This window comes from Mytilus californianus, unplaced genomic scaffold (assembly GCF_021869535.1).
Source record: "Mytilus californianus isolate M0D057914Y unplaced genomic scaffold, xbMytCali1.0.p SCAF_6, whole genome shotgun sequence".
Lineage (NCBI taxonomy): Eukaryota > Metazoa > Mollusca > Bivalvia > Mytilida > Mytilidae > Mytilus > Mytilus californianus.
In genome coordinates this window covers 59,927,847-59,999,935 of record NW_026262712.1, presented here as the reverse complement: position 1 = coordinate 59,999,935, position 72,089 = coordinate 59,927,847, and the positions used below count along the sequence as shown (strand labels likewise).

Sequence of the window (72,089 nt, the reverse complement as noted above, 5' to 3'; positions counted from 1 at the left end):
TAAACAAAAATATTAATTTTGAGACAGAAAGTAAGATTTTGATCATTAAATCTCCGAAAACCGGAATCCGGAAATTTGTCAGATAATTTGCAAATCAACTGAATGATTTTTTCAAAATGTATATTGATTAATGAAATATTATGATATCCAAGACAGACGATTCCTTTTTAAAAATTTTACAAAATGTTTCCATTTAAAAATATTGCCGCAGATCTCAAGGATGTATCTATTTTATCAAATGAAGCATACTATCCGTACCCGTTTTGATAGAAACCAAATATGGTCCTACATGTTCAATCAGTTATTGAATATTAATGATTTACAATAACTATTTTAGATGTAACATTTATAACTCATTCTTCATTGGACTATCTCTGAAACATGAACACTTTCCGAAAGTCTTCCATATGTAATACTTATACATAGACACAAAGAAAGTCCAATTTCATTATGCATCTGCTACATCAGTCGTCAGCAAAGAAAATGATCCTCTTAAAACATAAGAGTGTGAAATTAGATATGAACCCTATGACAAAAAAAAAAAACGAAAAAAGACATAAAGCAAACAGAGAACCACGACATCCATCAACAACGATAAGAATAAAGGATCATATTTCGTCCACCATCCAAAATAAATTGGTAAGAGTGGCAACAAATAACGAGAATTCCGATAAAAATAATTTTGTTCTAATTTTAAAACATTTAGAAAATTAACATACATGTCCAATTCTAGGATTAGACATAACTTCAAATAATTGAAAAGCGTTTTGTATGAATATCAGCCGACAAAGAAGCCAACAATGTAGAAGTGGTAGGAAGTTTTTGATATTTTACATGCTTTTCATCGTCCATTCAATCTCGGTCCACAACATATATTTACGTTTCGTCATATATAGACAAAGTGTAGGTTGTACTTCTGTAAATATAGACAATGCAATTTCCCATAGGAAATTTACGGCTAAAACTGTACCACTTTTACTATAAAGTTTCGTCAAAAATTACATCCTAGAATGGAAAGCTTATATGCACTACTATTTTTTTCAAAGGTAAAAATATAGGGCTGTGCGGCATATTTTCAACATTTATATGACCCGAACTTCTAAGGGTTTAAACTAATACTAACATTCTGTACTACCTCTCCCTTCACTTTAGGTCTTCCTCAGAATTCAATTTAGCAGCTATCCCTGTGTATTTATACTGGTAACATTCCAAAGTTATTTCTCTACGAAATGAAAAATAAAGATCATGTTCGGGAACCAGTAGGTAAATAAAACAAAATATCTATGAATATTATATATCTCCCCAAAAGAGGCGTGGTTTTTGAAACAGCTGTATTTACAAAGTTCAACCTGAAAGTATTCATAAAGACACCAATTGTGTCATTTTAATAGCTAAACTGTTCCTGCACCGTTATGAATTACAGTTTGTGGTCAAACTTGGTGGAGGTTCATCTAAATGTGATATAACAGCAAATCTTATCACACTTGCAATTACTTTGTTGAAACTGTTGCTTTAAATATACATATACAAATACTCTCATATTGCGGTACTGACCCTAAATAAGTATGATATAAACAGCAATATTTGTCCCTATCGTCAGTTGGATATCTAGTGTCACGCTTGAAACTCTATACTAACATTTTCAGCAAAAGAGACTGTTCTTCGTTCTCTACGACGAGAATACACCTTTGGCACCTTCTTACAATGTGTATATTTCCCTATGCATTCTATGGGTAATAAAAATGAATAGCTTGGCCTTGTAACAACTGAAATTTAAAAATATCCGTCATTTTTCAGGTTTATATTGCTTATTTCAAGTTATTTAAAGAATAAGACTGATTTCCGGAATTATAAAAAAAATGTATCTTAAATACTTCTCTTTATTATTCTGTTAATAAAGTCATATCAACTTCAAATCTAAAAAAAAAAGTTGAATATGTTTTAAATACTTAAATGGCTAAGCTTTACTATAAAACATGTCCACGTGAACTGTCTTGTAAAAGATTTTTTTTTATATCATCCAAATGTACATAAATGTACTATTTTTGAGTTAATGTCTTCTCGTACACCAATTCGCCAATATTTTCCGTATGCAGTGACCTTGACTACGAGACCTCTAGTTAGAACTTCGACCACCGCACAGTGCAAGTGCGAGGGGGGAAACCAAGATGAAAGAATGTTAATGTGCATTGGAAGGTAAATAGAAATAACCGATTCTTAAAGAAATTTAATAAAACAAATCATTTAACAACTGTTAAGGAAAAGTTTAATTAACAAATGGGAACGCATGGAAAATATCAAAAACTAATATCTTGGCTCTATCAATTCACTTATTTGTCACGTGCTCCACGTGCCCAGTGATGACTGTTTATTAATGTAACAATCCGGTAAACTTCGGCAACAAAATCAAAAGTTAGTTATCTTGCGATCACAACCACTGAATGAAATATTTTGTGTCCATAATAAGTTAAAGATTGATACAGCACTTAGAGTTTAGTATATATGCATGCATTGGTTCAATAATTTCGATAACATTAAAATTAGAAGAAACTCGTTTCCTATGACTTTAAGGAAAATTGTTTAGGTATTACGAAAATTAAAACATTCGCTTATCCGTTACAACGTACGTATGTTTTATATTAAACGGGATACATGATTTAATAACATATGCAGTGCATATTTCCTCCTTTATGTACAAAGTTCAAATAATTCATTTTATTTTTTGTAATCAAAATCACTTTTAGTTTATTCAATGACATTTGCTAACATAACATAGATCTATAATTGATAACTTGTTGATGGGTATTAATTAACGTCTACATAAAGAGATAACATCAAGATAGCATACCAAACGTACAGAATAGCTTTTAAAAAACTGCAAATCGACAAATTAGAACTTAAAATCGGCCATGTGGTTCTTAGTAAAACGAATGGAAACTGTTTGATATTTTCTATACTGTTTGTTCTTTGTTTTTTTTTGTTTTTTTTTTTGTGTTCTGTTTGACATTGTCTGCGTGTATTCGACTAAAGAGTTTGAATATCCCTGTGGTATCTTTCGCTTCTCTTTAAGCTATGTAGTTGCACAATAGTGAGTTATGAATTTATTCAATTTGCCCTCTTGTACGTGATTGACTTACAAGCCTTGGATTAGCAAATTTTCCATATACACTTGTTTTTTTCCGACATACCTTGTCGTCTTATGATTGTTCTTATATATATACACACTGTACTGTTCTAGGATAAGTATTGATATTTTTTAAGAAATAAGAAGCAACACTAGTAAATGTGTTGTTACATTTGTCATTAGTTACAAATGAACAAAGATATTCAATCAATTATGTTCATAAACTATTGTCATACAAGCTTAAAAACTTTTCTTTTTTTCAGAGTAATAAAAACACTATATCTATATTTCAATTTAGGGGTAAATCAATTGTAAAATTTAATTTATTGAACTATACATTATCATTCTTAAAAGAAGGCGTTAGAAATAATACAGTTCCACTACCAAACTATCTATTATACTTACTAGTACACTTGGTACAATAAAAAACCTGGTAATAAATTGTTCAAATAAAGCCTTTGAAAATAGTGGAATTAATTACTTTTGGAGTGTCAAAAATTCGTTGGAACTACTTGATAAATTGCATGCTTATATTGGTGATTTCGAATCTGTTCAAAGTTTTGATTTGTCTACCCTATATACCACTTTGCCTCATAATCTTCTTAAGAAAAAATTCACACACCTGATTAAATGGGCATTTAAAAAGTCGGAATGCGAATATATATGTTCAAACTCTTTAAGGTAATTTTTTAGTAAGAACAAACAAAAGAACTATGTCAATTGAACCTGCTTTGATACTATAACTGCCCTTGAATTTTTATTCGCTATGGAGATTCCGTATATCGTCAAGTTATCGGAATTCTCATGGGGACTAACTTGCACCACTTATTGCGGAACTGTTTCTGTATTGTTATGAGTTACAATTTACAATTTATGACTAAAATCAGCAAAGACCCATCGAAACAACATCTGATTCAAAAATTTAATAACACTTTTAGATATTCAGATGATATATTGGCTCTCAATAATGACGACTTCAGCATGTACACTAAAGAGATTTATCCTGCCGAACTGACTTTAAATAAAGCTAATACTAACAATAAACACTGCCCTTTCCTGGATCTTGATATCTATATCTTTAACGGGAAGCTTAATACCAAAATTTATGAGAAAAGAGATGATTTTTCATTTCCTATTGTTAATTATCCATTTTTAGATGGTGAAGTTCCTTTGTCACCATCTTATGGTGTTTATATATCTCAACTTGTTCAATTCGCTCTTGTATGTAACAACGTATTTGATTTCAACGAAAGAAATCTCAGTATTACAGAAAAATTATTACACCAGCGTTTTCGATATCACAAACTAGTCAAACATTTACTTAATTTTGTCATCGGTACAAGGACATCATTCGTAAATATAAATCAACATGCAGACATCTTATACGTTTCGGGTATTTCACATCCAATATTTTATGGTAATATTCTTCACAAAGCACAAAAATGTCGGCATTCACATCAAAAGCTAACCAAACCTTTAAACAGATTTATTCGGAAAGGATATAGTTACGATACTGTTGTCAAGTCATTAAGGATTGCATATTTTGGTATTAATATTGATTCACACATAGGTTCCATGCATCGGAAATAAACACATTTAATCTAAAACCAGTTATTGGCATGATACGGGTTATGTTCTTCTCATATATTTTATGATGGTATGACACTAAACCCCTAACGGGAGGGATTGTACTTGATTTTCATATGATGAAGACGTAATCTTTCAATCAGTTTAATTGAGGTCTGGAGCTGGCATGTCAGTAACTGTTAGTAGTCCTTTGTTCATTTATAAAATTGAGAATGGAAATGGGGAATGTGTCAAAGAGACAACAACCCGACCATAGAACAGACAACAGCAGAAGGTCACCAACAGGTCTTCAATGCAGCGAGAAATTCCCGCACCCGGAGGCGTCCTTCAGCTGGCCCCTAAACAAATATATATACTAGTTCAGTGATAATGAACGCCATACTAAACTCCAAATTGTACACAAGAAACTAAAATTAAAAATAATACAAGACTAACAAAGGCTAGAGGTTCCTGACTTGGGACAGGCGCAAACATGCGGCGGGGTTAAACATGTTTATGAGATCTCAACCCTCCTCCTATACCTCTAGCCAATGTAGAAAAGCAAACGCATAACAATACGCACATTAAAATTCAGTTCAAGAGAAGTCCGAGTCTGATGTCAGAAGATGTAACCAAAGAAAATAAACAAAATGACAATCATACATAAATAACAACAGACTACTAGCAGTTAACTGACATGCCAGATCCAGACTTCAATTAAACTGATTGAAAGATTATGTCTCCATCATATGAATATCAGGCACAATCCTTCCCGTTAGGGGTTTAGTATCATACCATCATAACATATATGAGAAGAACATAACCCGTGACATGCCAACAACTGGTTTTTAAATAAATGTGTTTAGTGCCGATGCAAAGACCCTATAAGTGAATCAATATTAACGCCAAAATATGCAATCTATAATGACCTGACAACAGTATCATAACTATATCCCTTCTTAATAAGTCTATTTAAAGGTTTTGTTAGCTTCAGAGGTGAATACTGACATTTTTGTGCTTTATAAGGAATATTTCCATAAAAAATTGGATGTAAAATACCTGAACGTATAAGAAGTCTGCATGTTGAGCTATATTTACGAATGATGTCCTTATACCGATGATAAAATTTAGTAAATGTTTTGACTAGTTTGTGATATCGAAATGTATCATTGTCATTTTGCTTAGTTTCTTTTGTTACCTATTCTGACATCGGACTCGAACTTCTTTTGAACTGAGTTTTACTGTGCGTATTGCTATGTGTTTCTTTATTCTACATTGGCTAGAGGTAAAGGGGAGGGTTGAGATCTCACAAAACATGTTTAACCCCGCCGCATAGTATATATAGAGTCGAGTGCTTTAGCTGTATAACTATAATAGTGTTCATGTTCCAGTGAGCAACGTTTCGGGTAGTTAGTTCCGAATCTGGGATTTCTTTACGGCTTAATTTTTATACCCACGCGGTAAATTTAGACATACAGGTACTGTGTACACACTCATGTATTGTTTAAGACCATATGTTTACCTCTAGAAGGTTTTTTATTTGTTTTGGTTGGGGGACTGCTGTTTCATTGACATACTCAAAAACATCTTTTTACTAATATATTTTTTTTCAAGAATTACACATACCCATAAAATCAAACTTATTCGGGTGAAATATATAAATATACAGCGGAAGAAAACTTTACAATGATTTTGAAATTATTCATATTTTTTTTATTTAGCAAAAATGTTTCAATTTCAATCTTAAAGACGGGACATGTTACTTACCCTACTCGTTTAACTTTGGTTTTAGTTTTATGTCTTTATATTCCTCTTTTAAAAAAATCTAAAGGAAGCCACTTTAACAATTTGAAATCTGTAAAATACACGTTAAGATATATCACGTAATTTTATAGAAACCTTAAAGTAAAGCTGTAATGATGTGAATTTTTATACAGATTCAAATGCTTTTTAAAAAAGGCCTTCAGTGTGAAATAAATTTACGGAAAACTGGCTCAACCTCAGTTTGTTTTATACTATTATATTGCCATCATTTCTCCTTGTAATGACTAGTATTTTTTAGGGGACAAAAAGGAGGGGTGTAAAAGTTTCAATTAAAATCAAAATGTTTTCCTTACAGCTTAATTTTGTTAGTTAATATATTTTTTGTATAAACCAAAGAGTAAGAGCAATATCAATGATCAGGGCCAAATAATTTGCAGTTTTGCATCGTGTACTTCTCATTCCGAATGTGAGAATTAAATTTACTAATTAATGGCATAGATATTAGCTTGTATGAGAAACATTAATGTTGGCATCGTTTACACGAAATATCGTTCAAGCGAATTTTTGTTTATTACGGAAAACTACAACACGCATGTCGTCCAGACGAAAGTAGCATTTTATAGAATTTTAATCATAACGTCACGCCAAGAATTAAATCCCTTGGAACTTTATCGGATCTCTTTCCTTGTTAATAGATTTCCTCTAAGGAATTCAATACGACATATAACAAATGTGTTCACGATCAACACTTTTTTTACTCTAATGAAACTACAAGAACCTTGTAGTAAATACGTAAATTACAATCGACCTCCGAAAGATACACTAACTCATAAATGTTTTGTGTTCTTTCCCTCTAAGTTCAATTATAGTTTGATATTTCATAAACAAAAAACTTTATATCCTTAATAAATGGAATCTGGAATAATCAACATGCACTTTTTTTACAAGTTATAAGATGTTGGAACAGGCTCTTTCGGCAGATATTGCTATTGTACATGTTCTAAAAGCTCATCAATTGAATATATATATATATATGCAATCTAATCCCTTTCAAACCGTATTTGAAAAATTCCCTGAACATTTTAAGCTTTCATCTGATACATTTACATACAACTAAATCGATAGTAGTCTTGGTGGATAAATTCCGACTTGTTTAATCCTGTTATTCAACGTCAATTCATCAAGCTATCAGCCATTCAGAATTCCAGAATCATATGTACATCTAAGGTATCTTGCATTCAACGTTTAATGAGAATATTAGATGTATATCAAATGTAGCAATTGATACATCTTGGGACAGGCGTGAAATACATTTAATCGGTTACTTCGAAAGGCTGTTAATATTGTACTATTTCTGAAAGCTCATCAATTGAATATATATATGTGCAAGCTAATCACTTAAACAGTATTCGAAAAATTCCCTAAACATTTTAAGATTTCATCTAATACATTTACGTTTGCTGCAAATCTACCACAGTTCAACGTTCAATGAAAAGGTAACCTTTTCTATATGTTTGCATGTTATAAAGAAATGGCAAACTGCTAATAAAACATATGAATTATTTAAAAGTTTATTTTTACTGTCACGGTTTTGTTGTGATTGTGTACTATTTATTCAAAATAATATTGGTTTTGAGGAAAAAAAAAGTTACTGATTTATCTTGAACACTGACATTGTTTTACCACTTCTGTTTGCAATGTAAACCTTAGAAAAGTCTTAACTGAAACAAAGACCAAAAGGTTCGGACATATTGTCTTCCAGTAATACGTCTACAAAACTTCCAGTAGATGTAATTTGATGTATATTTTGTGAACAAAGTCCTAAGATGTACACGTTTCCAGCATCATGTATTTTACGTGGTCCACGAAGGCGAGGTGACGAATAGGAAAAAACCAAATCTCCATCTAATGTAGAGCAATATACTTCATCGTTGTTTGAATAATATATGTTCCCATTTAGACCAATGGAAATATTTCCAATAGGACCCTGTCCGTGCTTTAAACGGATTGATCTTTTTAAGTTTCCACTCCTGTTTAGGACCTGTATCTCTTTTTCAGTACCTACAAATATGTAATCTTTTGTTGCAGCAATACCATAACCTCCACTTTGATGCACTTCTATCTGCTTTAAAATTCTACGTCTTTTTAAATCTATGAACTGTATGTACGGTTCATTTCTGGAAGACATAACAGCCGTTGTTGTTCCTGGTACTGCTGCTATATCCCATGGTGCATACGGAGAGCGGATTGAGTATTGATATACATCATTTTCATCACAAACATGTACTTTGCTTGTAATTACATCACAGAAAACCAATCTTTTATCGTCTAATATAGTGATACCAGATACTCCTATCATGATTATCCCTTCCATGTCGATGTCGTATAGATGAGTGAAGGTGGTGGTCTGGCACTTAGGAACGACCGGAACCTGTGACTGGCACAGCTTGTACGGGACAAATGAAAAAGAACAGGGGGTTTCCTTTAATTGTATTGATCCGAGATCTGTTATTTGTTCCTTAAGGACGCTTTTGACGAATATAAGACTGGTCTCTACAAACGAATCACTTAGCTGCTTAACCTTGTTTTCAATTTCATCTAAAACTGGTTTGGATAAATGAATTGAAAGAAACGTTTGTTTATCAGAACCGTCATTTTTTACAAATTCCATTGCCTCCTTTTCAGCTTTTGAAGATGTAATCAAGTCAACTATATCTTTCTCCTGTCGTTTTAACCTGTTTAAGTTTTTGTTTTTCATTTCAGTTAGTTGTGTTAGAAGCGATTGCTCTAAAGATTCCAAAAGTTTGATGATATGCTCTTTTACTGTCGCTATTTGTTTCCGAATGTTGGTTTCTTGTTGGTGTATTCGACTATCATTTTCCTTGCAACTCTTGTTCAAATTTTTCAAAGCTTCTGAAATAAAGCCCAGCTGTTTTTCTGAATCAATAAACGACTGCGACTGTTTAGAATTCTTTGATGCTCGTTCAATGAATGTGACGTTTTTACATGCTCGATGATTTTGGGACAGACATTCCTTACAACATATTACATCATGATCGACACAGAAATAGTCGAAAGGTAAATGTTGATGCTTTGGGCAATTATAGGATATATTAATTCTTTCCGGTATTTTACTTATCTCTACCAAATGATGATTTCGAGTAATTTTTTGAAATCTATGAGCCTCTGTACATTCGGAACACAGCGCTTCTTCACATTCGGAACACCATCTGAATGCTGTAGGATTCCTACCACGTGCACGGTTCGCAATATTTGGTTGCCATATTTCTACAATAAAAATAATTTCAAACTAAGCAATTTATGTTATTTTCTACATGAATTAAATTTAAAAGAGTAAATCATCACCAGATCAAAGGCTCGTAGTGCAGAGAAGCGGACAAAAAGTGTAAAAAAAGCATTAAAAGGGCTGTGTTTGGCCCCATCAAATTTATATTTACTTGTCATGTTGTAACTCTATACCACAGGTATTTGGTGATATTTTAGAAATTACGCGTATAAATTGTTGCCTAGCAACTAGTATAATAGGTGCGATAAACTTAATAAATATATTAAATTTATATCTTTAGTATATTTATATTTCATTTTCAACATGTTTTACGAGGCATATCTGCCTGTTAAAGTGTAACACATTTATTTAATTTTCCTAGCAAAATCATTGTAATTGCTCCCTAGAGACCAAAATATGTTCGTAAAGATAGCAATTTATTTTGGCAAAATCGCTGGTTTGCTCCAAAGAGACCAAAATTTTATCATAACGATGACAATTTATTTTCTGTTTAAAAAAAAATGATATTTAATATTTTGCATCAAAACAAATAATTTTAGATGCTTACTGTAAAAAGGTCAATGATAGAAATAAATGCTCAATATTATCAACAAACAAAACTACAGACAAACAGCTGAAATATTCATGACATTTGTTAACTCAACGAACTTCAAAGAGTCCCTTGTGAAATACAAAGATTTCTATTTGCTCTTATGGTGAATGCGCTCGTCATTACCTTAATTTTATGAATTGATATACGTACACAATACATATATATATTTTCTTTTAATTATATTTTCAGATTTTGCTTATCGGACTCCGTTTACGTTTCCACCGCTTGAGGTGTATGGTCGTGTTTGTTTTTTCTTTTTTAAAAGTTATTGCATAATAATTCCCACTAAGAAAACTAACGAAAAAGAACTTCATTTCCTTTCTTTCGACCTATCTTTTTACTACAACTGTTACTTGAACAACTTTTCCAAACGAAATTTTAATAACATTGTTTTCCATGCCATTTTTAAAAATATGATGGTCATTTTCGTGGTTCTATTGTGACGTCAGTGAATGTGCTTTTCGTCCAACAGATGACTGTTTTCTTTACGTGTGCATAAGAATGAATATTTTAGTGAGTTACATTAAACTCCATAGTTCCTTTGTTCTTTTATGAAAATAAGACCGATTTTAATCCTTATTGCCCGTACTTCAATTTGCTTAAATGATATGCATGTAGGAATAGGAACAAAAATTGGTAGGCTCGGAGTATGATTATTGGGTCAAGGTGGACTGAGATGTTCCAATATGCTGTTATATTGATTCGTTTACCACTTGTGAACCAACGAATCAGATAAAAATGCTCCTAACCATGTTGACTTAGTACAAAAGAAGGTATTTATCAAAGTCACGTTAACACGTTGTCGACTTGATTTTGTTGAATAATTACCAACAATCGAACATATCAGATCCATTTGGCGAAGTTCATGATGCTCGAACAAAACACACTAGTAACTATGTGTGTAATTAATACAAAAATGTTCACGTTTCATTCACGTCGGTTACGTAATTTAAATGTTCAAATGCTTAATAATTGTAGTAAGAAAAATAAACGTGGACAAAAATCAAACGCACAGCCAGACGCAATTGGTTTTATTAAAATCGTTTCTGACTGTTTCAAAAAAGATTAATGCATTTTCCCGAAATGACTTCTTTTCAACACACCAAATCTAAACCCATCTGAAATATCTCCTCTTGCGTTGTTTCTTTTACCATTGATTGTCCTCTCATCAGTATGCATTATTTCATATATCATATCTCCATTTTTTACATGTTTTACCTCAACATTAATTTGAATAAAATGATACGACGTCCTATTAATGACAACTTATAAATGGTTTGTTTCTAAAAATCAAAATCTGTGTATTATTGGCACGTTCATCTTGCACTTTGTTTTATAAAATTAATACAATACAATATGAATTTGCTATTGAATGGAAACTATGTGGACCAAACTCATTTCTTGCTGATCATCTTTCCTGAATCGGAAGTGACACTAAGTTTTGAAAAAAATATTTTGAAAAGAGTCGATTGACGATTCGTTCATGTTGATTCATTTAAAATGTTGCTTGATCATATTTCCTGTTCAAAGTTTCAGACTATTCATTATATTTTTAAAGATACATGGAATAACGTTAAATCACTTAAATTGGTCAGAAATGATACTTCATCTTCTTTAAGGAATCAACTGACAATTTTGGTCATTTTGAAAGTTGATAATATATTTTGCTGAATTTTTTATATATCTGGTTTCTCTTTATCTACTCAGGTCTCAATCAAAAACATAACATCTGGACAAAAATCGACTTTTACGGACAATAACTCAAATAAAAAGTCAACTGATGATTCCGGCTATGCTAACTAATTTGTAGATTTTATTTTGCCGATTAATTTTGCTTCTTTCAATCTATCCATTATGTCTCTAACTTAAACTATAGGGTTGATATCTTTTCAAAATTAAAGCCTTTTCTTAATTAGAAGGTATTGTAGAAGTTTTAATAACCAAATTGTCTTTGTTCAATGATGCATTGGTAAATCAAAGTTTACAACTTAATGGTTAGAGAAATACAAATATAACATAACATGTCTGTCTTTGAATTATTAGTATCTGAATTCTAAGAAAGTGTAGTTTATGAAAAAAATATAAATAATTATACCAAATCACCTACTTTTATATGCGTGTTTCAGTTAGTCCAGATCATCTATTAAGAAAAAGCTTACAAATCAATAAAATAACACCGGAAACTACTTGAGTGTGTTTGTGTCCGGGATGTCATCATATGTGAAACACTAAAAGACTACAACGATAATGATAATGATCGAGTTTGGTTAAATCATGTTTTTTTTTTTAATTCAACGAAAACCTCGATATTTTGATATTCATGTCATTAACAAAGTAACACCTTTTATTGCAATGTACCTCTATTTGCAACACCACAGAAATGATAAGAAACTGTCCAAATTTCATGACCAGAGATCAGTACTTTGAGGCCATAAGTAAGCTTTTTATCATAAAATTCCCGAAAAAGGGAAATCGAAAATGTTGTCATGTGTAAATTTATGTGAAATATCAGAAACATAACCGAATGAGAAAACTGACAAATGTTCACAAATACAATAAAGATTTTAAAGCAAAAGGTCAGATTTTTATCATAAAATCTCCAAAACAGGAAATCGGAAAATTTGTCAGATATATTGCAAATGGTTTTTTAAGAATAAATCACTTTAATTCAAAATGTAAACTGAAGAAGTTGAATTCTTTAAATCGCTCATGACTAAACTATTAATGTTGTGATAGACAAAATTTCTTAAATCAAACTGTAATATAGGCAAACAAATTGTAAGTATTTGTACAATAAAGAGACGGGGTTTACAAAAAGAATATTTAATCTTAGTTTAATACATTTGTCATAAGTTGATTACAGGTAACAACGTCATTACAAAACGAAAACGACCAATAGACAACCAACAGCATACAAAAAACAATGGAAAACTGCAGACTAAGTAACAAGAACCACTACAAAAACTGGAGGTAATCTCACGTGCTCCGGAAAAGTAAACTTACCCTGCTCCATATGCTCATGTGACAAGTCTAATTCGGTAATGTCACGTTCCTGGAAAAGAAGACAACGTCATGGTTACGACAATTGTAACATATCCGTCGTTATCTGTCAAGCAGATATTTTATAATCAACCAACTTTCGATTTAAATTTCACAATTTGAAACCTTTGGTTTTTTATCGTTAAGTTTCGTTTTCGTTTTCGACCACCATCATTGTAAATATATTGATGTAAGTTTAGATATAAGGCAGTTTTAACTGTATCTGTTGCATCCTGTATTTCAAGTTCGATGTGATAGATGCGTTTAATATAGTCACAAACCTTTGAATTATTAAATAAGAGCACATATAGCGGAACGTGAAGTTGAAGGACAATGCTAGCTTCTTTTAATTCTATTTTCTTAATGTAGTCTGCCTTATATAAAGTTGGTTCCCATGGATCTTTATGATATCAGCTACCCAGCAAACACAAAAACATCTTTAAAATGTTTTTAAAATGTTGTGTCTAAAGTCATGAAAATATCACAAAAAAACGTGAGAAAAACATTAAATGTATGGTAGAATATATATCGCTAAAACGCAAAAAATTGTCTTATTCAAAATCACTTGGAATGTCTTGTAGTGTCTTATATCTTTTTCTTGCTGTGCCATGCTTCTGAAAAAAAATTAATCTTACATTTATATATAAACTTCTTGCACATTCCTTTATAATAGAACGATTCACGTTGCCTGAAGGATATACATCCCCTCCCCTTTAAAGTTTTGAAACAAATAACGATGATAGTCTGTCGGAAGGGGACGATAAATGGCTGACCGTGTTAAGAGAGAGCAATATGCCACGCTGAACTTCATTTAGTTATTAAAAAAAAACACATAAAAAACTTTAGACTAGATATGTGTCAAGTCAAGAGTCTTATTTCATTATACTCGTTGATTGTTGTCTATCATATTTTTTTTCTTTTATTGTTTTGTATAAATCAGGCTGTTGTTTTTCTTGTTTTTTTTTTAGTTTTCATTAAATGCATTGTATCATGTAGGGGCCTTTTAAAGCCCTGCTACATAATGTCATTAAACATCTTATTGTCCTTTTTAAGTGTTAAACTATGTAGAGTGACATAGTTTAAAACTTGTCATTTGTATCTAAGGGCATATGATACAGTCCTAGAAGTGTACTATAGGCACATAATAACTTATCGAAGTGTTACGCATTGTTTTCGCAATGATGATAATAATATAACTTAACTTCCGAGAAACACACAGATGTCATTAAATGAGTTGTTTATATGTACATGTATTTGAAATACTTCAAAAGAAAGCAAATATGTTGGACTAAAAGATAGATTTAAATAAACAACTTGTTTCTATTTTGTCACAAAAAAAAAATTTATTTAAATATCCAGATATCTTTTCTGTATTGTATGCCCTAAATTTTGAATGTAATGCATTGTTTATGCTAAATATTTGAATTAAATATGGAATAACAGTAATTCTGTATGTTTATATTATCTTGCTTGTACTGAAGTCTTACATAGTCTTTGTAATGTTCATTAAGCTGTTAAGGGAAATTTAATTTACTGTTTTGCAAATACATACATACACTGATTTTATTAGAAAAAAAAATCTCCATATTCAAATGGTGCTTATATTAGTGTTATTGTAACTTGTTTGTGTGCCTCGGAAACAAGGTATTGAGTCATGCTTATTGCAATAGTTGTTGTTGGTTTAAGTCTGTCAAATTTCTTTTTCATAATGTGTATTTAATGTAGGCAGTTAGTTGTTTTGTTTCAATTGTGTTGAGAAAAATTTAATATTTGTTTGTCAAGGCTTCAAAGTGGACTATATTGCATTGATTTTCTCAGTTTTGAAAGCCGAACAGTGACCTATAATTTCTTTTATCCAAGTCATTTAAATTCTGGTGGATAGCTGTCTCATACACCTTATCGCTATTTCAGTATTTGGAAATCTGTCCCGCTTGAACTTTTTACGTCAGCATACGTCATACATTAATACACCTTATCGCTATTCCCGCTTGACCCGAGAATCTATCCTGCTTGAAATTTTGACGTCAAACAACAATCACTTTTCCATTGTGGCATCAGATATTTTTTATGATGACGTCAAAATTTTAAGGGAACTTGTGACAGTTGTGTGATGTCCAGTAATGGCGGACAAATAGCGATAAGGTGTATTACTTTCAATTGTGGTGTCAAATATTTTCTAATATGACGTCAACATTTTACAGGAACTTTTGTGATGTCCATGGCCAGTAATGGCGGACAAATAGCCATGAGGTGTATTGGCAATCAAACACACAAGCCACATATCCTTATAATTTTTTATATCAATGAACAAATTCATAATTGGTGTACGTAGATGCTTGAACAGTGGCGGATTTAGGGGCCCCGACCCCCTTATGGAGCTACTTATTAGATAAATGTATAGACTATTTACAAGTATCACTCCAAACGTTTGCTTGCCTTGGGCAGGGCCCCCCTTTTTTCAAAACCTTGATCCGCACCTCCAGAAACAGATGTAATTTGGTTCCGATTATGATTGAAGACACACAATGAATGCACAAGTTTCATCTTAACAGATTAATCATTCTTACCAAGTGAGTTTATATCGCGTAACAAACAATTTTCTTGGCTCTCTTTGTTGATATCCTGTCTTCGTTTCTAAATTCAAATTTCAAAATCATTTCCGGTGATAAAACAAAAGTCGATTCCGGAAAAGGTCGGTTTTCCGTAAGGCATATAAACGATACGAAAATTAAACTTAGTACAGTTACAGTTTTCATTTCTTAATTTCTAAAATATACACGAACGAAACGAATAAACATTAAAATAAGGTGATTGTTTATTAATACATTATTGCTTAATTTAATGTTGACTCTTTTGAATTTTAATATAAGAAGGAATAAAATCTGACTTCAAGGATCTTCAAGATATCAATTAAGGATTTCAACCACAATATCTTGCTTGTCATGATATTGATGAAATGTAGTATTATATCTTATCCTGAAAAAAAACGGGGTTTTGAATAAAGTTTAAATAAAATGTTATTTTTATATCCGTAAAATGTTGAATAAAATATCAGTAAGACTATTAAGTAATGTGTATGTCAGAATATTTTATAGAAAACATTTAGCTGATATTTTTTAGATGTTTTATGTAAAACATTTTAATTTTACGTTATAAAACATTTTATGCAAATAGCAAAACTATATTTTTTGTAAAACATTTATTTGCAGAATGTTTTTTGGATATTTGGAAAATATTTACTTTAAATGTTGTTAAAATATAAAATACCAATTGAAGAAAATATTATTTTTTTATATTATAAAATATCTACGGGATATTTTAGAACAATGTTTGAGAACATGAATAAAAGATATTAGCAAATAATATTTTGTTAATGTTCTAAAAACATTTTACTTAAATGTTAGAAATAAAACACTTCAAAAACAATAAAATAAACTTTTTGTTTATGTTTAAATCATATCTTATTGAAATATTTTGCGAGAGACGTCCATATGACATTTAAAAAATGTTTTTAAAATGTTGTGTGTTTGCTGGGTACCGAGTATTTTTTTGTTTGAATCAGATTTTTTTATAAAACACGACTTTTCCCTCCGTTAAACAAGATATTTGTATCTATGTTGACTATTCTTTTGTATGTATTGTAAAAATGTAAACTACCGAGCGTAATTGTAGAAAAAGGCTTCACATTGAACTAAAGAGTTCTAACTAAAATATTTTTTATGCCGGAATATATTAATTACAAAAAGTTCAAAGTTAACTGAAATCAGTCAATCTAAATTACCTAAAAGAACTTGCATAATGTCAGTGTTTAGACAGCAATAACAAATATCAATAAACATATGCTTCAATAACAATAGTACTATTCTCAATATAGGGCAGTGTTGTGATAAAACTGTTTAACTGCAAAAACACCAATGTCAAGTAAAAAATGTAATGGAATTTACCATCTTTTTACACTTATATCACTGAAAGATGTGTCAATAAATGCCAAAAACTGCTTAACTTTAAGGTCTTACTATATTCACAAAACATCACGTGAAATGAACAGGTCAGGAGAACGAAAACAGCCGTTCTCTGGGACAGTTAAATTTCAACTTACCAATTTTTTTTTACATTAGAAACCAAATGTCATTCAAATGGGTCATTTTCCGTTATTACCAACATTTCACGTATCTCGAACACGCGTTCATAACACTGACAAATATGCATGAGTATAAATTGCGTATAACAACCAGTTTCATTCTATGATAGCAATATTTCAGTAAGCACACAAGGACATAAATCCGTAGTTTAGAAACAACTACTTTGTCATGACAATAACTCTTGCACTAAACATGGACCTATGGTTTGGCGGGAGATGTACCAACACAGTTAATTCTTATGATAACATTGATTGAAAAATGTGAGCAAGGCTAAAATGTAGTTTCTCAGATTGGACAAACTCAAATAATACGAAAAGAATAATATTTCATAAGGAATCATCATTGTTGAACGAGATTCGTCTAAATGCCATTTCAATTTCGCAAAATATGAAAAACAGTAAGACCAAATCTGTCAATTTCTCTTTATGCTATGAATAGGGAATACTTGTATAAAGGGTAGAAAAGTAGAAAGTATTATACAGTAGCAAATAGTAATATTAAAACGTTCGATTTTTCTACACTTCACACTACTATTCCTCGTGCTAAAGTGTAAGATGGATGCCATTGCCTCATTAAATACAGCTTGTTCTTCTAAAACGAGAACTTAAATTTAAATTCTTCGTTTTTGGGTCATGGAAAATCTTGTTTTGTGAAAAAACCGCAATGATGCCCGTAGAAAATACACCAATTTGAAAGATGATATCATAAAAATGCCGGACTTATGGGTACTAGTTGTGCACCCCTACTGGCCGACTTGTTTTGTATCCATAGAATACAGAATGTATTCACAACCATAAAAAGAAATCCTTTGACAAATTTCTTTAATTTCACTTTCAGATTGATTGTGTCTTGTTACTGAATGATCCTCATTCCAGTGAGTGCTTGAATTCAATATATCCAAGTTAACTTCAGATTGAGGAAACAACCGAACATAAGAGGTCTGTTTCATATCATGGCCTTTTCGTCGATACGGATACAGATGTGCGACTTCAAACTATCAAGCATGATAATTAAACTTTCCAATTGTTAACTTCTGATTTCTCAGCAGTAACATACCCTTTGTTTCGTCATATGGCGCTTACACATCTTAATTGGTAAGTTTGAACTCTTGCATCTACTTGCGGACGTCATTGGTAGAAATATGATCCTAACACAAAAACTGCTTCGGCATAGTTACAGGAAGAACGACTGCAATTTACGGGTATCCTCGCAATGCGATATATCTATATATCAAAAGAGGGACGAAAGATACCAGAGGGATAGTCAAACTCATAGATCGAAAACAAACTGACAACGCCATGGCCAAATATAAAAAGACAAACAGACAAATAATAGTACAGATGACACAACATAGAAAACTAAAGACTAAGCAACACGAACCCCACCAAAAACCGGGGGTGATCTCAGGTGCTCCGGAAGGGTAAGCAGATCCTGCTCCACATGTGGCACCCGTCGTGTTGCAAATCCTGTAAATAGTCTAATTCGGTAGGTCACATTCGTGAAAAGGGAAGGGTATTGTAGTTACGACATAATGAACATATCCGATATCATTACAAACGGTTATTCCATAACGGTCAACCAACTCGTGATGGCGTCTGTAAAATTTACGAAGGGATGATTTCAACTTCACCATTTGGAACTCTTGGTTTAATAGCTTCCTTTTGAGCAGCAATCCTCTATCAACTGATGTTCGTAGTCTTAGTTCTTTTCATACCAGACAATTTGTGCATATGTAGTTTCAACGATTGCATCCTATTACTATTTGTGACATTTTGACTGAGTGTGCATTCGCATGATGTGTGATGTGTGGTGCATGCATATCAGTAGACACTTGAACTGCCTACAAATCCTGTCTCACTGCTTTTGTATTTAATGCGATTCTCTAACGTTTTGTTTGTCAACTTTATTTTATCATCTTTACATGAGGTTTAACAAGGGTGGGAAACTACTGCTCATTATTGAAGGACGTATGTGTACGGTGAAATATAGTCTGTAACTTCTACGGTATTCCTTCTCTAGTAGAGAATTGTCTCATTATCAATCATACCACATCATCTTATTTTAACACTTACCAACATATCAATTTGTTTATATTATGTCTGTTAATAAATATTTGTACGTGGTTGTGTTTATGTCATTAATTGATGGACAGATAATTTTTTTTTTAATTCACAGTCTACATTCAACCAGTTAGACTGTTTGAGCAGATACTTCTGTCAGAAGAAGTCGAGTTATTTTTTAATCAATAAAGACAGATATAGGACACATAAAATACATAAGGTATGAGTTCTGAGTAAACGAACAAAATCTGAATGATTATCACACTTATGTCTTTTTGGGTTATATAGATCGGTAGCCTTGTGTTCATATTGAACATGTTATAATATTGTACATTTGTGTCACAGAACCTGCATTTAGTTTGCTTGGGTTCATGATTCTCAGGAGGGACCAGTTATAATTTTTTTGAGGTTTTTACCATTTATAATGATTTACCGAAGTACAGTTATGTTTTAACGTAGGTTTTTTGATTAACTCGAGATATATTCTCCTAATGATGTAACTATGAATATTGTGAAAGCAATCAGTTTACATTAACCATAGAATTGTTTTATTTTATGTGGAAAAATATATATATAAATGTTTTTTTGTTGATGTATATAGTATATGACAAGGGTGGGTACTGAATGTCTCTGCTGCTCACTGCTAGCATAAATAGATTGAAAGTGGGCACTAGCTAAACCGAGTTTGGAGTATTACAGTATACTTCTAAAATGGTATTGTATTGTATTATACAAAGAGCGAATGAACAAACTTTATTTGAACAAGTACATGTAGGCAAACCTTTTTTCAGGAAAATTTTTTTCTTTGGAAGACATGAATTCGAAATACCCATCAATATTTGTATTCAGTTTTAGATTTTAAATAAATTTATACCCTTATTGGAATTGAATTTTTCAATAACAAGTCGTATATTTAATATGTCTCCCTCATGCAAAGCTCTGATTCCTTGTCCGGCTTTGTTTATACTTTTTTCCTTTTTTGGTTTATAGCTTTGGGTTTTCAAATATTTTGGCCTCGAGCATCACTGAAGAGACATTGATTGTCGATACGCGCATCTGATGCAGAAAAATTGGTACCGTTGATGTTATTATTACCACTGGGTCGATGCCTCTACTGGTGGACTGATAGTCCCCGAGGGCATCACCAGCCCAGTAGCCAGTACTTCGGTACTGGCATGAAAATACGGATTTTGTGTTATTAAAATTTGCTGTTACAAAATTTTTGAAATTATTAAAAATTAAGGAATATATCTCCCTCATGCAAAGCTCTGATTCCTTGTCCGGCTTTGTTTATACTTATTTGTCCTTTTTTGTTTTATAGCTCTTCATCTTTTTAATAAGCTTTGGGTTTTCAAATATTTTGGCCTCGAGCATCACTGAAGAGACATTGATTGTCGAAATGCGCATCTGGTGCAAAACAATTGGTACCGTTTATGTTATTAGATCTCTATAATAAAAACTAAAACAAACCTTGTGTCAAACTTTGCTATTAACGAAATTTTTGACACCAAAATTTGTCTAAAAATCAAGTTTGGAAGTATAGTTATCTACCATCGCTAAATCAGTGTATTATATGCAGACGTCACTGTCCCGAAATTGAAACCAGATGGCCATAAGAATATGAAATTTTGAATTTCGCGCGGAGATGGTCTCGAACTTGGTCGACAACCAAATGAACAATACAACAATATACACAATGCAAACATTATAAAACAGTTAAACCTTATAAGTAAAAGGGAAAAAAACTATTATTCTTTAAACAGTTCTGTAAAAATATTATGGAAATTGCTAAGTGCCCTAAAATCATGTTTAAAAAATAAACATACAAATATTGCAGGTACTAGTTTTTCTTGAATACTGACACTGTTCTTCCCTTTTTATTTGCAATGTAGATTTTAGAAAAGTCCTTACTAAAACAAAATACATAAGGTTCGGACAAACTTTCGTCCCATAAAATGTCAACTAAATTTCCAGTAGATGTAAGTTTATGTATGTTACTTGATTCGCAATCCAAGACGTATATGTTGTCAGCATCATCTGTTATTGCATTTCGTGCATAAAGAAGATCAGAGGAACTATAGGAAAAAACAGGACACCCAACTGATGTAATGCAATGAACTGCATTTCCACTTGAATAACAAATGTTCCCATTTTGGCAAACAGAAATGTACCAATTTATAGCCTGTTCATGTTTTAGACTAATTATTCTTTTAACCTTTCCACTCAAGTCTAGAACCTGTATCTTTCCTTTAATTGTTACGAATATGTTATCTTTGGTAACAGCAATACTACCACTTCCACTCTGTCCCACTTTTACTTTTTTTGAAAGCCTCCGTTTTGTTATATCCAAGAACCGTACGTAAGGATCAGTTCTACCAGACATTACAGCAGTAGTTGTTCCTGGTATGGCTGCTATATTCCATGGTTTAAAAGGAGAGCTGATAGATGATAAGAAGTTATCGGTGTCATCACAAAAATAAATCTTTCCAGCATTTACATCACAGAAAATTAATGTGTTATTGTCTGATATCGTGATGCCAGTTACTCCTTTCAAATCATCTCCTTTCGTGTCAATGTCGTGGAGATAGGTGTAAGAGGTGCTAGGGCGCTTTAAAACGACTGGAACCTGTGACTGGCACTGCTTGAATGGGACAAATGGAAAGGAACAAGGTGTTTCCGTTAATTCTATTGATCCGAGATCTGTTATTTTTTCCTTTGAGACGCTTTCGACGAACGTAAGACTGGTGTATGCCAACGATTCGGATAGCTGCTTAACTTTGTTTTCAATTTCATCTAAGACTGGTTTGGATGAATGAATTGAAACAAACGCTTGTTTTTCAGAACCATGATCTCTTACAAATTCCAAAGACTCCTTTTCAGCTTTTGAGGATGTAATCAAGTCACCTATATCTTTTTCCTGTCGTTTCAACCTGGTTATGATTTTGTCTTTGATTACGGTTAGGTCTTTTAGAAGCGATTCCTCTAAAGATTCCAATTGTTTGATAATGTGTTCTTTTATTTTCTCTATTTGTTTTCGAATTTTCGTCTCTTGTTGTTCTATTCGATTGTCGTTTTCCTTGCAATTGCTGTTCAACTTATATAAAGCCTCGATAACAAAGCTCAGGTGTTCTTCAAAATCAATGAACGACTGCGATTGTTTTGAATTTTTTGATGCCAGGTCAATGGATGTGACGTTTTTGCATGATCTGTGATTTTGGGGCAAACATTCTTGACAACACATTACATCATGATTTACACAAAAAAAGTCCAATGGTAAGTGTTCATGCTTTGAACAATTATAGGATAGATTAATTCTTTCTGGTATTTTACTTGTCTCTACCAAATGGTGATTTCGAGTAATTTTTTGAACTTTGTGGGCCTCTGTACATTCAGAACACAGTGCTTCATCGCATTCGGAACACCATCGAAATGCTGTAGGAGTCAAACCACGTGCAGTGCATGGTTCGCAATAGTTTGCTGCCATAGTTCTACAATAAAAACAATTCAAAACTGAACAACTGAACAACTATGTTAGTTTAAAATATTTTTTTTTAAAGATTTAATATTGAAAAGAATATTTCATCACCAGATTAGGTGTCCATAGTGTCTTTTTCATGGACCACAAAAGTGTAAACATAATGGTTCTTCCAATGTCTGTGTTGGCCGTATGATCTGTCACTTCATTTGTTTTGTTATAACTTTATACCACAGACCTTCTGAAAATAGCGCCATTTTAGGTTTATCGCGTATGTTATGTTAGCTAGCATTGAGTATTATGGTGATGATTAACTAAATAGAAATGATAGATATACAGTTCTAATATATTTATATTTCAGAATCAACCTATTTAACCAGACATTTAAGCATTAATGTACTTTTTAAATGTCATATAGAATTTAATGCATTTTTCCATCTATCTCGACCTATTTGTTTATCACAACTGTAAAGTCAACAACGTGTCCATCCGAAGTATTAGGACGTTCCATCCGATGACTTGTGTAGGGCGAGTGCGCAGCAAACGGAAAAGGGTTGCAGCAACTCTTTGAGGAGTATATAGGTGCATAAATGTACCGACGGTGCTATGAAATGTCATAAATTGTAATGCAATATGTGAACTTTTTGCATGGTCTTTTTAATTCATATAATAATATATATCTGACAGAAAAACTTCTATTTCAATGAAACAATTAGAAAAAAACCTCGATGGAACCGGAAATTATTTCGAGTGAGAATAATGTATCACAGAGAAAACAGAAACCGTTCCTCAATTATTCTACATCGTGTTTTCGGCATACAATTAATAACTAGCCTGATGTTGGTAAATGTTTATTTCCACTTAAACCATTGGAAGTATACATTTATTTTATGAACTCAAAGTAAATTAAACAATTACATTTGAATGTACAATACACCTTTCTACTCTCCTATCAGTCATCAATAAATTAACACTTGTGCGGGAACAATTCAATGTGCTATTGACCTAAAACTATTGAAGAAGAAGAAGTGCATGTGTTTCTACGTACACTACAATCAATCTTAAAGGCCATAAAATCTCATTGCATTGGCTAGAGATGGAAATGAATATTACTGTTCTGAAAGTATGCATGAAATAAAAAGAAAGAGTAAATTTGATATTTTAAGTCTTTTTGTTTAAAAGTTATATCAAATTTAATGAAACACTGTTTTCATGGTTTAATATTTCATACTGCATTCATCTCTAGTATTTCTTTTGTAAACAGTAGAAAACCCAAACGTTGCATTTAAAAGAATGTTACAGTACATCAGAAGTAGGATACTTTGTCACATATAATTATCATTTTAAAACGACTCTGGACACATGCGAAAATATTTTCTCATTGTACTTGTTCTGCTTAAAATTTAACGGTTAAAATTTATATACATAAATGAATTCTAAGGAAAAGAAATTTAGATCAGTACACTGAGCAAACACCCCTACAGATTACCAGAGTAATATTAAAATTTAAATCTTATCAGCATACATTAAACATGTTTAATTAAACACATAACCTTTCACAATCTGTGCATTGTTTGTTTTTGGTCATATATTGTTATTAAATTATATTTTCATATTAGAAAAACTTCAAATTTGCTATATTTCATTCCGTACTAATTATCATATCTATCATGTTTCTGTATCATTTCAAACATTCATGACTAATTGTTCACATCATTTTGTAACACATTAATTCAATCTATGAACTTAATCTTTCAATGCTGCTCTTTATTTATATTTTTTAAATATTTTTTTTTATTATTCAAAGCTCCTATGTTCGCTTTTTAATTAGCTTTACCTAGGCTGGCAGTGAATAGTAAATGGTGTATTCTCTTCAAGTAGTCAAATTTCCAATCAAATGTTAACTTGTTCCTTTAAAAAAAGATTATATGTCAAATAAGAAAAAAAACTTGTCAGATTATAGATACATATCTTTACTGAATTGTGTAGAGAATAGCAGGTTATAAACATATTTATAATCATCTTTCACATTACCTACTTTTATATGCGTGTACCAGTTAGTCCAGCCAATCTATTCAGAAAATGATAAAAAATAAATAAAATTACAAAGGAAGCTACTCGAGTGTTTTTGTGTCCGGGATATCATATTTAATATACTAACAACGATATTAGTGGTGAAAATTGATGATTTTTTGGTTTAAAAAGCATTGTTTATGTAAATCAATGAAAATTTGGGAATTTTAATATTTATTTCATGTACGGAGCAACACATGTTATTATTATAATGATGCTCTATTTGAAAAATCACACAACTGATTGTGATATAAGGAAACTAACAAAATGTCATGACAAAAAATTAGGATTTTGAGTTAAACCTAAGATTTTTATCATATCTCCGAAAAAAGGAAATCGCAAATATTGTCAAATGTAAATCTACTTGAAACACCACATACATAATGAACAGAAATAAGTAGTTTCCTCCAAAAAGTCAGATTTGTATCATAAATTTCCGTAAGTTTAAGACTCCTACCTAGGTGTCTACTCCCGTATCCGGAAGAAGAAGAAAATCTAAAAAAACAGGAAACCGCATAATGTTTCATATAAAACGAAATTAATTAATTATTTGCCTGTTCTACAGTTAGATATTTAAGTTCCACGCTCCTTGAAATTCTATACTAAATATTTTAATAAAAGAGACATTTTTCGTTCTCTATTCATGCTACTATCAATTTTTCCTTTTTCTTGGGGGAGGATGTTTTTTGACACCTTGTTACAGTGTGTATATTTCCCACCGCATAATGTGCAGGGAGTATTATGAAAATGAATAATCTGGCCTGTTAAGAAATGAAAATAAATAAAATTGCCCAAGACGTGATGAAAATGAATATGTTACCCAACAAAATCAAAATAAATTTTAGCACTGCTTTATATGCCGGCCTAGCAGCAGGTTAAAATGATAATTCTCTACCCCTATATCCTGATCGTGGAAAAAAATAACTGCCAGTCAAGATTATTAAAATCTTTCAATGTGTCTTTTGTGTGTGTTGGGAGGGGGCATTGTTTTTCCGATAAATTGTTTTATTATTCTTATTTCGTGAGAGAAAAAAACCATTCAGAATGGAAGTGAATTATTACTTGTTTCAACTGAAAAACATGGGGGATAAATAACACTGAGTTGTAATTTACATTGTTCTCTTTCGTAATGAAGAGGATAACATATGGTCAGTAATTATATTATATGCATATTGTAGCGATTTGGTATACAAAGATATTTTTTATAGAGTCGAGAAAACAAATTACCTACCCCTCCCCCCCCCCCTACAAAAGTTTGTGTCTTTGCGTGTAACGGGTATCATGATATTTGGGGTTACTTTTCCCTGAAATAAAAAAATCCATGTTGACCGATATGCTTAATATTTTACTTGTTTAGCAATTTAATTGTCATTGCTTTGCTTGAATATTCAAACGAAAGAACAAGATCAATATTGTAAAACAAAAGATATTATGCAGGGTCAATGTGATAAATTTTCTATACCTTTATACACAAAAAGATATTTGCAGTAATTAAAACATTTTATGATTTAGAACTCTGGCGCTTGGCGAAAAGAAATCCCTTTTTTTTGGTAATTTTTTTTCATATTTTAATTTATTTAATCAGGGCCGTAACTACATTGAGGCAAATGAGGCAAATGCCTGATGTTGGAAATTCAAACAAAAATAATAAAATGTTGAAACAAAAGCTTGTCTTCATATCAAATTGCAATAAGCAAGTTCTGACTCTCCAACATCGCCCCCTGTTCAACATATGGCAAATATTTCAAAAACAGTAACTTTATGTTTGCAATTTACATAATTGAACGAAGTTCATGTCTCGATTTCTTGGAAGGTATGCGCTCTTCTATCCAAACTTCGTCATGGTCCACGAAAACACATTAGTTTGCCTTTAGTTTACATTGTTGTGTCATATTACCGCTGGAATGACAGTCCAGGAACATGTGTCATTATTTCCGACAATGGTTTTAAACTATGATATAGATTAATTAATTTTACTCGATATAATTTTAGGTCGATCTTGTAACCAGAAACGATTTCTTTTGACTTCTCGTTAGATTTTAATGTCTAAATGATCCCACATCACTAGGGTACGCCATTAAAATAAATCAGTAAAAATGATCTAACAAAAAACACATGACCACAAAGACAGAATAATGCTGGGTTATGTCTGCAGTCTTCTTACACTTTTTTTACTCTATGATTAAATACGTTAAAACTACGAGTGATTGAAAACGAATTAAAGATATTAAATTGCGCTGTATATAATTCAACTGCAAGTTATCCTTTGGATGAAGTATGGATTAAAACTATCAACAGTGGAAACATTGATATCTGCTCGAATTCAAATGTTGATACTTATTATACAAGTTTGTCAACTCTCGACATATTTCCTGCCAACAGAAGATCTGTGAAATTTCATTTTAAAGCATGTTCAGACGCTTTTGTTCTACTCTCTGCTGACATAAACCTGAACTCTTCTTACGGTTATGAAATATGCATCGGTGGGCAGCATAATACGAAGATATTTTTACGTCGTGTTGTTGATTAAAATTTTATCGCTTTTATGCAAAAACATATACTGAGCTGTTCAGAGCACAGGTTGGTTGAAGTCAATTGGGAGAAGGATAAATGTAATGGCAGGTTCTAGAGCAGTCCTGGATTGGAAAGACCCATTACCCATACATATACAAGGCGTTGGGATTGTGACCGGTTGGGGATCTGAGGGATTGTGGATTGTCGAGCATTCATGTAAGCGATAGCAATTTTCTAATAAAATGGCTTTCGTAATATGTTTAAAAAGAAATTAATTACTCACACTTAACTCCAGTCAAGTATGGATAATTTGATGTAACTGATCAAACAAACAAGTAACACATTTTGAAAATAATCTATTGGTACACCTTCGCTATTATTGTTTCTAACGAGAAAATCCCATAGAAATCAAACGATTGTTTTTCTATATTATATTTTTTTTTTGCAATTTTCCTTTCAATATTTCGGCGATGGTTTTCTTTTAATGTCCAAAGGATTTGTTTTAGATAAATATTCGGGTCATCTATAAGCATTTGCAATTAGACTAGTTGTTCAGAAATAAGACAATTTGTTATGTCCTCAAATATTATGAAGTTTGGCAATTATTCATGTCTTTACTGAACCAATACATGTATGTAGTAGAACAACCACAATAAAATAGTTTTGATCCATTTTAAAACTATTTCATAACTATGTTCTACTACATATACTATCACTGGGTCGATATTCTTGCTGATGTACTACTGATGACAAAAGAATTACAAAAATATAACCAAATTCCAAAAACTGAAATGTTTATCTGGTTACATGGAAATCATTCATGAGAATTGGCAATTCAAAAATATGATTCCATAACATAAAGAATTGTAAACAACTGTAAATGTCTTTAATGCTGTATTTGTACGAGGCTAAGGAACATGTGTATTGCGAGCTTCAGCGAGCTATTACTCCTGTTCTGAGTCGAGCTATAATTAACATTGGTGGCCTTGGGCTGTTTTCTGCTCTTTGGTCGGATTGTTGTCTCTTCTACACATTCCCCGTTTCCATTCTCAATTTTATGAATATGCATTAAGGCATCTAAACAAGTCAATCATTTTATTGTATACAGTACCACATTCTTCACATTATCTACAGAATGGACCGTTGGAATGCTGCTGTAACAATATGTTTGATGTATTTATTTGAAGTTTAGAAAGTTACATCTCAAGTTGAGAACCATTTTGATATAAAGTGAAGTTCGTGGGACTTTTTTTGTAAATTATTCAATGCTGTATAACTTATATGCAGTGAGAGTTGATTATGCTACCTAACAAAATCAAAATAAATTTTGGCACTGCTATAATATGCCGGCCTAGCAACAGGTTAAAATGATAATTCTGCAAAAATTCTCCCCTCTACCCCTATATCTTGAACCTGGAAGAAAAACCACTGCCAAAATACAAGATTATTGAAACCTCCCATCATCGTGTTTTGTATGTGTCGGGAGGGGACATTGTTTTTCCGATAAATTGTTTTATTTTTTTTATTTCTTGAGAGAGAAAAAAAAAACGTTCAGAAGGGAAGTGAATTATAACTTGTTTCAACTGAAAAACAGGGGGATAAATTAAAAAAATATTGTTCTCGTTCGTAATGAAGAGGATAAATAATGGTCAGTAATTATATCATATGTATATTGTAGCTATTTGGTATACAAAAATATTTCTTTATAGAGTCGAGAAAACATATAACTTGCCCCCCCCCCCCCCCCCCCCAAAAAAAAAATCCTATACAAAAGGTGGTCGTTGCCTGTAGCGGATATTAAACGCAGGACTAAGAGTACACAATTATACAGCTTTCATTATGTTTACAAGTGAAGTTGCATGGTATTTAATGATTTCTGGACATTTTTTTCAAAATCATGATGGTGTCCGTAAAACTTTGGATTAAAAAATGTTACCACTTGGAACCATTGCTTGAGTAACTTGTTTGACAATGTAATCGTTGACCCTCTATCAAAGAAATCATGATAGGAAATGCAAGCCCTGGAATATCCGATACACTTTGAGAATATAAACCATGTACAGGCCATGTATAATTTAAATTATACAGAAAAGGAAAGTTCACATTTGAAAAATTGATATCTCTTTTGTGTATAATTTAGTTGTCAACTATGAACAGAGGTATCATAAAACGAATTAAAAATATGGGAAGGAAATGAAAACCAAAACAGCCTGTGGCAAATACTTCATGCATATTCCTGACAAGACAGGGTGAACACGTAATATAATTAGTATATGAGAATCACCAAACCTATGCTTTGCAGGATTAAAAGAGATATCAAGTGGGACTGCGGTCAAATATGTAAAAGCTACCTTAGATATGGTGAATGATGTTACCAACACAAATGAATTTGTCTGCAAATTAACAAATTATATGAAAAACAGGACACAACAGAGCTGAAATCGAATAAGTTACTGAACGAAATCAAAACTTAAAGTACAGAGGGATTGCTAATAAATGAATGTGAAATAAATGAGTTTCAGTGTTCTTTACACCCTGTACTACAATTTGCAGATGAGGTTGAAAAGGTAGCGAAGGAAATAGAAAAGAAGAATGATGTAAAATTCAAGAATTTATTCCGCAACAAAGGTGAATCGTATTCACATAATTTGATTCGCTGTGTTTCTAAATTATTTCATAGTGACAAAGTTGGAGACCCCCCTTTATTGCAGAACTTTTTTACGTGAAAATAATATAGGACATATCCCTATATTAGACTTTATTGGCAATCGTTTCAACACTCCTTTTATACGCCTGTTTACGGGTCGTAATCAGGTATATCGTTGTCCGTCCGTCCGTTGTAAACATGTCGGACAATAATTCAAAAACGCTTTAGGCAATTTTCAGTAAACTTTTATAAATTGTTTATATCTATTCACGTAAGCTCCCTTTTGGTTTTTAGAAATTTTAGATTTTACGTTTCCGAGTTATTGGTTTTTATTTATAAAAAAGGGGGGATATTCTAGGTTTCGGACAATAACTCAAAAATGCTATAAGCAGATTTCATGTAACTTTGCTGACTGGTTTATATCTATGAAAAATGACCTAAGTGAAGGGACTTTAAAGATAATGTAAGTGTTCTTGAATATTTATTAATTGAAATAATCTTAGTTTCTTATATTTAAAAAATATAACGAAAAAATGTAAAGGAGTATGGCCAAGTAGGACTCAAATTGGCCCTTTAAATCTAACTTTGTTATACCACATGTAAAAACCCATATCTATGGTCTTAAATATGCACATGTAGACAAACTATATACACTTCTGTTGTCTGTCTTTTGTTTTAACAATGTTGAAAGCTTCTAAATGGTGATATTTTTCAAGTTTTTAGCCAAATCGCTGTTTTTTATGCATTTATAACGTCTATTATCTTCTGGAAAACATTGACCACACCCCTTGACCAAAATAAAATTGTTTTAAAATGATGTATATGGGTCGGATTGACATTCTAACAAAAAATCATGGTGGTCCATGTATGAGAGTCTGGGTAGGGCCTAAAAATAAAGAATAGAAAATAATGGGTTACTAATATATAAAGAATTGAGAATAATGAACATAAAATTGTAAAGAATAGAGAAACATGACCTAAAAATCATTGAATAAAGAAATAAAGCTACCCATCCAGACCCTTTTGAATGTGGCCAATTTTGTTTGTGGCATAAACTATTAAAAGTTGGGCAAAAATAGTTTTTTATGATAACTTTTTTTTCAAGTGAAAAATTAAATTCTAAAAAAAGAATCATTTTGTAATCTGTTTCTTTCAGTCAACTTAATGAACAAGAGTTATCACTCTTTCAATAGTCAATTTTCGGAATTGCGTATTTGTTACAAAATAAAAAAAAACACTCAAAGAGGTGAAGGTCTCCTGGTGATTATGTTGCGGTGTAAAAGAAAAGTTTAGTGATTTTTTCCCAAGCTAACAACAGAACAGATCAGATATGGCCATAGAATTGGTAAGTGCAATCTTCTCAAATAAATTTGAATCCTATATTTTTGACTAAATTATGTTTTGGATTTGTGACAGCGATGTCAGCAGCGATGATTTAGGTTGCATTGAAGGGCAACTTCGCAAAAAAAATGAACAATTAATATTATGTTCATTATGAATAAAAAAACGCTCAAATTCATATATATTAACGTTTTATTCTCTAAGGTCACCATCGATTTTAAATATTGAGAATATCTACATGTACTGACAACCATCTTCACGGCTTCCCGGGTCCAATAAATCACGTGATATCTATAAACCACAAAGTACCAACACAATCATGGACTAACGAAATGGCGAACAACTCGGCCCTGACACAAGTCGGACCGAGTCAAATAGGACCGACTAATAAGACAACGCAGAACGTTTATGAAGACAACTTGGACCGTCTATAAAGTCAACTCGGACCATCTATAATGACAACTCTGACAAAGTATTTAAAGAGGATTGGAACTATATAAATAATTATAAATAATCTAATGTTATATTTTACATGAAAATATCATTTGCATGTTGCTGAACATGATAAAAAATATTGTATAATATCAAGGATTTGTATAGTAATATATTACTATACAAATCCTTTGATAATAGGAATCAGTGGCGAATCTAGGGGGGGGGGGGTGGGGGGGGGGGGGTCCGGGGTTTGGAACCCCCCTTTTTTTTTTGACAATCAATGCATTTGAATGGGGACATATAGTTGGAACCCCCCCCCCCTTTATCCTGGGTTAGGAACCCCCCCCCCTTTTATAAATGGCTGGATCCGCCCCTGGGAATTCAAATTTTTACTTATCTTTATCAATTTATTATAAAACTTAATTCAAGCAAAGAAGTCTAGGTTGAATTTTTTTTTGTTTATATACATAGAGTTTGTGCTATTAGTATGTGATAACATGTCATATTTTACATCAAAGTATCCTTTAGTGTAGATTCTAATTTCTACTTCATCATTTTTCAAGATTTCAAGATTTTAATGTATTTAGCAACGCTCAGACACATGTATGTGTAACATGAGGTAAATATACAATAATAAACATGATTTATAATACAATGGTAACATTTCAAAACAAAAACAAATAAAAACTCATACAAACCAATATACATATCACAATAAGTTATTTATATCTCTCTAATAAATAATCCAATTACACAAGCTCATTACAGGTCGTTGAGAAATTAATCATAAAGACCGACTCACATTTACATTTATAATATCACCTGGTTGCAGAGCTCATTATGGTCGGATTATTTAAAACAAAACTAGAATATACCAGTAGGTCAAAGTTTTGAATAGGTACAGTAGAAAATACCGTTAGTTTCATTTCAAAGAATTAGTAGGTCAAAGTTTGGTTGAAGGCCATAAAGGAAGATTACTATTCCACATGAGCATGTCGAAGATGTCATCTCATCTACTTGAAACTTAGTACACGTGTTCCTTATGATGTGAAGTTTTGAAAATATATCACCCCTCCAAATTGTTTCCTTGTTTGCAGATTCCCTGTGTGCTACAAAAGGTAGCATGATTTTTTTTTTAAATCGTGTCCTATATGCCTGCGTCCGTATTCAAATTTACAATTATTTTTTTTAAGTGTGTTGTGTGTTGAAAAGATTATTTGAACATGAATTTAGACATAAAACAATTCTAAATATTTACAAATAAAATAAAATTTGTAATAAGTTGAATATTTAAGCCATCTATATTAATGCAAAACACATCAAATGAATTTGACCCAAACATGTCATTTAGGATGCTGGCCTTCAATTTCGTCTGTCCTCCGTGAAGTAAACGTAATTCATGGACTTGTTTAATCATATTAATGAGTTAGGTGTTGATTCAAAACTTGTGCCTATGAGAATCTTATCACTTTCAATATTGATATCAAGTAACTTTAATCATTAAATCTAGCCATTTCAGCCTTTCTTAAGTTAAGTTGTTTTGCAAATATAATTTATGTTAATTTTGTATGCTTGAAAATTCACCTCTGTTAATTTTTCATATTCTTAATTTAAAATAACATTTAACATGTTTAAAGTATAATTTCTTATCAATTGTCTGGATGTTTAACTGTTTACAAGTGTTCCTATGTAAATCAAGCACTGCATGGAAATCTCTATGCAAAGATTTAATTTCGATAGAGGGAGTCTGAAGAACTAGATAAGGAATTATTTTGGTGTGTCCTTGGTTAGGTTTATCACAGATAGTTTGAGTGAGGCCTTAATTGCGTTTCATATTTGAATTTGTTTTTCTTTTCAAGCCTTGAGTTACAACTTCAGTTATGTTTATTATGTCACATGCACTAGTTTTTGTTTCTGAAGATGTGCTCATCTCTTTTACAGTTAAGTAACTATAAACTCTTATGTCACATGCACTATTATTGTTTCTGGTAGTTATAAACACAACTTTCAGTTAATCAGATTAAATGTTATATCATATGATACATATTTTGTCTGTTTTAGAAACTTTCTGATATGCATATGCATCTAAGTGCATCTTCGATTTTACTCTTTTCTTTTATGTGTATCAATACATCTAGAAATTAAAATTGACATGCCAATTACTAGAGGTAGGAAAGTATTTATATTTTGGCTTAATACATGAACACACCTATGGAGTCATACAATTGAATGATGTTTTCGTGTCAGCTGTTCATTATTGATCATGTTGATGTGTTTGTTATTTATAAACAGTATTATTTACATGACATACAAACATTTATATTTTGTATATATTTTAATATATATGTAGAATATATGAAAGGATAAAGTAGAAAATGATATGAAAAAAGTGAAGGAAGAGGTTATGTTACAGGCATGTTAGGGATGCATTTGGCCTGAACATGATAAAGAATCAAATATTACAAAATCATACATTTTGTACATGATTCAATTTAATTAAAAACAAGGGAATTAAATAGGTAGATGAAATTCAAGTCATCTCTTTAAGGTATCTTTTAAAATTTTGAAAATTATGCAAAGTTATTTCTTTTTTGATAAGGCTTAAATAATTTTGTTCGAATAATAGGTCAACATTTTTTTTGTTATGAGTGATCTAGTTGAGAAAAATGGAATGCTTGCAAGTAGCAGGTTAACAATGAAGGATTAGGACTTTTGTTCACACAATTTTAGTCATTTGAGATGACTTAAAAGTTGGGGCCCTTTTTTATAAGACCGCAACATTTGTTGATTCCGTATAATGGCATTCAGGGGTAATACTTATAAGTGTACAATCGTTTTTATTTATTTGAAGGTTGAGTAGTATTTACTTGTATAAGTAAATTTATAAGATTTTTATTTTATTTTCAAGGTTTGAATTATCTCCCCTTAATCTTTTCCAAAAATTTACTCATGAATACAAGTATATTTTTTTTTACAACCCCTAAAATTCTCAAGTTTTGGGAGGTCAAAACATGTCTAAACAGAGTTTTTCTGGTTTGCTAATCAATTTTTAATTAGAGTTCAACCATTTATCTAAAGAACTAAGCAAAGAAATCCATTGTGCTCGCAAGGCCTTCAAAAATTGCTCCCTGAAGGCTTGTAAATGAGCAGTATTTTGAAGATAACAGACACATAAGATTTTCATTGTCCTTGAAATTATACTTTTATGAAAAGTAAAGACAACTTTTAATGGCAGACAATTAAACACTCTGTTAGAGCAATGTAGTCAAGAGCAATTCGAGAGTAGAAAAAAATAAGCCTTTTTAGCTCACCTGACCTAAAGGGTCAAGTGAGCATATCGTCGTCGTTGTCCTTAACATTTACAAAATTCTTCTCCTCTGAAACCACTGGGCTAAATTAAACCAAACTTGGTCTAAATCATCCTTAGGGTATCTTGTTTAAAAAATGTATCCAATGACCCCGCCCACCAATCAAGATGGCCCCCATGGCTAAAAAAGAACATAGGGGTAAAATGCAGTTTTTGACATTTTTCTGAAACTAAAGCATTTAGAGCAAATCTGACATTGGGTAAAACTGTTCATCAGGTCAAGATCTATCTGCCCTGAAATTTCAAAATAAATCAGACAACCCGTTGTTGGGTTGCTGACCCTAAATTGGTAATTTTTAGGAAATTTTGCAGTTTTTGGTTATTATCTTGAATATTATAATAGATAGAGATAAACTGTTAAAAAAAAATGTTCAGTAAAGTAAGATCTACAAATAAGTCAACATAACCAAAATTGTCAATTGACCCCTTAAGGAGTTATTGGCCTTTAAAGTCAAATTTTCACAATTTTTCGTAAATTTTTGTAATTTTTTCAAAAATATTCTCCTCTGAAATTACTAGGCCAACTTAAACCAATCTTGGCGTAAATCATTCTTAGGGTATCTAATTTAAAAAGTGTATCCGATAACCCTGCCCACCAACCAAGATGGCCGCCATGGCTAAAAATAGAACATGGGGGTAAAATGCAGTTTTTAGCTTATATCTCTGAAACTCAAGTATTTAGAGCAAATGTGACATGGGGGTAAAAATGTTTATCAGGTAAAGATCTATCTGCCCGGAAATTTTCAAACAAATCAGACAACCCGTTGTTGGGTTGCTGTCCCTGAATTGGTCATTTTAAGGAAATTTTGCAGTTTTTGGTTATTATCTTGAATAATATAATAGATAGAGATAAACTGTAAACAGCAAAAATGTTCAGCTAATTATAATCTACAAATAAGTCAACATGACCAAAAAGGAGTTATTGCCCTTTAAATTCAATTTTTCACAATTTTTTGTAAATTTTTGTAATCTTTTATTTTTTTAATATTGAAATTACTGGGCCAAGTTAAACCAAACTTGGCCTAAATCATCCTTAGGGTATCTAGTTTTAAAAATGTATCCGATGACCGCGCCCACCTACCAAGATGGCCGCCATGGCCAAAAATTGAACATAGAGGTAAAATGTGGTTTTTTGATTTATATCTCTGAAATTAAAGCATTTAGAGCAAATCTAACGGGGTTACAATTTTCATCAGGTGAATATGACCACAATTGTCAATTGACCCCTTAAGGAGTTATTGCCCAATGTTTCACTATTTTTCGTAAATTTTTTTAATCTTTAAAAAAAAAATTTCTCCTCTTAATCTACTTGGCGAAATGGAATTAAACTTAGCCACGATTATTATTAGAGTATCTTGATTGCAAAATGTTTCCGATGACCCTACCCTACAACCAAGATGGTCCCCATTGGTAAAAATAGAACATATGGGTTTACTATAGAAGTCTATGGAAAAAATGTAAAAAAACAATTTCAAATGGTCACAACTTGAAAACTAATTTAAATAATGATAAGGGGTCTTCAGTAACTACAATGGGTTGACTTGATTTGTTTTCCAAGGGGTGCAATTTTTTTCAGGGGGAGGGGGGGGCTAATAATTTCTCCTTGATATGTTCCATTTTCAGAATTATTCAGTGTTACTTTTTCTATAAACCATTATTATATCTTTTCTTTCAGCATACTTATATTGGGTGAATGACCCCCAGACCCGGCGGATTAGTTTGGGTCAGGGGAAACCCTGCCAAATTTTTTTGGAAAGGTATTCCATAAAAACATTTAAAGGCATTTTCAGCATTATACAGCCCTGAGTGCAATAAATTTTGGAGCGGAGGAAAGGATTTTTTTTTATTTTTTGTTAATTATCTTGAATATCATTATAGATTGAGATATAAACAGCAAAAATATCAAGCAAAGAAAGATCTACAAATAAGTTAACATGACCAATTGACAATTGACATCTTATAGGAGTTATTGTCCTTTAAAGTTATTTTCTGCAATTTATTGGTAAATTTTGTAAATCTTTTCAAACATTTTCTGCTTTTGATTTGACTACTTGGCCAAATTAAACCAAACTTGGCCTCAATCATTATTAGGGTATCTATATGATTTTACCTTATTTTACATGATTTCCAAAACCACAATAGATACAGGTGAGCGACACTAGTATTGTGTAAGTAGAAAAAAAATCTGAATGTCTAAAAGGTATAAAACTATGCTTCCAAAACAATTTACATGTACCAGTAAATAAAATACACTTGTATAAGTATTACCTATGACTAAATTTGGTTTCCAGACAATAAAATGAATTTAAGTGTATGGATCTCAATGACTATAGTTGTGTAGGAATAAGGGGCCAAAAACAAGAATTTTTCTTGTTTCAGGACTATAATTTGTGTATAGTCTAGGTGTATAGATCTCTATGAAATTATACCACCAGGTTCCATACCTGACCCCCCCCCCCCCCCCCCCCATACCTCAAAAGGAGGGTTGGGATTGATTTTGGGGGTTATGACTCAAACCTTTAAGAATAAGGGGCCAAAAAACAAGGATTTTTTTATGCATTCATAAATAAATTTATCAGCAATTTGTATATTTTCCCTATGATTGACTTGATACTCGAAAATATGAGACATTATGACGTCATGTACCGGTATCAGTACAGCAACGTCACACGAGTTTGTACAATTTCAAAATGATGAAAAATTTTGTCCTCTGCCCTGCCTTTTTATTTTTCACTCTATTCGTTCCTGCCTTTTTTTTTTATTAGTTTATCCTGATTTTTTTTTTAACATAAATTGTCATCCTGCCTTTTCTTTTTGCAAAGATGCTCATGAGTCCTGCCTTTTCTTCAAATTTCATCCTAGCCCCCCCCCCCCCCTCCCCCATAAAAATCAAATGGTAGCTCCCTAAGGATGTACTTAGGTCAGGTTTAGGAATTTGTGTCAGATGTTCGGACACCTTGGTTCTTTTCCTACGATACAGGGTGAAATATTATGCCTCATATCACCCATTTTTCTTTTTATGTAAGACTTCAATAGCTCATAAAATGTCAATACCAATGCAAATACATGTTGAGGTAAAAGTCCAAGTCAGCCTTTTCCTGCCTTTAAAAAAAATAATAAATATCTCGAAAGGGAGCTCCATAACCTATCAATATTTTTAGCCTATTTTGTTCCTTAACTCTTCCTTAATTTTTTCAATTTCACCTAAGTACATCCTTAAGCAAAAACCTGTATTAGAGGACTATTAATTTTAGGTCCCTCTGATGTCTGTAGTTCATTTCATATAGCATGTATAGATTGAACCTGTATAAAAAGAACACCTGTCTCATGAAACCACTTGTTTGCTCTCCCTTAGGTGGTCTCTTAAACCAGGTTTCGCTATACATGCATTAAGTTGAATTTGTCACACAAGTGTACTGATATGTCCACTATAAAGGTAGATTTGGTATTTGAATTGTCACAGTAGTTCAGAGAAATCAAAACATGCTTTATTTTACAGGGTTTCCCAGCCATAGCTATTGGCATTGTTGTGGTTGCAGCGACTGCTATACTTGCCAAGACTTACATCTATGACAAAAAGACGAAAAAATCACCAGTCGATCAATTAAAACAAGACTTAAAAAAAACTGGGAAAAAAATAGAGAAAGCGGTAAAAATTTTGAGTAATTACTTAAAATATATAAGGATCCTTACAATCTTTGTCCAGATAGTTGTAGTTGTCTTTACAGAGCACTTCTAAAGATCATCACGACCTACACATGCTATAATATTAGTTGTTTTATTGTCTCTCCTGCAACTTTTGTCACAGTATCCAGCGGCGGCGGTGCAAACGGTTTATAAAAAAGTTTTATATTTTAGAAGGTAGAAGACCTGGATGGCCATGCTTCATAACCTTGTATGCAGATACCTTATGTTACCAAGTTTCCGTCTGTCATATGTCCATTGTCCTTGACCTCAATTTCATAGTTCAGTGACTGCCTGAAAAAAAATATAGTTTTTGCTAGCACTCTAGATTTGCTTCCCCCCCTCTCCCGGGAATTTTGAAATAGGTACCATTGCCCTTGTCTAACACGCTTGTAGGTTATGCATAACTAATTGGACACTTTTTTCATGCTTTTATTTCTGGAACACAAAAAAATACCTCTAGAATAAGTTCCGTTTGCGGGGTTGCCTCAACCAAATGTTATGAAACTTGTTCACAATGCTTATTACCACAAACAAGAGATCATGTTTGAATTTTGGTGGCGTCACTTTTACATTTCTAGAGTTATGCCCCTTTACAAATGGAAAAAATGCTGAAATTTTCGTTTCCGTTCTCTTACTTAAGTTTGCCTCAACCAACTGTTATGAAACTTATACACAATGTTTATTACCACAAAACTCAGATCAAGTACAAATTTGGGTAGCGTCACTTTTACCCTTCTTGAGTTATGTCCCTTTATAACGTTATATGCAAGCGGGGGCATCATATGTGTCCCATGGGCACATTCCCCATTTATTTTATAAAATAATAGCAAAGTGGGAAATGACCAAATTTCAATAAAAGATTTTTTAAAAATGAAAAAAACGTTGCTTTCACGTTACATTTTGTGGTTGAATTTCTCTAAAAATCGCAAGATTTGGACTATGACCGGGGATAAATTCGTTATCTACGTTCATATCCGTAGATATGGATAGGGTACTTCAGGGTGTTAAAATATCCATATCTACGGATATGAACGTAGATAACTTATAATGTTTAACAACGTCTTACAGATTTAAATTAATTTGTCCCCTGCGCAACACGTTGCAGGGGACATAGAAATATCGGGCGTCCATCAGTCCTTTGCGCTTGTTAGCGCTCTCATACGTACAATTCTTGTCATATTTTTTTAATGCTTATAACATAGGTTTATATCAGCATTGTGTGGGACGAGTTCGAAAATCAAACCCGATGAACTATTTTCAAAAGAGTTATATGCCTCTTGGAAACATTAATCATACGAAAAATTTCATCGTTAGCGCTCTCATTTGTACAATTCTTGCCAGATTTTTATGAAACTTACATCATAGGTTTATATTAGCAATGTCTTGGATGAGTTCGAAAATCAGTGCCAATCAATTATTTTTAAAAGAGTTATGCCCCTTGGAAACATCAATTATATGGAAAATTGCATAGTTAGGGCTCTCATGTGTTCAATTCCCGCCAGATTTTATGAAACTTTTAGCAAAGGTTTATATCAGCAATAGGTTGGTTCCCTCCGTAAAATATCCAGTATGCCTTCGGAATATACAAATATTAACGGTCGGTATGAGCTAATGATGGCCTTGAATTTGAACGTTTCGGTTCCCGGTTTGTCGAACGTCCACATACGGTACCAGTTGAAAATGGCGTTAAACGTCACTGTCAAAGTCGGATCTTGATGGAAACATATATTATATACCAAATTCATTGCTTCTTGGGTTAATAACAGGGGGAAACACGCTTATAAACAACAAAGAAAAATAGATTGTCGACTGTTTTCCTCATTCCATAATGATCCATAATGCATATACATGAACCATGTATTGTACGGGCTTACCATAAGGCGATGATATATAGGGCTTGGGGGTACAGCATTAGGCTGTTATTTGATATAAAAGAGTAGGTGACTCGTTTCCTAAATCGCTGTTATTTTGAAAGTCTCGCTTTTATTTCTTAGATGACACATTCCACGTTTCCCCCCCCCCCCCCCCCCCCCCCCCCAAAAAAAAAAAAATTATCCCACATCCCCACTTTTTATTTACCCCTGTCTCATATATACCAAAAAATGTTTTGTGATTTAAATATTTATATGGTGCTGTTTGTATATTTAGGGGGATTACAATTTCTGATTCATATATTTACAGAAGCCTTCTGTGTCAAAATAGTCTGTTCCTAGTATTGAAATAATCTTTGTCGTGATGACAGGGTAATCTCTCTTGTGAATTATCCTCTATAGTGAAATTGTAGTCACTGATGTAGTTTCTCCATTGTACTTAAATATCGTAGGTGGCGCTTTATTAATAAAGGAAAAAATAATAATAAAAAAGTATTTAGATAAAATTAAAATTTAAAAAATTGTATAATCAGGTAATTGAATTGAAATAGGTAAAAAATATCTGCGCCCCTTTCAACTGGTGTATTGTAGGTTTCTTAGTCCCAGAAATTATGAAGCCTATCATTGTATTCTTGTTTTGAAGCATCCCACCTAGACAATTATAAAGTACATGTAATTTTTTTCAACTTCCAAACCTTATTACAGTGCATTATTTTTATGCCCCATTTATGGGCATTATCTTTTTCGGTCTTTGCGTCCGTTCGTTCATTCGTTCGTTTGTCCGTCCGTCCGTCTGTCTATCCCGCTTCAGGTTAAAGTTTTTGGTCAAGGTAGTTTTTGATGAAGTTGAAGTCCAATCAACTTGAAACTTAGTACACATGTTCCCTATGATATGATCTTTTTGATCCCAATTTCACAGTCCACTGAACATAGAAAATGATAGTGCGAGTGGAGCATCCGTGTGCTATGGACACATTCTTGTTATTATTTGATTTTATGTTATCTTATCAAAAATGATCTTAATCCCTTCTGTCTTTTCTTTCACCATCTTAAGTTGAAAAGATATTAAGGTGAAGCTAGATCATTATTTTCTTAATATAGGGTTGTTTGTCACATAGTGTTTCTAAAGTTTGCATCAATGGCCCAAATTATCAGAAAATAATCAATTAAGGCATTGCTATTTATTTTCTTCCCACTGTTAGACTCGCTATGGCAAAATTGGGATGCCCCTTCTCACAATGACCAACAATATTGAGTCCATTGATTTGCCTATAAAATTCTTAATGAGTACCAAATGTTACATTCAATTTTTACTTTTACTGCACATTAACCAATATCAATTATTTAAAATACATGATTGGGGACTGGGTTTTAAGCTAACAGTTACCTTTGTAGCTATTACACCCAAGTTTTGTCCTGATACTCTTGGCATTAACAATAATTGTTATTGAAGTTATGTGCATTAAACCAGAGATGAATTTATGAATAGGAAATCAATTGCAACTAGTTAAGTTGAAAATGACTTGGATCCAATGGTCTTTCATCACGGCTGCAATATTGTCTCATTGCCATAGATTAACAAATAAAGGCGGTTTTCACCTCATTCCTCGTTTAATCACCTTTCTAATATATCATTAAAAATTTCACCTTTAAATATATCATCAAAATTTTTTATTGTTTTTCTTTGTTCTATTTAGTGGTCATCCCATTGGTAGCTGCACATGTACTGTGCATTTTTTATTGTGTTTGTTCTAGTATTATGACACATGGTGTAGATCTGCAAAAGAGGAGGTGTGTGTGCGTACATAAAACCTTAGTTTGTGTCTATACCAAGTGAGACTTTCTGGACCTTAAGTTGTTTGTCATTGTTTGTACTGTATCATATGTTTTTTCTTAAGGTAGCACTACAGTCAGAATTTTCTGACTACAACCAACAGTCTTTAAAGATTAATTTCTCCAAAACTACTCAATGGATTTTTAAAATATTTAACTCATTTTAAAGCTGCAATATAATTCCTTCTTAATATTTAGATAAAATTATTTTTGGTATGACTAATCTCAAAATATAGCTCTTTAATTGCCAAAAAGTGGTCTTCAAACTTGGATGAAAATGGCACATTCAGGTAAAATGGTAGTAAAAATTTGTTTTCATCACTTTAATCAACCATACACAATCTACAAAACCGTGTCTCAGATTTTTGATATATGCCTCCAGTAAGAAGATATATTGATTTAAATGCTGGGTGCCAAACCTCATTTCACCTTTCATCTTTGGACACCCATAAATTCATTTAGAAACAAATTATCCAAAAACTAGGACACGGTATTTTAGAAAATACTCCCTTTAATCACATATATCAAAGTCAAACCAAGTGGGGTACCCATAAAGTTTCTATTTTCATTTTTTGCTAACAATTCTCATGAAAAATTGTTCTGAGAAATGACCTAAAAACTGAATTTCCCCCTTAGAACCCCTATAAATGCAACATAAATACAACAATTCCACTGACAACACTCCAGGAGTGTTCTGACACCATTATTTTATCAATAGAACCACACACTTTGTGTCTTTGATGCTCTAATACTGTACATTTTGCATTATATGTTAACTGACCAACACTAACTTGGCATTTGGCAGGAGTTTGACGTCACAGATTTGACCAACATCTGTGATGTAGTAATTAAATATAGACAAAGCTCTGCCTCTCTCCAGACAGTCTAAGATAAGAGAATAACAGGAATGACCAGCTGCATATAATCAATATTTAGCATCATTATTATCACTATAAAGAATAATTTTCAATTGTATTATAAAAAGAAATATACTATGAAATTAGCTAGAACATTAAAATTATGCAATAAGAGACATGTTCAAAAAAAGATCAAGACCATCCCCTTCCTGAAAATAGACTGTCCCACATGTTTTTGAGTTTTATGGAATTGAAAAATTTCACATAAACTTAAAATTGGTTAAAATGCCTAAAACTCCTAACAGAAGACAGATTCAGAGACATATTCTTCTTGTTTGTAGTAAGAACCTCAAAAGTTTGTCAGAGGCTTTCAAAGATACTTTTACACTCTTATCCATATATAGTTTTGTTCATTTTGGTTAGATTTTTTCCCTTTAGATTTTCTCCTTTTCATATCTTTTCCCTTTTCTCTGTTTACTTTCATGTTATAAAATTATTTTTGTTGCAATACACATGATACAATGAGATAAGACCACACTATTTATCTTGTGGTCAGGGATTAACAGCTGGACACTGGTATCAACAGATGATTGACATATTAGCCCCTCCTAAATGCCTAAATATTTAGATTAATTACCATGTGCTTTTATTTACATAAGTTCATTATCAATTTACTCCCTGTTGTGATATGATAATGACTTTGGGATTTTGACAAACTGTGCAGAATAATACTTACTTCAAAATTATGTGATAAATAAAAATCCTTCAAAAAAACACTGTTAGACTGTAGTGCTACCTTAAGTCTGGTATATGTTGTTGAAATTGAAATCCTATCAAAACACGTGTTTCCCAAAATTTACCATCTTTTCACATAAAATAAGGTTTTACCACACTTTTGACCCCTGGGAACAATTAAGGATGGCCTAAATAAATTGTACCTATAAATCTGTTTTGCTAAATTCCAGCGCAAGAAGATATTTCATAAAATTTGAGATTTTAAACAAGAAGCCGGTAAGTTTATACCAATTTTATTTTAAATTTGTTTTCCAATTTTTGAAATACTTGTCTACACTTACATATCAATCCTTGTTGAAATCTTACCATAAGAAGACAATTTCATTATATCCTCCAATTTAACTGCAAATCTTGCACGAAGATTACTTGGAAAAGCATATTATAGTATACATTTTACATAGATCTTGAGTTTTGTTGTAATTGAAGCAAAAAGTTGTTTGTTCAAATCTGTAAAATTTTCAACAAAAGTATATTTTACTCCATTCTTTTCCCAATTTTTATAATTTCCAATCGAGAATGTAACACTTTTGGATAGCATAGTATACCTCTTTATATATTTTTGTTGAAAACTTAGCACAAAAAAGATGTTTTACAAAATTTCTGATTTTTTAACACAAGAATGCAGACACTGAAATGTCTTGCCTGCTTTACTTAATATTGTGGCTTAATTTATGTTGAAAATATAAAAATGAAATGCTCCGCTGGGCGCAGCTTGATACGACCACAGAGGTCAAACCCTGAACAGTTGGGGCAAGTATGGACACAATATTCAAGCTTGATACAGCTCTGAATTTTGATTGTGATTAAATATTTGACACAGCATAGGTTTCTGACACAGAATGAATGTGGTCTAAGAACTTAATTTTTTTTAATTTACCTATTATGGTCCAATATCCAAATCTAAATACATGGTTAGATTCAGCATATCAAAGAATCCAAAGAATTCAATTTTTGATGAAATCAAACAAAGCTTAATTTTGGACCCTTTTGACATCAATGTTGACCAATTTGATAACGGGGCCCAAAAATCAAAATACATGGTTAGATTCAGCATATCAAAGAACCCCATATATTCAATTTTTGTTGACATCAAACAAAGTTTAATTTCGGACCCCAATTTGGACCAACTTGAAAACTGGGCCCATAATCAAAAATCTAAACACATGTTTAGATTCAGCATATCAAAGAACCCCAAGAATTCAATTTTTTTTTAAATCAAACTTAGTTTAATTTTGGACCCTTTGGACCTTAATGTAGACCAATTTGAAAAACAGGACCCAAAATTAAAAATCTAAATACACGGTTAGATTTGGCATATCAAAGAAATAAATGTGGTCAAAGATTTTACAAATCTAATGCGCCATACTGTGCAATTAAAGATAACTTCTTGAAATTTTTCAATATTTGTCTGTCTGTCAATCTGTCCGGATTATGATACATTGTTTGTCCGGCTATCTCTTCCTACATTTTGGAGGTACAACTTTAATATTTTGTAGGATGTTCAAACACATAATGGAGGTGTGCATGGCCACAAGAGAGGGGAGGGGGACTGTCCATATCTAGTTACTTATAGAATCTAAATTTGGTATTGTCAAGATTTTCAATAACGGCCGGGTACCAGTCTAATATCAGCAGTGTCTTGGACGAGTTCGAAAGTCAGTGCCGATCAGTTATTTTTTAAAGAGGTATTACGTGTGTGGAAAATTGCATTGTTAGCACTCTCATGTGTACAATTCTTGCCAGAATTTTATGAAACTTAAATGATAGGCTTATATCAGTAGTGTTTTTGACGAGTTCGAAAATCAGTTCAGATCAAAAAATTTTAAAAGAGTTATGCCCCTTGGAAATATTAATTATATGGAAAATTGCCTAATGAGCACTCTTAATGTGAACAATTCTTATGAAATTTATATTATAGGTCTATATCATCAATGTCTTTGACGAGTTCAAAAATCAGTGACGATTAATAATTTTTAAAAGAGTTATGTCCCTTGGATATATTGGTTCTATAGAAAATTGCATTGTTAGCGCTCTCATGTATTGAATTCTTGCCAGAATTTTATGAAACTTATATAATAGGTTTATATCAGCAATGTCTTTGACACTTTCGAAAATAAGTTCTGATCAAATATTTTTAACGAGTTATGCCCCTTGGAAATATTAATTTAAATTATAATGGAAATCACATTGCATTTGCTCTAAAGTCTTTATTTCTCTTAGAATTCAAGGCTCACGCTAGCAGACGACTCGGGCGACAAAGTCGCTTTCCCGTCCGTCACTTCGCTTTGCCCGACCGTCAAAAGCGATATCTAGTCGCCCTGGTGTTCACAATAGTTGCTTGCAGTCGCTTTCGTCATCGACGATTTCCCATTTTTACCAAGTCAATGAAACAGCATATTTTTCATTTAAAAGTGAAGAAATTCAAAGACATAAACGATTTATTTCTATAGAAAAGACGTGACAGCATTGACTTTACAGATTGATCGTATGTTATTTCAAAGAAAAAAACTTAAATGAAGTATTATCTTTCACTTCCGGTACTTGTTACTGAGATCGTATATCAAAACATTCTGATTTTCGGCAAAATAAGTTTGTTTCTTCTTTAGAAAGTGATAAAAATTGCCTTTAGTTAATGTTTGATCCATTTATTGCATTAAAAGCGTCATATTCCTTTCCGAATCGCTTGTCAAACATTGGTTTAACAAAAAAATTTAATAACGCATTTTTAAAAATAAACATTTTTTTTAAATGCAGTGACCCTGCAAATAGGGTGGACATCCTGAAGAAGTAGAAGAAGTTTATTTTCGTAAATTTTCTTCGTCCGCCATTGAAATATTTGTACGAACCACGGATCGGAGGCGGGATTCATCGGAAGCGAACCAGCTATAACCGAAATCCGTATTCTTACGATAATGTGTACCTACAGACGCCTGAATTGAACAGCTGACAAAAGAATAATGATCCCAATAGTGAAAATTACGCATTCCACACTCATTAACAGACTTTTGGTTAGATCTCCTTGCTAAATGTATATATTTTCATGTGAATACATTGTTTCAATTTATTGATTTAAGTTGCTAAAGTCTTTGATATTAAAAAAAAGTTCTAAAGAACAAAACCCAGTGCATTTTTAAGTTATTGCCCTTGTACCATGGATAGATAAGATATGTGCAACGCGGGGGACATTGGAACTCTGTTCTTTTATTGTTGTTATTTTATTACCAAAGATTTACCAGATCAATGGGAGATAACACCATACACGCAACGTAGGAAAAGCAAGTTCAGTAAAACAAATTTCGAGTAAAAACGTTGATTGATTCTGGGCTAGGTCCCTCTGACCTTGAATGTGATATTTGACCTCTATTTATCATGTTAAAGTATATCCTTGTCCAATTAATGTCCAGCTTATATTCATTTACCATGTCCAGCTTATATTCATTTACCAAAAGCAGGTAATCTGACCTAGACTTTGACCCCTATGATAGTAAAATAACTAGTAAAACCTTGCCCCATTTGTGTCTTGCGCATAACTTTTGTACTGTAGAACTTACATTGACCACATTCAGTGTTCTCCCCAGGCCAATATAATATTGGAGAGTGGACCTATCAGTCTTTGCGCTGTCCGAATTTTCTGGCCCATAGTGCTATAATTTTCAGTCAAAATATCGTATATCGGTAAAATTTTACCCGACTTGATAAATCTTATCGGTGTAGTTTAAAATTCAAGGTGAAATTTAACCAACACCTTGATTTTAATTGATGTACCTGATGAGTAACTTGTAAGCCTGTAAACTAGCACATTAAAACATTTATTCCGTGGGCTGGTCATGAACAAAGCAAGGTTCATAATCATCAACATAATATTAGCCTTCTATATAATATTTTGTGTAAAAAATGCATCCTAAGATTGAGGCTTCCCATTAAACTGATTAAACCACCTTTTCATAAAAGTTCCCATTATACATGTAGATGCATTTGCTTTTTAGCTCACCTGGCCCAATGGGCCATTTGAGCTTTTCTCTTCACTTGGCGTCCGTCGTAGTCGTCGTCCATTAACTTTTAACCAAACTTGGCCACAATCATCATTAGGGTATCTAGTTTAAAGAATGTATCCGATGACCCCGCCTGCCAACCAACATGGCCGACATGGCTAAAAATAGAACATAGGGGCAAAATGCAGTTTTTGGCTTATATCTCTGAAACTAAAGCATTTAGAGCAAATCTGACAGGGTAGACATGTTTATCAGGTTGAGATCTATCCGTCTTGAAATGTTGAGACGAATCAGACAACCCATTGTTTGGTTGCTGCCCCTGAATTTGGTAATTTTAAGGAAATTTTGCAGTTTTTGGTTATTATCTTGAATATTATAATAGATAGAAATAAACTGTTAACAGCAATAATGTTCAGAAAAGTAAGATCTACAATTAAGTCAACATGACCAAAATTGTCAATTGTCCCCTTAAGGAGTTATTGCCCTTTATAGTCAATTTTTAACAATTTTTCGTAAATTTTTGTAATCTTTTACAAAAATCTTCTTCTCTGAAACTACAGCGTCAAATTTAACCAAACTTGGCCACAATCATTATTAGGGTATCTTATTTAAAAAATGTGTCCGATGACCCCGCCCGCCAACCAACATGGCCGACATGGCTAAAAATAGAACATAGGGGAAAAATGCAGTTGTTGGCTTATATCTCTGAAACTAAAGCCTTTAGAGCAAATCTGACACTGGATATAAAAGTTTATCAGGTTGAGATCTATCTGCCCTGAAATTTTTTAGACGAACTAGACAACCTGTTGTTGGGTTGCTGCCCCTGAATTGGTAAATTTAGGGAAATTTTGCAGTTTTTGGTTATTATCTTAAATATTATTATAGATAGAGTTAAACTGTAAACAATAATGTTCAGCAAAGTACGATCTACAAATAAAGCGATATAACCAAAATTGTCAATTGACCCCTTAAGGAGTTATTGCCCTTTATAGTCAATTTTTGTAATCTTTTACAAAAATCTTCTCCACTTAATCTACTGGGCCAAATAGAATTAATCTTAGCCACAATTTCCAATAGGGTATAGGGTATCTTGATTGAAAAATGTATCCGATGATCCTGTCTTCCAACCAACATGGCCGCCATGGCTAAAAATAGAACATAGGGGTTTACTATAGAAGTCTAAGGGAAAATTGTAAAAAAAAACAATTTCAAGTGGTCACAACTTGAAAACTAATTTGAATAATGATAAGGGGTCTTCAGTAACTATTGTAAGACTACAATGGGATGACCTGCTTTTGATTTAACTACTGGGCCAAATTAAACCAAACTTGGCCTCAATCATTATTAGGGTATCTAATACTATTAATTATGATTTTAACCTTATTTTACATGATTTTCGAAAACAACAGTAGTTACAGGTGAGCGACACAGGCTCTTGGGAGCCTCTATTTTAATTATTCAGACATTCTTACTCTTAGTTACATATACATAGATCTTCTCAGACATTGATACTTTAGAAAAGGATACATAGTTTAAAGTAACTTAAAACCAGGTATCTTTTGAAAACAAAAGGTAAAGTGGTTGAGAAAAGTGTGTAGGATATAGGAAAACAGAACATTACAAAAAAGTGTTGATAGTTGAGATTTTTTATACGACTGCAAAAAATTTGCGGCCATATAATGTCCGAAAAACATTTGGTTTCCAGATAATAACTTGAGTATAAAGGTATTTGGATCTCTATGAAATTGTAGCATAATGCTCCATACCACAAGAGGAAGGTTGGGATTGACTTTGGGGGTTATGGCCCTAACCATTTAGGAGTTAAGGGCAAACACAAGCATTTTATAGAACTTTGTATAAATTGCTTATTTCTTGACCAATTTCAATTGGGTTCTTTAATATGCTGAATCTAACCATGTTTTTCGATTTTTTATTTTGGTCCTCGTTTTCAAGTTGGTCCAAAATTGGGGTCCAAAATTAAACTTCGTTTTAATTCAACAAAAATTGAATTCGTGGTTTTTTATGCCCCCGCCGTAGCGGAGGGGGCATTAAGTTTTACCCTTGTCCGTCTGTACATTCGTACGTCCATACATCCCAAAGTTGGTTTCCGCTCTCTAACTTTAGTTTGCCTAAACCAAATGTTATGAAACTTATACACAATGCTTATTACCACAAATTAAAACACAGGTCAAGTGTGAATTTTGGTGTCGTCACTTTTACTGTTCTAGAGTTATGCCCCTTTACAAATGGAACAGTTCAGCATTTCCATTATCTAACTTAAGTTTGCCTCAACCAAATGTTATGAAACTTATGCACAATACTATTACCACAAAACTCAGATAAAGTACAAATTTGTACACTATTACCGTTCTTCAGTTATGTTCCTTTATAACTTTATATGATATGCAAGCGGGGGCATCATCTGTGTCCTATGGACACATTCCCCATTTATGTTGATATGCTGAATCTAACCCTGTATTTTTATTTTTATTTTGGGTCCCATTTTCAAATTGATCCACATTGAATTCCAAAGGGTCCAAAATTAAAGTTGTTTTATTTCTACAAAAATTGAATTCTTGTTGTTCGATGATATGCTGATTCTAACCGTACTTTTAAATTTTCGATTTTTGGCCCTGTTTTCAAATTTTTCCACATCAAGGTCCAAAAGGTCCAAAATTAAACTTTGTTTTATTTCAACGAAAGTTGAATTCTTAGTGTTGTTTTTTAAATGCTGATTCAAACCGTATATTTAGATTTTTTGATTTTGGACCCGGTCTCCAAGTTGGTCCAAAACGTTGTCAAAGGTTCGAAAATTAAACATTTAGTGTACTTGGGTATGCTGAATCGAACCGTGTATTTAAATTTTGGATATTGGACCATAATAGGTAAAAGACCGATTTCAAATTTTTCAGTTCTTTAACCACATTCATTCTGTGACAGAAACTTATGTTGTGTCAAATATTTAATCACAATTCCAATTCAGAGCTGTACCAAGCTTGAATTTGGTGTCCAAAATTAGCTGCCTCAATTGCGGTCGTATCAAGCTGTTCCCCGCGAAGCATTTTACTATTAGCTTTGATAAATAACTAAACCAACTCTTCCACAATTTTCATCATTACTTTTGCCATGGTTTTCTATTAATTGCCCACAGCACTCGCAGTGCTTTGATTTGAATTTCTCACTTATTATAAGTAATAGGATAAACATATTTGGTATGTAAGTTCCTTGCAGCGTCTAAATGTCTGTCAGACAATGTTCACGTGACCTCCGACTCTCATCGATCAGTGATCAAGGTTTACGTTACATGATTAAATCCTTTTCTCAGATACTATTTAAGCAGTGGGTCAACTATATGTTGTGTATGAAATGATTATAAGGGGTACATGTCAGTCTGACAGGTTCATCTGACCTTAACCTTATTTTCACGGTTCATAGGTCAATGTAAAGTTTTTGTGTTTTGGTCTGTTTTTCAAGTACTATTAGCAATAGGTATATATTTGGTGTATGTAATTGTATGTAATGATTGTAAGGTGTACATGTTTGTCTAGCAGGTACAAATGTATCAAATGACCTCAACCTAGTTTTCATGGTTCATTGGTCAATGTTAAGTTTTTGTGTTTTGGTCTGTTTTTCAAATACTAATAGCAATAGGTCAGCTATATTTGGTGTATGGAATGATTATAAGCCGTACATGTCTGTCTAGTAGGTATCATCTTATTTTGACCTTATGGTCTTGGATCTTTAAAAATGTGAAGTTTATGTGATACTTGTTAAGTTAAACTTTTATCTTTTATACTTTCAACATAAAATCAATGGTCAGGAAAGCAGGCATTACTGTGTGTGCACTCTTGTTTCAGTATAATGCCAAATTTATTTGCATTCATATTTCACAGTATACAATGGTGTAGGAAGGCTTTTTGGCTGCTTCTTAACATTGTACAAGTCTTTATCAATGGAGTCAAATGCAGCATCCTTTTATTACATACAAATGTATATATTGATTCACAATATGCCAACTTTCCCTAATTTGGGGATTTCCCTTAAAAGAGGAGATGACCTGACTCTCAGTCTGAAATCATTCACAATATGAACTGACTACCTCAAAACAAGCTTTCAAAGGAGTAAAACTTCATTTAAGCACATACACGTACATACTCATTCAAGATCAAAGTATATTAAAAAAAAAACACTTAACAACTACAAAGGATGCATTATGCCCTCTTGGTCGTAAAATCTCTAATACATGTACAATTACTAAATACAGATCTATACGATGTACATTGTACTACATGTCTGTCTGTCCATTTGTCAGTCCGGCAAATCAGTTTACCGCACTTCGTGCTTGAAGATATTGATTTGGTATTTGGTATATAGTTTTATCATGACCTTTTACAAGTTTGAATTTTATCCCTGTCTGATGATTTTGTGCAGATTAATTGTCCTTGGACTTAGAAAATTCATGCAAGTGATCAGCTTTCCACACTTTTTTTGGCCATGCATGACATGCTTGAAGATATTGATTTGATATTTGGTTTAAAGTTTTACCAAGACAATTTACAGATCAAGTTGAAATTTTGTTTGGTTTGGATGATTATTTTGCAGAGTTAAAATCCGCGGACTTCATCACTTGGCGTCCGTCGTCCGTCGTCGTTAACATTTACAAAAATCTTCTCCTCTGAAACTTAATTGGGCTAACTTTAACCAAACTTCGCCACAATCATTTTTGGGGTATCTAGTTTTAAAAAATGTGTTCGATGACCCTGCCGGTCAACCAACATGGACAACACAGCTAAAAATAGAACAAGGGGTTAAAATGCAATTTTTGGCTGATATCTCTGTAACTAAAGCATTTAGAGCAAATCTGACAAGCGATTAACATGTTCATCAGGTTTAGATCTATCTGCCCTGAAATTTTCAGACGAATCAGACAACTCGTTGTTGGGTTGCTGCCCCTGAACTAGTAATTTTAAGGAAATTTTGCGGTTTTTGGTTTTTATCTTGAATATTATTATAGATAGAGATAAACTGTAAACAGCAATAATGTTCAGCAAAGTAAGATCTACAAATAAGTCAACATGACCAAAATTGTCAATTTACCCCTTAAGGAGTAATTGCCCTTAATAGTAAATTTTTAACAATTTTTCGTAAATTTTTGTAATCTTTTACAAAAATCTTCTCCTCTGAAACTACATAGACAAATTCAACCAAACATGGCCACACTCATCATAAGGATATCTTGTTGAATAAATGTGTCCGATGACCCTGCCTGCCAACCAACATGGCCGACATGGTTAAAAATAGAACTTAGGTGTAAAATGCAGTTTTTGGCTTATATCTCTGAAAATAAAACATTTAAAGCAAATACGACTGGGTAAAAATGTTCATCAGGTTTAGATTTATCTGCCCTGAAATTTTCAGACGAATCAGTCAACCCGTTGTTGGGTTGGTGGCCCTGAATAAGTTATTTTAAGGAAATTTTGCAGTTTTTGGTTATTATCTTGAATATTATTATAGATAGAGATAAACTGTAAACAGCAATAATGTTCAGCAAAGTAAGATCTACAAATAAGTCTACATAACTAAAATTGACAATGTACCCCTTTAGGAGTTATTGTCCTTTATAGTCAAGTTTTACAAAATTCTCCTCCTCTGAAACTACTTTGCCAAATTTAATCACACTTGGCAACAATCATCATATGGGTATCTAGTTTTAAAAAATATGTCTGATGACCCCGCCAGCCAACCAAGATGGCCAACATGGCTAACAAAAGAACATAGGGGGTAAAATGCAAGTTTCGTTTACTATTATGAAACCATTATAAAGAGAGAAAACCTGACACGAGCAAAAATGTTCAGGATGTTGAGCTCTACCAATTGTCCATACATGTCAAAACTGTCAGATGACTTCTTATAGGATTTATTGCCCTTAAAAGACAAATTTTACCATTTTTTTCATTGTTGCCTACTATCTTGAAAACTATAAAAGATACAGAGAAACTTTAAGATGATCAGCAAGACAAGTTCTATAAATAACTCAACATGGTCGAAATCGTTAATCGACTCCTTATTAGAGTTATTGCCCTTTGATGATGATTTTGACCATTTTTTGCGGTTATGCCTTATATCTTAAAATTATAATAGACAGATAGAAACTTAGGTAGGCAAAAATGACCAGCAAAACAAAATCTACAATGAAGACAGTATGGAGGAAATGGTCAGACGACTCCTTATTGAAGTTATTGCCCTTAAAAGACACCTTTTTGTGTGTTTGTCATATATGATAGTAAATTATAATAGATAAAGATACACTTTAAATCACAAAAATGATCAACAAGTCAAGATCTACTAATAAGTCAGATTTTGCCGATATAGTTAAGTAGACTTTTCTGGCCCATAGTACAATTTTTCGTAAATTTTTGTAATCTTTTACAAAAATCTTCTTCTCTGAAACTACAGCGTCAAATTTAACCAAACTTGGCCACAATCATTATTAGGGTATCTTATTTAAAAAATGTGTCCGATGACCCCGCCCGCCAACCAACATGGCCGACATGGCTAAAAATAGAACATAGGGGAAAAATGCAGTTGTTGGCTTATATCTCTGAAACTAAAGCCTTTAGAGCAAATCTGACACTGGATATAAAAGTTTATCAGGTTGAGATCTATCTGCCCTGAAATTTTTTAGACGAACTAGACAACCTGTTGTTGGGTTGCTGCCCCTGAATTGGTAAATTTAGGGAAATTTTGCAGTTTTTGGTTATTATCTTAAATATTATTATAGATAGAGTTAAACTGTAAACAATAATGTTCAGCAAAGTACGATCTACAAATAAAGCGATATAACCAAAATTGTCAATTGACCCCTTAAGGAGTTATTGCCCTTTATAGTCAATTTTTGTAATCTTTTACAAAAATCTTCTCCACTTAATCTACTGGGCCAAATAGAATTAATCTTAGCCACAATTTCCAATAGGGTATAGGGTATCTTGATTGAAAAATGTATCCGATGATCCTGTCTTCCAACCAACATGGCCGCCATGGCTAAAAATAGAACATAGGGGTTTACTATAGAAGTCTAAGGGAAAATTGTAAAAAAAAACAATTTCAAGTGGTCACAACTTGAAAACTAATTTGAATAATGATAAGGGGTCTTCAGTAACTATTGTAAGACTACAATGGGATGACCTGCTTTTGATTTAACTACTGGGCCAAATTAAACCAAACTTGGCCTCAATCATTATTAGGGTATCTAATACTATTAATTATGATTTTAACCTTATTTTACATGATTTTCGAAAACAACAGTAGTTACAGGTGAGCGACACAGGCTCTTGGGAGCCTCTATTTTAATTATTCAGACATTCTTACTCTTAGTTACATATACATAGATCTTCTCAGACATTGATACTTTAGAAAAGGATACATAGTTTAAAGTAACTTAAAACCAGGTATCTTTTGAAAACAAAAGGTAAAGTGGTTGAGAAAAGTGTGTAGGATATAGGAAAACAGAACATTACAAAAAAAGTGTTGATAGTTGAGATTTTTTATACGACTGCAAAAAATTTGCGGCCATATAATGTCCGAAAAACATTTGGTTTCCAGATAATAACTTGAGTATAAAGGTATTTGGATCTCTATGAAATTGTAGCATAATGCTCCATACCACAAGAGGAAGGTTGGGATTGATTATGGGGGTTATGGCCCTAACCGTTTAGGAGTTAAGGGCAAACACAAGCATTTTATAGAACTTTGTATAAATTGCTTATTTCTTGACCAATTTCAATTGGGTTCTTTAATATGCTGAATCTAACCATGTTTTTCGATTTTTTATTTTGGTCCTCGTTTTCAAGTTGGTCCAAAATTGGGGTCCAAAATTAAACATTTAATTTTAATTCAACAAAAATTGAATTCGTGGTTTTTTATGCCCCCGCCGTAGCGGAGGGGGCATTAAGTTTTACCCTTGTCCGTCTGTACATTCGTACGTCCATACATCCCAAAGTTGGTTTCCGCTCTCTAACTTTAGTTTGCCTCAACCAAATGTTATGAAACTTATACACAATGCTTATTACCACAAATTAAAACACAGGTCAAGTGTGAATTTTGGTGTCGTCACTTTAACTGTTCTAGAGTTATGCCCCTTTACAAATGGAACAGTTCAGCATTTCTATTCTCTAACTTAAGTTTGCCTCAACCAAATGTTATGAAACTTATGCACAATACTATTACCACAAAACTCAGATAAAGTACAAATTTGTACACTATTACCGTTCTTCAGTTATGTTCCTTTATAACTTTATATGATATGCAAGCGGGGGCATCATCTGTGTCCTATGGACACATTCCCCATTTATGTTGATTTGCTGAATCTAACCCTGTATTTTTATTTTTATTTTGGGTCCCATTTTCAAATTGATCCACATTGAATTCCAAAGGGTCCAAAATTAAAGTTGTTTTATTTCTACAAAAATTGAATTCTTGTTGTTCGATGATATGCTGATTCTAACCGTACTTTTAAATTTTCGATTTTTGGCCCTGTTTTCAAATTTTTCCACATCAAGGTCCAAAAGGTCCAAAATTAAACTTTGTTTTATTTCAACGAAAGTTGAATTCTTAGTGTTGTTTTTTAAATGCTGATTCAAACCGTATATTTAGATTTTTTGATTTTGGACCCGGTCTCCAAGTTGGTCCAAAACGTTGTCAAAGGTTCGAAAATTAAACATTTAGTGTACTTGGGTATGCTGAATCGAACCGTGTATTTAAATTTTGGATATTGGACCATAATAGGTAAAAGACCGATTTCAAATTTTTCAGTTCTTTAACCACATTCATTCTGTGACAGAAACTTATGTTGTGTCAAATATTTAATCACAATTCCAATTCAGAGCTGTACCAAGCTTGAATTTGGTGTCCAAAATTAGCTGCCTCAATTGCGGTCGTATCAAGCTGTTCCCCGCGAAGCATTTTACTATTAGCTTTGATAAATAACTAAACCAACTCTTCCACAATTTTCATCATTACTTTTGCCATGGTTTTCTATTAATTGCCCACAGCACTCGCAGTGCTTTGATTTGAATTTCTCACTTATTATAAGTAATAGGATAAACATATTTGGTATGTAAGTTCCTTGCAGCGTCTAAATGTCTGTCAGACAATGTTCACGTGACCTCCGACTCTCATCGATCAGTGATCAAGGTTTACGTTACATGATTAAATCCTTTTCTCAGATACTATTTAAGCAGTGGGTCAACTATATGTTGTGTATGAAATGATTATAAGGGGTACATGTCAGTCTGACAGGTTCATCTGACCTTAACCTTATTTTCACGGTTCATAGGTCAATGTAAAGTTTTTGTGTTTTGGTCTGTTTTTCAAGTACTATTAGCAATAGGTATATATTTGGTGTATGTAATTGTATGTAATGATTGTAAGGTGTACATGTTTGTCTAGCAGGTACAAATGTATCAAATGACCTCAACCTAGTTTTCATGGTTCATTGGTCAATGTTAAGTTTTTGTGTTTTGGTCTGTTTTTCAAATACTAATAGCAATAGGTCAGCTATATTTGGTGTATGGAATGATTATAAGCCGTACATGTCTGTCTAGTAGGTATCATCTTATTTTGACCTTATTGGTCTTGGATCTTTAAAAATGTGAAGTTTATGTGATACTTGTTAAGTTAAACTTTTATCTTTTATACTTTCAACATAAAATCAATGGTCAGGAAAGCAGGCATTACTGTGTGTGCACTCTTGTTTCAGTATAATGCCAAATTTATTTGCATTCATATTTCACAGTATACAATGGTGTAGGAAGGCTTTTTGGCTGCATCTTAACATTGTACAAGTCTTTATCAATGGAGTCAAATGCAGCATCCTTTTATTACATACAAATGTATATATTGATTCACAATATGCCAACTTTCCCTAATTTGGGGATTTCCCTTAAAAGAGGAGATGACCTGACTCTCAGTCTGAAATCATTCACAATATGAACTGACTACCTCAAAACAAGCTTTCAAAGGAGTAAAACTTCATTTAAGCACATACACGTACATACTCATTCAAGATCAAAGTATATTAAAAAAAAAACACTTAACAACTACAAAGGATGCATTATGCCCTCTTGGTCGTAAAATCTCTAATACATGTACAATTACTAAATACAGATCTATACGATGTACATTGTACTACATGTCTGTCTGTCCATTTGTCAGTCCGGCAAATCAGTTTACCGCACTTCGTGCTTGAAGATATTGATTTGGTATTTGGTATATAGTTTTATCATGACCTTTTACAAGTTTGAATTTTATCCCTGTCTGATGATTTTGTGCAGATTAATTGTCCTTGGACTTAGAAAATTCATGCAAGTGATCAGCTTTCCACACTTTTTTTGGCCATGCATGACATGCTTGAAGATATTGATTTGATATTTGGTTTAAAGTTTTACCAAGACAATTTACAGATCAAGTTGAAATTTTGTTTGGTTTGGATGATTATTTTGCAGAGTTAAAATCCGCGGACTTCATCACTTGGCGTCCGTCGTCCGTCGTCGTTAATATTTACAAAAATCTTCTCCTCTGAAACTTAATTAGGCTAACTTTAACCAAACTTCGCCACAATCATTTTTGGGGTATCTAGTTTTAAAAATGTGTTCGATGACCCTGCCGGTCAACCAACATGGACAACACAGCTAAAAATAGAACAAGGGGTTAAAATGCAATTTTTGGCTGATATCTCTGTAACTAAAGCATTTAGAGCAAATCTGACAAGCGATTAACATGTTCATCAGGTTTAGATCTATCTGCCCTGAAATTTTCAGACGAATCAGACAACTCGTTGTTGGGTTGCTGCCCCTGAACTAGTAATTTTAAGGAAATTTTGCGGTTTTTGGTTTTTATCTTGAATATTATTATAGATAGAGATAAACTGTAAACAGCAATAATGTTCAGCAAAGTAAGATCTACAAATAAGTCAACATGACCAAAATTGTCAATTTACCCCTTAAGGAGTAATTGCCCTTAATAGTAAATTTTTAACAATTTTTCGTAAATTTTTGTAATCTTTTACAAAAATCTTCTCCTCTGAAACTACATAGACAAATTCAACCAAACATGGCCACACTCATCATAAGGATATCTTGTTGAATAAATGTGTCCGATGACCCTGCCTGCCAACCAACATGGCCGACATGGTTAAAAATAGAACTTAGGTGTAAAATGCAGTTTTTGGCTTATATCTCTGAAAATAAAACATTTAAAGCAAATACGACTGGGTAAAAATGTTCATCAGGTTTAGATTTATCTGCCCTGAAATTTTCAGACGAATCAGTCAACCCGTTGTTGGGTTGGTGGCCCTGAATAAGTTATTTTAAGGAAATTTTGCAGTTTTTGGTTATTATCTTGAATATTATTATAGATAGAGATAAACTGTAAACAGCAATAATGTTCAGCAAAGTAAGATCTACAAATAAGTCTACATAACTAAAATTGACAATGTACCCCTTTAGGAGTTATTGTCCTTTATAGTCAAGTTTTACAAAATTCTCCTCCTCTGAAACTACTTTGCCAAATTTAATCACACTTGGCAACAATCATCATATGGGTATCTAGTTTTAAAAAATATGTCTGATGACCCCGCCAGCCAACCAAGATGGCCAACATGGCTAACAAAAGAACATAGGGGGTAAAATGCAAGTTTCGTTTACTATTATGAAACCATTATAAAGAGAGAAAACCTGACACGAGCAAAAATGTTCAGGATGTTGAGCTCTACCAATTGTCCATACATGTCAAAACTGTCAGATGACTTCTTATAGGATTTATTGCCCTTAAAAGACAAATTTTACCATTTTTTTCATTGTTGCCTACTATCTTGAAAACTATAAAAGATACAGAGAAACTTTAAGATGATCAGCAAGACAAGTTCTATAAATAACTCAACATGGTCGAAATCGTTAATCGACTCCTTATTAGAGTTATTGCCCTTTGATGATGATTTTGACCATTTTTTGCGGTTATGCCTTATATCTTAAAATTATAATAGACAGATAGAAACTTAGGTAGGCAAAAATGACCAGCAAAACAAAATCTACAATGAAGACAGTATGGAGGAAATGGTCAGACGACTCCTTATTGAAGTTATTGCCCTTAAAAGACACCTTTTTGTGTGTTTGTCATATATGATAGTAAATTATAATAGATAAAGATACACTTTAAATCACAAAAATGATCAACAAGTCAAGATCTACTAATAAGTCAGATTTTGCCGATATAGTTAAGTAGACTGTGACTCTTTATAGGAGTGATTGCCCTGAAATGAGGATTTTTTTTATCCTCTTTTGTGTTTTTGAGCAAAAACTAAAGAAGATAGAGAGAAACTAAACAGACTAAATGATCAGCAATACAAGATCAACAGAACGGATTTTTGTCATGAATTCTATTCTTGTTTACAATATTGGAGAGTGTCCTTTGTTGAATATGCACATAGACCAAGGTGAGCGACACAGGATCTTTAGAGCCTCTAGTTCGTTATGCTTGAAGATGTTGATTTTATATTTGTATTATAGTTTACACCATGACAAGTTATATATCATGTTAGCATTTTGTTCCTGTGCAATGAATTTTTCACCGGTAGGGGCCTATGTATTGCCATGCAATATTCTCAGAATGCTTGTTGTAAATGACATAAAAAAATGCATGGTTTAGATCTTTCATGATTTTATATTTGAGTCCATATTAAAATATGAGCTGATCATGACCATGAGTAACGCCAGTTATTTTTTTCTTTTTATCTTTTTCCAAGTAACATGCCCTAGTTAAAGACTTCATTCTAGTAAGGTCTGTAGACCTAAAAAGGAGAGAGAATTTTAGTTGACTCCCAAAAGATATATATATGACCAAAAGGAGTCAACTGCATTATACCATGTATACCATTGATTTTCTTGAAACCAATGAATTTTCAAGAATATTTTTTCCTGTTTAGTCTTTTACAGCTGATTTTGTGGTGATTTGTTTTTATGATTTTATGACTTTGTAGGTGTGTTTATATAAAAGAACACCAACGTTTGTCATATTTGTGCCAATTAATAGCATGTTATTTTTCTATTTACAAAAATTGGAAAAAAAATGAGTTTGTTAACAGTATTGTATATTCTGTGTTTTTTGTAATGGCAATTTCTTTTATTTTAGGTTGACAAAGTAGTAAAGGATTTAAAGGACAAGTGCAAGGATTGATTTAAACATTTGTATTATACTTTTGAAGTTAAACAAAAATCAGACATGCCTCTGTTTGAACAGTTTATTTATAAAATTGAGGATAAATAAAACATTTACTTTTGTCCTGCCTGCGACAAGGCTCAGAATACGTGACATGGAGATTACAAACCATCGATGGCAAAACTTGTACAAAGCTTTATATTTCAGAGGGTAGAAGGCCGTGATGATTCATACCTTGTATTCAGATGTGTTGTGTGACCAAGTTTCCATTTGTCATATGTCCATTGTCCTTGGCCTCATTTTCAAGGTCTCACGACTGCATTAAAAAACTGTTTTTTTTGTAACATAAATTTCTCAATTATTATGAGTAATATGATAATTGGTATATGGGATCCTTACAAGGTCACTATGTCAGTAAGACAGGGCGCACCTGACATTGACGTCATTTCATGAATAAGTGATCAAAGTTAAGTTTTTGTGGTCAAGTCCATGTCTCACATACTACAAGCAATATGTCAAATTTATTTGTGTAGGGTATGGTTGTAAGTTTTAATCTTACCTTTACCTTATTTTCATTGGTCAATGTTAACCTCTTTGATTGTTTTTATCATGTGATATTTTCATATTTTTTTTACCAAAGACTCCGATTTCAGGAAGAATTTCGCACAAAGTCTGAAACAATATCAGAGTTGGCCACTTCGATAATGAAATAAACGCGACAGACATATCGAAAAGCAGATACGAAAATATTGGATAATCTTACCGTAGATTATTTCATTGACGCGTAAGATGACTGATATGAAATTGCGATTTCGACAATCACAACCCTATACAAGAACACAATCGTAAACAACTGACACTATTTCGATATTGAACAGCGCATAATGCCTGTTGTTTAAAGGTTTATGAAAAAAATTAGCAATGACGTCGATTCAATTTAATCGACCATGAATTCTAAATCAGAAAATAAAAATCAAGTCCTTAAGAAACCAAATGTTGATAAGAACAAAAATAGTAGTTATCAACAAAATAGCAATACTAATAACCACAAACCAAGCGTCCCAAACAAGATAAGAACAAACCAACTAAGTTAAACGGAGAGAAAAACTCAGACGGCAAAAGTGTTGAGGGAAACTCAGCATAGTCGGATCTCAGGGTCGGGGGCCGACATTAGAGATTTACAATAAGTGTATGACTCCGACCCGAGTCCGAATACGAGTCAGAGTAAGACAGTTTAAATAACGGGGCGGTCTCAAAATAATAAAATCATTGTAAACATTGTACTTTAATCATTAAAGTATAAATCGAAAAGTTGTTCTCGCCGATTGACAAAACAATGAATACCACAAAATGTAACTATGGCTTTAATTGTGTGACGAGGAAGCCTTTAACGAGTTCCAATAACTTTATAACATTTCAATTCGCCAATAACATGTTCAACAGAGACTCGGTATTCTGCAATGAGTCTGTTGATCCTCCTACACTTTCTCGTTTATGTGTCCTGGCTTTCTGGTTATCTGCTGTCTGTTGTATGTCATGTATGGCTGATGAAATAATTCGACCTCTTTCTCTTGACGAGAATCAGGAGCCACCTACTCCTGTATGAGCAAAAGAGGAACATGAACTTAAAAAAAATGATAATGGGCCTGACAATGGAGATATAAATGCAGGCGATGCTACAGCGAAAGCTGAAGAAATTGCCACAGATAATGCTACAACCAGAACTGCAGATAACATTTATAAGGCTCTTGTAAATCTTGAAGCTACAAGAAAACAAAACCCACCCAAAAAGGAAACAAAGAATCTTTAATGCAATTGGCTTGCAGTAACTATGAAAGATATGATACATTTATTACAAAACAGGCTCCAAAATTTTTTAAAGCCTCGGAGTTGATTTAGATTATCTTGGCACACGTAAAATAATCATACATAAAAATTAATGTCTATTCCAAAAATAAAAAAATAACATTTTCTTTGACTGTATATGTATGTACAATTCTTCGACAGATTTTTAAAAATTTATATCAAAGAAGTGTCTCAAACACTTCGGAAATCAGTGTTGATCAACTATTTGTTAAGAGATTTGTCTCTTGTACACACATATTCTATAGAAAATAGCATTTTAAGTGCTCTGTCGTGTACAATTCTTTCAAGGTATTTATAAAATTTTGGTATTGCCCTAGGATAGATAAAATGTGTGCAACGCGGGGGACATTTGTACTCTGTTATTTAATTCTCATCAAAATCGATTCGAACAGTAGTACTTTGAAAATCGTGCTCATAACTTTCAAACAAAGTTTGACCTACTCTAACACCATTTATGACAGTCTTGCGCACGATTTTTCAAACCTGTGTGCACCAGATTAAATATCCGGCAAACAAAAACATTAATATTTACTGTAAATTCAGAAATTATCGCGTGCATATATTATTGCGATTTTTGGGGAAACGACAAAAATGCGAGATTAATTATTGCGATTGCTAGAAAATCTGCATACAGTTCTATATATCTGATATCAGAATGCGAGTTCTTATTATTGCGATACTCACTCAATCGCATTATTCGCATTAATAAAAACCTCGCAATAATTTCTGAATTTACAGTACACAGCATTTAAGTGGCTCCGTTCTAATTCTCCAAGACTATACATAGTGGAAACGAATAGCCCCAAAAACAAAAACAAAAAACTTTAAAAAACTTAACAATAGTGTTATCCAATTCCCTTTTAAATAATACGTCAGTTATGAAGGGACCATTTTTTTAAACTTGAAAAAGGGTTGGTTTTCTTTAATGTAATCGGTAAAAATGATCATATAAATTGAGAAATAAATACTTGTTGTGAAAGTTTTTAAATTCTGAACCTATATGTTAGCAAGCTAAAACTAAAAGTGCACTTTCTACCCTTCAGTAAAAGTCAATTAATTTGATAAATGGTTTTGTCTTAACCCCACACAAATATTGAACACGGTAAAATTAATTAGCGTACATATTATTTTGAGATCACCCCTATAGCTTACCTGCATGATTTGTAGTCGTACTCGGACTCGGACTCCGAGTCTGACAGTTATTGTAAATCTCCATTAGACATTGTGTGTGTGAATACAGTGAAAGTGTATGTGGCCAGAAAAATAGTGTTTTTGTGGATCTGTCTGAGGACGATATATTTCTGTTGATGTTCCGTCGATTGCACCTAGTGCGGATGGTAATTTATGTCAGGCACCCTCCAGACTTCCCCACTCTTCAAATGTTGGCCAGCGAATTAAAGGGGTGTACTTTTCTTTAAAAATTGCCAGAGAAACCGTTGTTTCGTTCATCAGCGTTGATACGCTGACATCAAATAACGTAGAGAGAAAATGGTACGACGGATAAAAGCAGGGCCAAAGAACAAAAAGCATGAGTCTGTTCAGCAGTGAAAGTTAATGAGGTCGGCCGCACCTTTGGCTGAACTGCGCTCCTACATCCCTCAAAATATCTAACATAGTTTCAGGTGTCTCTCCTCCCGTTGTCTCGAAAAAACCATACCTGCTCCTTGAACATATTGCAAATACGTTTCTTCCTGCCAAACAATTCAAACTGTTTATCATAACTTTTGATGCAAAGTGCAAAAAAAGGGGGGGGAGGGGGGGGGGGGGGGGGGGGGGGGGGGGGGGGGGGTCTGGAGGAGGTTTCAGAATTACTAGTAGAATCATGATCAATTGTTTGATGAATGTGATTTCGTCCGGAGGACACTGCAAAATGACAGTCAGCGTGTCAAGGAATAGACGACGTTGATCATCATCCATGTCCTGTAAATACACAAAATACATACCTATATGTAGATGCATATCAATGTATCTCCATCCCCCTTTCTTCCGTACTTGAATATAACATTGCCCTACTGTGTATAGTTGTATTCGGGTAGCTGTCATTCTTCCAAAAAAAATAAAGATTTAATAAAACACCATCACATCTTTGTGTCACTTTTTTGGGGGAAAATCCTTACTCTTAGTTGAAAATAGTTTCTCAAATACTTTTTTTAAAGATTCATTTTGAAATTACGGCCTATACAATAAGCTCCAAAACTGGGGATTGACGTCGTTTTCAAGAATAATGTTCTTACTCCGAAAAAGAATCCTCGTTTATATCTAGATCACTAGTGTCAGAATAAAAAAAAAGTCCGGAAAAGAACGGGGGAAGGGGGGAATCATAATCTCTTTCTTTCAACGGGGAAAGGGGGAATCATACCCTCTCCCCCTCTCTCTCTCTCAACGGGGGAAAGGTGGAATCATACTCTCTCTCTCTCTCTCTCTCTCTCTCTCTCTCTCGTTCAAAAACGATGGGTGTGTATGATATATTAATTAAGGATAATAAGAAATGTATATGTTAGTAGAATCATTTAACCTGAAAATGTTGTGTTTTTCTCAATAGTATATAGAACATACACCGATATAAGTGATCAGATAACACGAGCACAAGATTGTTGTGAAAGTATTAGAATTCTGAAAAAAAAAATGTTAGAAAGAGTTGATGGAAAAAAACCTTCGTTAACCCTTCAGTAAAAAGAAATCAATTTGATGAATGGTTTTGTCCTATCACATTGCAACGCAAAGATTTAACACGGTAAAATTAATTAGTGTACAAATTATTTTTTGAGATTTCCCCTATAGCTTACCTTAAAGTTTATAATTTGAAGTCGTACTCGTACTCGGACTCGGACAGTTTTGTAAATCTCTATTATTAGACCTTTTCAACAATTGCCTACATAGATATAGGAAGATGTGGTATGAGTTCCAATGAGACAACTCTCCATCCAAGTAACAATTTATAAAAGTAAACGATTATAGGTCAAGGTACGGCCTACAACACGGAGCATTGGCTCACACCGAACAGCAAGCTATAAAGGGCCCAAAAAATTACTAGTGTAAAACCATTCAAACCGGAAAACCAACGGTCTAATCTATATAAAAACGAGAAACGAGAAACACGTATGAACTACATAAACAGGCGACAACTACTGTACATCAGATTCCTGACTTAGGACAGGTGCAAACATTTGCAGCGGGATTAAACGTGTTAATGGTACCAAACCTTCTCCCTTTTCTGAAACAATAGGAAAACATCACAACATAGAAAGACACACTATGAAATATCAATTGGAAAGCTTAACTCAATCAAAAAACGTAAATTAACACACAATGAACGAATAAATCTGATTTGTGACACCTGAATGCAAATACATATTTAATAAAAATTATAAGGGTTAAATGATTAAGGTCAAAAGTAAATAAACAGGTTTAAACAAAGTTAAAGTATGATACCACTGTGAAATGTTAAACAATATTTAGAAAATCATCACTTTTGAAAAAACCTGCGTCATATTATACCCAGGTAAATGAAAATTATTTTGTTGTTAAGTATACTTCTTCTTCTGTGTGTATAAAATCTTCCGTTTAGGAATACCAAGAAATTTCTTTAATATCAATAAAACTAATTTAACATTTGGTACATATGGGGTGAATATCAACAATAAACTATACAATAAGTGCTAGATAAAACTTCCTGTACAGGTGCAAGAACAGTATTTAAGGAGAAATGAAATAATTTTGATGTTCATAGTACAAAGAAGTGAAAATTTGTAGTAATACCAAATAATCAAAGCTGGTATATAGACATATAGATCCATGTTAACATTAAATAACAAAAAAGAATTACAAATAGTATCAACAGGTCAAATTAAAAAGAAAGTACGATTTGAGAGTACTCGCAGTTACTGACAGCTAGTTAAAAGCCAAAACAATTAATAATAAAACATCATGCATCAGAGACTGAAATCAACTAAAACACATTCCAGGGATTTAGTATTTTAACGTCATGAACAGTCAAAGAAGACATGACTTGTGCAATGCCAAAAATAAATGTATCGACAGGAGTTAGGAGTGACTTCTTTATAGTTAAAAAATAAACGTGTGTGTGTCTCTATACATCCCGTTTGAAAAGAAAATACAAATTTAGTTATGTTTTAATTTGCTAATGACAAAATCTATATTAGTGTCAATGTAAACTATATTCAGAGATCTAATTACAACATTGGTACGATAACCCTTAATGATAAGTTTGTTTAAAGGTTCGATGAGTTTACCACTGACGGATCACATATAGTTTCCGCGCTTTAAGTACAATATTACCGTCAAATTTAGGATGTGAAATATCTTTTTTAATAAGTTTTCTACAGGTACAGCCAAATTTACTAATCAAATCTTTGTATCTATGAAAGAATTTAATAAAAGTTTTAAGTAATTTATGGTAACGAAATCCCTGACTTAATAATTTACAAGTGATGCATTGATTACGTTCGTTAAAATCTACAGTTGACAACGACTACGACAGGTAAAATGTAAGTGGTCGTCTCAAAAGTAGTAATGGTTGTATATAATTGTTATCGATCAGTAATTGAATTGAAAGGGAAAAAAAAATGTTTGCTTATTTTTATTTACCTCAACGATATTTTTCTGATTTAAATTCTTTAGTTTAATTTTTGGATTGAGTATGAATAAGAGTCTGGATGGGGTTACAGAATAGACACAAATGGACCAATACTTCAGAATCATGGCCCACAAAATAGAGAAAAAAAAAGAAAAAAGTATAGAGAATACTGGGGTGCTAAATTATGATAAAAACAGTGAATAGAGACTAATTGGAAATACGTGTGCATGCAAAACAAATTTCTTGGTAGAGGGGTCTAAATACAGCACAAACAACGTTTCCAAAAGACCAAAAAAGTGAAAAAGTATATTTTTACAAAGCGTATTTGACTAGCAAGTCGAACAACGGATGTTCTTAAACCCTGCTGACTGCCATGGCGATTGCCAAATAAACGGATCACCAGATGTAACAAAATGGATCTTAATTAATAATTTAATACCAAACAGAAAACAATAAACTTGCGGAAAAGTGGGTATACCGCAAACATAAGGTGCAAAAATTGGTACACCATATCCGGATTTCGACAATTAATGTCTCTTCAGTGATGTTAGAAATCGAAACGGTATTTGGAAGGCCATATACTTTACCTCAATTTAGCTATAGGATAGACTTAAATTTTGAAGAGTCGAAATAGGATGAACGGATTATATAATCCCGAAGGCAAATAAAGTACAAGCCCAAACGAAAAAATATAAACAAGTCTAAATTGAAAACAACGTTCAAACCTATGACTGCGTTGGTTAAAAACCGCAATTTTTATACGTGTGCATGCAAAACAAATTTCTTGGTAGAGGGTCTAAATACAGCACAAACAACATTTTCCAAAAGACCAAAAAAAGTGAAAAAGTATATTTCAACAAAACGCAGTTGACTAGCAGGTCGAACAACAGATGTTCTTAAACCCTGCTGACTGCCATTGGCGATTGCCAAACAAATTAAACGGATCACCAGAATATATAAACCCTGTCGCGTCCGGTCTGTGTTTTTGTTTCTGGTATTTCTGCTGTGTATCGATCTGATGAGTTAAGTCATTATCAACTGATTTCTATAGTTAATTAATTTATTTTACTGTTACACCACTGACCCAGGTTAGGGGAGGGTTGGGCGCCCGCTGACATGTTTAATACTGCAACATTCTGTATGTGCGTGTCCCAAGTTAGGAGCCTGTAAATTCAGTGGTTGTCGTTTGTTGCTGTAAATCATATTTGTTTTCCGTTCATTGTTTTGTACATAAAGCAGGCTGTGAGTTTTTCTCGTTTGAGTTGTTTTACATTTGTCGTTTTGGGTCCATTTTTAGCTGACTATGCATATGGGTTTTACTCATTGTTGAAGGCCGTACCTTGACCAATAGTTGTTAATTTCTATGTCATTTGGTCTCTGGTGGAGAGTTGTCTCATTGGTAATAATACCACATCTTCTTATCTTTATAAGGTATATATATTTAATTCAAGAAATAGGTTTGCATTGAAGTCAATGGGATAAGTTTTACCGAATTTATCTTTATAACCCACACCGCCTTTTATCCGCTGTATATTGCGGTCGAAAAATAATAAATATTGCAGTGAAGGATGTACTTAGGTGAAATTAAAAAAATCAAGAATTTAAAATTGATACTATAAGTCGGAAGAGCATTAGTTAAGGTAGTCTCGTTGCACCAGAGTTATCGTTCTTACTGCGAACAATAGCATAAGGGGCATCTGGATAATCGAGACTATAGTTAAGGAACAAAATAAGCTTAAAATATGGATAGGTCATGGAGCTCCTATTCGAGATATTTGATTTTCAAAATATGGCGGGAAAAGGCTGACTCGGACTTTTACCTTATATTTGCATTGGTATTATTTGGGTATCAAATCAAAAGAAACGAAATCAAGAATCTGCTTAAATTTTGGCAAATGACCTTTTTTGAGCTATTAAGTCTTATATGAAAAGATAAATTGGTGTTATGGGGCAAAATATTTTACCTTGTATTGTATGGAAAAACACCAAGGAGTCCGAACATCTGACACAAATTCCAAAACCTCACCTAAGTACATCCTTAATAGTGATAAAAAAGGAGGCAACTGTATATGAACCGAAAAAAAAACAATAATAATTATTCCGAATACATAGTCACACTATCATCCTACTACACTTCAAAAATCAACATTAAAAGCTTCAAAATTCAACGATATAGACAATGAGGAGAGCAACTTCCTAGTTTGAATTGACAGAATTGATTAATAAAAAGTTCATATGACAAAAAATGCAATTTGTCTAAAATTTAAATGCAAAAGATAAGAAATCACTATTGTCATATTTTTTTTAACTTTCAATATACATACGTTTCCAGGACAGGTAAAATATCTTCACCTGATACCTCCATTTTTATAAGGATTTGTAAACAGTAGCAATCACTGTGATCATGAACTGGATAAGTTTCGTATTCCGTGAATATTTCATTCAAGTCTCATCTCTTATATATATATATATATAAAGTACAACATTCCATTTGATTTTAAATCTTCTAAAGTCAAGGACATGGACCTGTTATTTTTTTTTTTCTACTTTTTAAATTCCGTTAATTATATACTATCAATTTATAATAGTCTTTTAAAAAGCTTGTTATTTTGAAACAGGGGAGAGAACATTCTTAAGTGCATATTTACGACAACAGAGATGATTTCGGATTTCCAATTGTGAACTATTCATTTCTATGTAGCAACATTTCAGCGGCGCCTGCATATGTAGTATATATATCTCAGTTGTTACGATATTCCAGAGCTGGCAGTTCCTATCATGATTTCCTTGAAAGGGGATAGTTGCTTGCAACGAAGCTATTGAACCAACCGTTCAATTTTCCCTTCTAAAATTTAAGGACCCCATCACTACTTGGTTGACCGTTATGGAATATCTGTTTCACAGATGACGACGGATATGTTCCAATTGTCATAACCACAATAATAATATAACACTCTAATGTGAACTATCGAATTAGATTTATCACCATGTGTGTACTTACATGAGCAATGCAACGGTGCCATATGTGGAGCAGGATATGCTTACTCTTCCGGATCACCAGGGTTCAACCCCGGTTTTGGTTGGGTTCGTGTTTAGTTTTTAGTTTTTTTCTATTTTGTGTTGTGTGAACTGTTGTTTGTCTTTTGGTCGTTTTTCTTTTTTGCCACGGCATTGTTTCCAGCGCTTGAATATCCCACTGGTATCTTTCGCGTCTCTTTGTGGATATCAAGATAAGAGTCATTCCACCAAAAATTGATAAGAGTTCGTTGATCATTCAATTTACATAATAATAATATATCGTTTGCAATACAAAGGATTTATACGCCTGCTTAAGATAATGAAATAAGAAGACATGCTTTGGTACACTTCAAATCAAATTAATATATGAGGCTATAACACAAACGTTTCGACAAATAGACTTTAATTTAAGAAATATATTTAAACAGTACTTTTCACAGTATATTAAGTCGATCATTACTGTGTCCCATTTTCTAAACTTAGTGGAAATATTATTACTTATATTATGTCCAGATTTTTTATTCTTTATACGTCTTTGTGTTCGGTTTGACACTCGATCTCTACTGGGTCATTTTTGATTGATTTTTAAAGGTTTTTGTTTCTTTTTTTTTGTGCAGTTTCACCACTGGTACATGTCAGGAAGGGTTGATCGCTTAGTTATTAACTGTAGGAAATAGTCAGCATAATGACGAATCTTGTTTCTCTTTTTCATATCATTGTTTCCAGTCCTATGCATGTTTTGGTAAATTTTAAAGTATCAACCGACGTCGGCATGTAATGCTTAAAATAGAAAAGTTTATACTATTTTTTTTATATCGAGCAACGTTAAAGGCAGAAATATAAACCACATGTTAGCAATACAGTTTTGTTTTAAATGGCCGATTGCATCAACGTCTAACATTTTGTCCTCATTTG

The 72,089-nt window shown here is 32.7% G+C and overlaps 2 protein-coding genes and 1 long non-coding RNA gene across 4 annotated transcripts; 1 reads left to right on the top strand and 2 right to left on the bottom strand.

Annotated features, from left to right (window-relative positions):
• Positions 1 to 8,013: 8,013 nt before the first annotated feature.
• LOC127705455 (uncharacterized) lies at positions 8,014 to 12,499 on the bottom strand. Its single transcript, XM_052209779.1, has 2 exons — positions 12,461 to 12,499; positions 8,014 to 9,742 (listed from the first exon to the last, which is right to left on the bottom strand). Exon 2 carries the CDS (start codon positions 9,210 to 9,212, stop codon positions 8,172 to 8,174), a length of 1,041 nt encoding a protein of 346 aa, XP_052065739.1. The 5' UTR covers positions 9,213 to 9,742; positions 12,461 to 12,499; the 3' UTR covers positions 8,014 to 8,171.
• Positions 12,500 to 20,334: 7,835 nt separating this feature from the next.
• LOC127706031 (uncharacterized) lies at positions 20,335 to 25,153 on the bottom strand. 2 transcript variants are annotated; one of them, XM_052210423.1, is made up of 2 exons: positions 25,108 to 25,153; positions 20,335 to 23,082 (listed from the first exon to the last, which is right to left on the bottom strand). In XM_052210423.1, the coding sequence occupies exon 2, from the start codon at positions 23,076 to 23,078 to the stop codon at positions 21,435 to 21,437; it is 1,644 nt and encodes a 547-aa protein (XP_052066383.1). In that variant the 5' UTR covers positions 23,079 to 23,082; positions 25,108 to 25,153; the 3' UTR covers positions 20,335 to 21,434. The 2 variants fall into 2 exon arrangements, with proteins under 2 accessions (XP_052066383.1, XP_052066384.1); XM_052210424.1 differs by having other exon boundaries at positions 25,104 to 25,149.
• Positions 25,154 to 31,508: 6,355 nt separating this feature from the next.
• LOC127706034 (uncharacterized) lies at positions 31,509 to 61,814 on the top strand. Its single transcript, XR_007984156.1, has 3 exons — positions 31,509 to 31,648; positions 38,946 to 39,095; positions 61,667 to 61,814. It is a non-coding gene; the product is annotated as an uncharacterized LOC127706034 (long non-coding RNA).
• Positions 61,815 to 72,089: the final 10,275 nt, after the last annotated feature.

Excerpts from the sequence above, each read along its gene's own strand:
- LOC127705455 (XM_052209779.1), bottom strand. The coding sequence starts at position 9,212 with ATGAAAAACAAAAACTTAAACAGGTTAAAACGACAGGAGAAAGATATA.
- LOC127706031 (XM_052210423.1), bottom strand. The coding sequence starts at position 23,078 with ATGGCAGCAAACTATTGCGAACCATGCACTGCACGTGGTTTGACTCCT.